The 72,089-nt window shown below is 30.8% G+C and overlaps 3 long non-coding RNA genes across 10 annotated transcripts; 1 reads left to right on the forward strand and 2 right to left on the reverse strand.

Moving 5' to 3' along the window:
* Positions 1-10,624: 10,624 nt before the first annotated feature.
* Positions 10,625-52,217, reverse strand: LOC121129857 (uncharacterized). Of its 8 annotated transcripts, XR_011783734.1 has the most exons (10): positions 51,734-52,213; positions 51,450-51,610; positions 42,311-42,786; positions 39,779-41,525; positions 37,837-37,978; positions 37,387-37,465; positions 36,508-37,071; positions 35,601-35,667; positions 35,016-35,541; positions 33,204-33,777 (listed from the first exon to the last, which is right to left on the reverse strand). It is a non-coding gene; the product is annotated as an uncharacterized lncRNA (long non-coding RNA). The 8 variants fall into 8 exon arrangements; XR_011783735.1 differs by lacking the exons at positions 33,204-33,777; positions 35,016-35,541; positions 35,601-35,667 and adding an exon at positions 10,625-11,869 and having other exon boundaries at positions 51,734-52,210; XR_011783732.1 differs by having other exon boundaries at positions 35,016-37,071; positions 51,734-52,217.
* Positions 31,464-38,224, forward strand: LOC139907266 (uncharacterized). The gene is made up of 3 exons (XR_011783736.1): positions 31,464-31,598; positions 31,656-31,838; positions 37,883-38,224. It is a non-coding gene; the product is annotated as an uncharacterized lncRNA (long non-coding RNA).
* Positions 52,218-55,996: 3,779 nt separating the features above from the next.
* Positions 55,997-58,553, reverse strand: LOC121129858 (uncharacterized). The gene is made up of 3 exons (XR_005868548.2): positions 58,409-58,553; positions 56,477-56,573; positions 55,997-56,272 (listed from the first exon to the last, which is right to left on the reverse strand). It is a non-coding gene; the product is annotated as an uncharacterized lncRNA (long non-coding RNA).
* Positions 58,554-72,089: the final 13,536 nt, after the last annotated feature.

The following is a 72,089-nucleotide window of genomic DNA, read 5'->3' on the forward strand; positions in this document are numbered from 1 at the left end:
CCGCAGGATCAAGAGGTGGATCATTACCCACCACCACTGCTTCCCTGAGCAGCAAGGTCCCTTTTCAATATCTTATAATATATCCCAGCCCATGGGTTGTGCAAGTGAATTGCTGTTAGAAAAGGTGAGTGATTAGCCACCACCAACACTTCCCTGAGCATTAAGGACACCTTCTAAGGGCAAGTAAACTTGTACATGGAAATCACCATCACTCAATATCTCAGGAATCATATCAAAGAGCATATGGAGACATTCAAAACAGTTTTATGATGTGGCAACGTGACATCAAACCAAGCAAGCTGGCTGATGGAAAAGGGTTTGTTCAGTATGGCAAGAATCTCTACTTTCACTCTGGTATTGAGCGCATTTCATAGTCCATCTTGAGGGCTTCTATTAATCCAAAGAGTGTGATATAACAACCGAGAGGTATATATGAGAGATGTGGGACCAGGAAAGCTATAAAGAGAACACTGGTTGATGACAAGAAATTGGTATGCTGCAAACAATCAGTATCTGTAGAAGATAATTGTTCAAAATGTAGCATTAAATGCTACGCTTCAGAAATTTCCAGTTTTACCATTGGGGAAAATGAAGATATTTGTACATATCTAAAGTACTCACATTGACATTATTTTCAGGCCTGCCATGTGCAACAGAGAGGAGCTAATCACAAGCTAGAAGAACAACCAAACATGATTTGCAACTCTCTTCACAGCAGTTTAAGGAAGCTGAGTCAAATGATGTGTCATAGTCCAATTTCTATTGCAACTGACCGTATCAATTCTGTCGGATGGAAATGAACAAATTTCCAAACACCGAAGCCCTTAAAGCCACTGCCAGCCAGCACTAGGACGCTGTGACAGAGGACTACATTTGCAATATGTATCAGGCCTTCTGCTGACGCCTGTAAGCCTTCATTGCCGCTAGGGGTGACTACATTAATGACTAAGGCAGCTCAGACTCACATATATTTATAGTATTAATTTTGTTAAAATTATATTTTTAATTAATAAATCATATGTTGTTGAAGTTGATAAATTCAAAGTGTTCAGTGTTTTAATGGAACACTTGGTAAAAAGGTAAGTTAGTAGATATGGGATACAAAGGTTAGTAGCAGCATTCTGCTTTGGGAGAATTTCTCAAAGTCTATTTGACTAAGAAATGTCTAAATTTAACAAAGCATAGCCTATACATTTATCTGCAATTTAAATAAATGTATATTTATATAGAGAATTTACCCTTCCGCAATCTTTTCACAAATTGTTTTCAAATGGCATTCGTAAATTGTTGCAGCTGTCGTTAGGGATGGTTGCAACTTATAAAAATAAAATCTATTCAGCAATTACACCAAAATGAAAATATTTTGGGGAATAAATAACAAAACCTTACTTTCAGTGTATACACATCAGAGTATGTGTTGTAAGTCATAAGCATTTCCGGTTTGTAAAAAAAAGAAACCGAGAATAACATGGTAACCCTGACAGTTTGAAAAATCATTGAGATGTGTGAAAAGAACCTTAATAAATAGACAAATTCAATTTATAATAAGAAACCTACTTTATTTGTAATAATGAATTAATATTTCGAAAAGTTCATGTAAACTATGAATGATGAAAGCGAATACACTTAGATGAACAAAAACGAATGCAATTAACTATACAAAAAAAAAAATGCAACAAAACATAAAACTGAATTAATATATTCAATTAGCTGATCAGAAGCTTTAACAGGAGGAAAATAGATTAGCTGTAGGATGGATACAAGTAGTAGGGGAGGAAGGAACATGGGTAAGGCATTACTCCAATGTCGATCTTCAATTCTACTCTGATTCCGACTTAAACTTATCATTTTTTTGCTTATACTCATAACAGACTTAGAAAATGATCATTTAAAAGAAAATACTCTAATTAATGCTCTACGGAGGTTCATAAACATTCAATTATCAAACATATCAAGACAGGATTAAGATAATATTGATTTATTTTAAGCAAAAATATAATTATTTCTTTTATATTTTTACTCTTTTTTAAAATTATACAAATTTTGGATGAGTTACAAAGACAACTTACCATATGAGACCTGCATGGCTTTTGGTTTTTATTATATTTAAAAGATAAAAATATGAATTAAACATTTAAAGTTGAGTTTTTGTTCAAGAAAACAAACTATAGGCATATAAAATGCACGAAAAATGCAAAGTTAAATATTTTTTCTATTGGTTTAAAAACAACTTTTTACTGTTAAACTTATAGGAACAATAACATTGGTGAAGTTTTTTTTTATGTGTGCTTGTTATTCCCACATCATTGAATAGTAAAAAAGTTTGACTTCTTCATTATAATATAGAATAAAAACTATATTCGTATTTCTTTTTTTGGTGTTTAACAATAACATAATACCGGTTGTTTTTTTATTATATTCTTTTTTTAAATACAAAAAAATAAATAAATACATATTTCAAGATCCTCCAAGTATATATATTAAGGATGAGGAATAAGGTCGTAAAGTTTTGTTTTAGTTTATAAATTATATATAAATCTATTAATCAGCATTAACTTCTGTGAAAATGATGAAATTGAAGTTTAAATTAATTTTTTTTTAAACTTATGTTCGTAATACCCACCAGATTACGGACATTGTCAAGGGTTCTAGGAGCCTGGTTTTAAAGTTGTCCAAGATTACAAAAATGGAGATAACCTATCCAGGATGTCAAGAAGAGGATACCATAATTTAAAGACGGATACAAAGTTCTTGTTAAGTTTGGAGAATAATACAAAAGAGGATCCCCATAAGTCTATGAATCGCCTCGCCAACAACTTCTCTGTGGCTCCTAGGACCATCCGGAGGGCTATAAAGCACAAAAATGGGGATTATTTTATTTTACAACGACCCCACACCACCTTCTGACAGAGAGCATCAAAGCCAGGAGGCTCAAAAGATGCAAGAAAATCCTTACATGAATCAGGGCAAATGGGTCAATTGTGAAAATTTCCTCTGACAAGAAGATTTTTACAGTTGATTAATTCCACAAACGCCGGAACGACCGCTGGCTTGTGGAAACGAAAGAAAAGGCTTAAGGCATTTATCCCTCCAAATATCCGGTCCAAACAATGGTACTCTGCGATTTGGCCTCTAATGGAAAGAAGATACCTATGTTCCTTTTCAAGGCTGGACATAAAATCGTCCAGGAGGCCTATTATAAGATGCTGAGGTACACCATCTTGCCATGGCTCAAGACCAACTTTCCGAAGAGTTACAACGTATGGACTCTTTACGGCGCCCCCTCTCACACGTCTGTCAAGTTCCAAAAGTTCTGTGCAGATAACATTGTTCGATTCTTGTTCAATGAGATACCATTCCTCACTAGATTTGATCCCACTAGAGTTTTCTATACGGGGAACTTTGGACAGGGAATCCAACAGGACCACGAAACAAAATGTATACTCACTGAAGTCATCCATAGTGGTTGGATGTGACAACTTGTCAGAAAAGCTTATAATCAACTCCTGCATGACCTTCAAGCGACGTGTAAAGGCTGTGATTCATAATGAAGGAGGCCATATTGAGTGAAAAAAGTTTGCAAAAACCTTGTCTACATGTTTTGTTAACGTTATTTTTTTGACTATTCTTGTAAATATAAAATTATTGATGTATTTTTAAATCCATCTCTCCAGTCCACGTTTTCTTACCCTACCCTATACATTTTTTGCAGTGTAAGAGGGTGCATACGGGCTTAAAATGTAAGGGGTATCATCATATGTGTTGTGAAGGCAAGGAAGGATTTTGTTGACAAACAAGGCCTAGTAGACGTGTTTGTAGATTTTCACACCCTCCTCAATGAAAATGAGGGGTATCTTCTTCCCATCTGACATAATACCAGTCCAGATCATGACTCTAGGCTGCTTCGGACATTTGGTCATGATGCAGTGCTCCTAAAAGATGCTGTCAATTGTCTTGCCTAAAACACAGTTATTTTGGAAGTTGTGGCTGGCCTCAGTACTGAAACTTTTTGTCTGTTCTACCTCTGCCCATGTGCCTCTTTCTCTCTTTCTTACTGCCGTGAAATCTTTGCAAAGGATGGCTATTTCGAACATTTAAAAAAAAAAAAAATATCACAATTTGATCATTTTTTTACAAAAGTTTATGCTCATTAATAACTATATATATTGAATTTATAAACTAAAACATATTCACTAACTTATTCCTATCTTGTATTTCCTAAGACAAAGTATGGTAGGTATGGTCTGGGAGCAGACAAGAATAACAGAACTACTTGATGCAAATGATTTGCGAAAAAAACAACAACATGAAGGATTCCCATAAAATGTGGCAAAGTTGTGAAATGTGTTATTTCAGTACATTAGAGGAAAATAATCAAAACATTCTTTAGTCAAGACATGGAAGAAATTGCTTCTGAGATGAGCTTCTTTTTCGGAATGGTAGTGTTTCCATTGTTTCATATGTCCATATGTTTGTCAAGATTGAGATATTTTAATTAATCAAATGTTTTGACGTAAATTTTTTAGGGATGATAAAGATTTCGCTTTGTCCAAATCGTGTTTTCTCTATAACAAACGGAGAAATACAAAATCATATTACAATTATGACTTTTTCAATAAAATTCAAAACTTATTATTATTATCGGAATATTTATGAAGCAATAAGATAAAATATTTCAATATGACGTCTCAAGTGTCAATATCTGACTCTTTATTTCCCCTTCCAATCGTTTTTTATATAAAAGTTTGTTATTAATGTTTAATAATTTTATTTTTTTACATGTATCAGCACAAATACTCTACTCTAACATAAAAAATAGAGTTGTATCAAAATATGAAATATGACTTTTATGAGAAGCAGTTCTCTATGAAAAATATTTCATACTTCAAAATATATTAAAATGTAAAATGAAATGGGAGATATACAAGGAAATGTAACATCTAATATTCTGAATATCAAAGCCTAGATCCTGGATTTGATTTTATGTTTATATCTATATTATTAAAAAAAATACATAGAGTTTTAATTTTTGACAATCTAGTGGGAAAATATGACAAACAGTGAGACTAGATGTGATTACAAACAATTATTTAGACATGAGTACTTTACTTTGTTAGTTATAAATACTGATATTTATTTCTTACTGCTAGAGTTCTTGTATCTTATTTTCTGTGTATGCAGGTTACGAAGTTATTCTTAAGATATGAATTCCCTCGTGGTAATTTTTAACTCTTGAGCAATTTAACAATATTTATTTTGATAAAAATATAATTTTTTTTTTACTTTTAACAACAGTATTTGAAATATAACGCGTCAAATTTCTTACAACTATGCAATAAAGTAATAAATTTACAATAATAAAATTTGAACATTCTACAAAGGAAAAAGAAAGAGCTATATTTTTTGTTTTGTGTCAAATTTTTGCATATATTTTGGATGTAGTAGAACTTTGCATACGAAACAAAAATAAATAGTTCACAATTGACATTGGCGACATCTATGTTATTAGGATTCGTTTTTATACCACTATCCAATTATGTTAATTGCTGAATCTCACACCATTGTTGCATTGCACTTGAATAAAACATGGCCTTTCACGAGGTGTTTTATATTGTTTTAAGATAGCCATGACCAATTTTGTATAAAACATTATGAATACAGTATTATTATTATTTTTTTTTTTTTGCAGTGTTAAGAATATGTTTTTCATTAAAAAATTAAGGCTTAAATTGAATTTTACTCAACATCTCTCTTCATTCTCTTAATCACATTAGTATTGACATCAGCTGTACAAACATAAAATTGTTTTTTTGTGGGTTCTTGTGTATACTTGTATAATTTGGTAAAAATCTCAATAAAGCTAAGATCAGTGTAGACGATATGGATCTTTGATACTACAATATTAAACTACCATGTCCTCTAAATATTGAAATCATTTTATCTTCTTAATTACAAAATTATTATTTCTAAGTTCAAATTGTTTAAATGTATAATTGTAATGAATATTACTGTAGTTAAAAAAAAAACTAAATAAAAATGATATCAAATTTAATAATAAAAGTTTTGGTAATTTTATAGCATGTCTTTCTCAATGTAAGATATAATTTATAAAAATTTACATTTCTTATATAATATAACGCATATACTATAGGTATATTTTCAATTGAATTTATTCTGAAATGTATTGAACCTACAACTTCAATATTACATATTTGTTGATGAAGAATTCTAAAATGTTTTGAAATATAATATTATGCATGTAACAAGAAAAAATAAATAAACAATTAAATTTTATTTTTTAACATTAAAAACATCAAGTTTCATTTTATAATTGTTATAGATAATTTTAATTCCTTTATCGCTGATAAAAAAGGAGGAAAAGTATAAATCTACGACAAGGCTTCAAATTTTTTTCTGTCCAGTGGCCTTCGTGGTTTTGGGATCAAAGCCTTTAAAATCACATTTTGAAAGCAGAAGCAAAACTGTATTGACGATATTAATTTGAAGCTTTATTCAATTTTAAAATTTAATCCAGTCCTGATGCTTCTAATGTTATGTCAGATGTGAACAAGATGGATGTTTCCTGCAATGTCTTACTCCTTATTGATAACCATCCAAATTTTGTACAATTTATGAAACTTTATATTGGCAAAGCCATTCCCTCTCGCTACACCATCACAAAGTGATTGGAGTCCCAAAGTAAAGTAGTGTCGTCAAAGATTATCTAAGAACTTGAAAGAAATGATAATCTTCTTGTCTTTTACGAAACTATGAAAAATGACTGCAGTATAGAATGGTATTCTATATGTTCATTGTTAGGTTGCCCATATCAAATAAACTTGAAAGATGTTAAGAACAACTGAAGTCAAAAATCTTATCAACATTTTTGACTTAGATTTCTGTGGCATGATACTACAGGTTTTCATTATCAGTGACACAGCTTATATTATAAAATCAGTCAAAAACCGTGAGCAAAATTTCAAAATGATGTTGAATGTCACTTGACTCTCTCATGTTGTCAACAGAATAGCAACACTCCCTCCGAATTACTTCGAAAATACAAAGTAAAGTAAATTTTTTGTTTCTTTACTCTGGTGATCGAAACTACGTCAATCACTTCAATTCAGTTTCAATGGTATGAATAAAACAGTGATGTAATCGATAGGTCAACAGAAATAACGGTATCCATTCACGGTATACCTATAAGACCTTTTTCATAGTGAAACTTGAGGCCTCTACAATTATTGTCGGTCATAAATACTAAAAATAAATAAAGAAAAGAGTAAAGATCCATTAGATCCAATATTCAGAGCTGTTTTTCAGTCCACCTTTTTACTGTTCAGGTAAAGTTCGAGTCCTCATATTTCGGGTATATGAGAAAATAAGTTCTGTCATCATCCACCAGTAGTCTCGTATAAGGCGTATTAAAATTAAATTTGCACTGATGAATAAGGACTCTACAATTTTCGTCGAGGTTACCATCAATAAAACCTTCAAAGCACAGTCAATATAAGAGACTAAATATTAAGATTTAATAATATACTCGGATCTACCTAATTTAATAATTCCAATTAGTTATTATGCATCTTCTTATATATTTTCTTCATACTCAATAAATAATTATTAATTACTTATTCAAAATAGTAAATACTCGATATAATTAAAGAAAAGAGCTGTATTTGAGTCTATCTTTTCAGTGTTTAGGCCAAGTCCGAGTCATCATGCTCGGGGTCTTTCCGGTCCTGATTCATCATGCTGTGAATTTTTCTGAAAATTCCTGTTTGAAAAAATGGAATATATATTCCAGTTTTTATATCCGCTAATATAAATTAATATATTAAGAAATTTTCAATGGTAATAAAGCATCAGGTCCCGATTTAAATCTTTTGGAAATGAAATGACTCCCTTCTTATTGAAAGTGGGCATATCTAAGGAAAAATTTGGGGAGTTACCAAAGTTAGACTCTAAAGTTGTATTAATATCAAAGAAAGCGGATAGTTTGGATATCAAATATCCAAAGACCCACAATAGTGTTAAACGAATCATAAGGGTTATTTCAGGTATTATTGCTTCTTGAAAAACAGGAAGATTTCAAATATATCACGCAACATTGAATTTTCAATAGAAGAATTGGGTTCCAATAATATGTTCCCTTATATATGGCAATTGAATTCACTAAAGCTTTTGAATCTATTTATTATCGACAAATCCTCTATTCTGTCAAACAATTACTGCTCACTCGTTTTTTTACCCAGTGAAGTCACTTTTATTAAATTGAACCTCTACAATCACCTAATATGATCTTGAAAGTGCTCCAATTCTTTTTAAAAGGAGCTGTAGACAGGGATGCCCGGTGGCTCCCTTTTTTTTTTTTGCTGCAATTGAGGAATTTGCTCAGGATATTTGGTGTACTATGGATTTGAAGTTAATTTTGGTAGGAAAAAACATCTATTAGACATATATGCCGATAATATAACTATTCATGTGGAAGGGAATTCGGAATCCCAGTTGAAAAAGAGGGTTGAAATTTTACATTCTTTCTTTGCAAAGTACAAGAAATTATCAGGTTTGGATTTAAATAAAAAGAAAACATCAATCCTCCCATTGGGGGAGCGGACTCCTCAGCATGGATTCTGAAATTCAGGGATACTCGGTTCAGGATAAAATTAAGGTTCTTGGAACTGATTGGGAAAGACAAGGATATTTTGTTCGAAATAAAAACTATTTAGAAAGGTTTATAAGCCATAGGACAGCTGAATGGGGTTGATTGAACTTGCAGACGCATGTCGAGATGTACAATGCAAAGTTGATTCATTCAGTGCTCTATTGAGTAACTGTGTTGCAAGGATTGGTCAGTTCGGTGATCGAAGCTGAAGAATATTGACTACAGGAGTTATTTCATCAAAGTTATATTCAGGCTCTAAAAAGGCCACGGAGATAACTTGGCGGAGGGCTAGTAATCTGTAATCCAGAAAAAGAATGACGTTCTGTCAATTATATTTTATCTGAATTTGATTTGAATATCTATATCCTAAAATACTTATTCTGATCTGGAAATTTAGAATAACATACATTATGGAAATAAAATATAATAAAACTTGAATTCAAGACATTTTTAAATTTTCAGTAATCCCCATTGTACTAAATTTAAACTTTTCATTATTTTGAATTTTATAACTAATGTTTTTATAACAAAACATAGTTTTGAGCATCTATTGTAGCTTTTAAGTCTTTTCAGTAACACGTACACTTGACCCAATATCCCACTCAATATAAAAAAATTTAGAAAAGAAGTTCATATTTAAATGGCTTGTGTAATTTTATATTTTTTAATGTCGCACTACACTCATAAGAAAGTATTATTTTTCTGAACATTTATATTAAAAAACTCTATCAGATTTTATGAGATATGGAAAAGGTAAACATCATTGAAAAAAGTTCTTTTTTAGAAGATATGAAACATTAAATAGGCTTTAAATATACCTTTTTGAATGATTCCCAAAGAGGATGTGGATGAAAAGTTATTTTTCAGTGAGTTATTAAAAATTTTACTAAAAAAGTATATACCAGGATATTTCTATTCTACCCGGTATTATATATAACAGAACTAAAGTACTCAGATACACATTCACAATTAATAAATTTGTTTATTAAAAAGGTATAAATTCTCATTTTTGAGAATAATCATTATTCTAGTTTGCGTTTGTTTTGACAAATCATAAAAAACAACCATATAATCGAAAACGATACTAAATCAAGAGCTTGCTAATAACTTTTTTATTATTAAATCTACAAACGACATGATAATTCATAACAATACAATTTTGAAAGTTTATCATTCAATACATACAATCAAGTAAAACAAATATAATAACTTTTTATATTATATATAAGAAAAGTAGCAATAATAATTTAGAATGAACAAATATGATAATGTAGTTTTAACAAATGGCTGAATCATCAATAGGATTCATTCAAAAAAATACATTAAGAAAGAAATGAGTTAGCCCTTTGTAAAAATTGTTTATGTGTATGCATCAAAGGAATAAATTAATCCAGTCTTTATATTTAAGTTTTGAGCAATTTTTATGATAAAAGCTTCTCATCATAGATACTATACATAAGGCTCGTCACCACAAAAGCAAGATAAAATATTTCTTTTTTTTCAGAATTAAGTTTAGATTAAATTTGTACTCGTGGGCGAATTATCGTCAAATTCTATCAACAAGGAGACTTTTTTTTAAAACAACAATACCACTGTTTTTTAAAACAACAATACCACTGTTTTTTGATTAATGGAGAAACTTACTACATATATATGAATAATGAAAGCACACCATAAATTAATTAAAGTCTGTTAAAATAAATAAAAACCACACTAGAAATAATAAAATATTTGGAAATCAATTCATACATTCGAGGTTTCGTAGATTTCTAAAAATTGCTCCGAGGAATTAATTAGTAAAATGATTTCTTTTATAAATAATTGTATAAATAAACAACTTATAAAAACAAATACTGGATGAGTTTTAATCCTTTCCTCTGCAAAGTACTTCTTTAAAATTAAATTCACTTATTGCAACCTCGCCCACTTTTTTTAAAATATAGTAGGGATGCCTTCTTCGCTACCATCGTCTGAAACTTTGTCACTGCTTTGGACACTATCCTAAAAGTCATATTTGGCTGTCTGGTTAGAAACTGTAAGTAAGTTCGTGCTGCATTGCCAATATTTTTGAGAATACCCTCTGTCAGAACTCCCACAGCTGTCTAACAACAAAAGAAGAATAAATGGATATATAACATTTAAAAAGGTCATATCCGGACCTAAATAAGTCTCCGTAATCCAATAATAGTATTAACCTACAGGGTGCAATTTTACAGTTAAGCATTTTCGGGACCTGGATATAAACATTTTTATATCTAAAATTAGTAGAAATATTTACAAATCCATTTATATGCTAACGTAGGGACCTTCCATGAACCTAATCATTCAATCCAACCACTCTCAGCCTCAACTACGGCCTTCAACCTGGTTCAGAACCTGTTGCACACCTTGATCAGGTAATCTTTATTTATATTGTTCACAGCCTCAATAATGGAGGCTCTGAATGGAGGGCGACAATGATTGCTGCACGATGGTCGTACTTGGAGCACATTTTTAACGCTTTGTCTGCTGAGTCTGATAAACTGGTTTTTAAAGGTGTACGACTAAGGGTTCCCAAGAATAACCGGTTCAAAAAATTCTTAATTGTAAAAATAATTTAATTTAAACTATACAGGTACCTGTATAGTTTAAATTATTGGGTATCTACACTCATTCCAAGAAATTTGAGTTTCAGCCTATAAGTGGCTAAAATATGTTTATGAAATATTGGGATATTTTTTCATATATGAAGTAAAGAAATATTTGCAAACTTTCTCCTTTTCTTAATTTTTGTTCAAGATTATTTTTACATTGAATAACCACATATTTAACAAATGATAGTGTAAAACAGGGATATTTTAGCGAACTTTTTTTAAATGTGTTTAAGGAATAAATTAGATATATATATATATCTTATTCAATTTTGTAAATTTTACAATAACATTAAGTACCTCCATGCAACAATACACAAGGGATCTTTTTTCCAAGTACAATATACCTAAGTATATTAAATGACCACATACAAAATATTTTTGCGATACTTCGAAATATTCTGAAATTAATATATTGTTTTTTGTTTTTTTGCATAGAACTTTCTTTGAGTGTAAAGGGGAGGGATTTGTTATTTTATTTATTTTTATTTTATACAATAAAGTAAAGCTAGAAATTAACTCACCTTAAAGGATAGGGATATTCAGTATATGCAGCTTCGCGTCCAGGTAATTCCTAGAGAAAGAAATATACTTTATGTATATGGATTTCACACAAGATTCCTAGGTTAGATAAAGTAAATGTTATACTATAATTTTTAATTATACTTAACCAGTACAACTCCATCTAACCAATTAAAGGAACATTAAAAAAAATGTAAAAAAACCCACAAATTAACATGGTAACCATGATATATTCTTATATTGGAGTGTCAAAAGAAAAAGGAAATGTTCTAACATAACGCTATAAAAACCGTTCAACAAAAAAAGAGAAGCCATACATAGGCTAAAAATATATCTAAGGAAAAATAATTGTTGAAATAAAAGTAGATAAAAACATTATATCCTTATTAAAACATTTATGTGTAGCTTCACAACAGATACTTCAGAAAGATCTGAGGAGCTCGGCTTTGTGTATAAAATATGGTGTACCTTTATGATAATGGGATTTATAATTTTTTCTTCACTTCCACATTAAAAGGCTATAAAATGGTTTCTCTTCAAATAATAAAAGTCGTAATGTTCGTGTAGAAAATTTCCAACTGCTTTGTACAAAGGTCCAAGCGTGGTACAATCAAATAAAAAATGGTCGCTTGATTCATAATCGATTCGACAAGAACACCACTTTTGTTTTTCTCCGATAAAAAATTTAGCTCTTACCTCTAGGGTATCATACAGAATCCGGTACTTAAGCCATTTCTTTGCTGGGTACAATTTTTTCAAAAAAGTTACAAAAAAGTGAACTTTTGAGAACATTCAGCCCTTTCTTGACGGGGAGGTTAATTCCATTCGATCTAAATAGCTCATGAAAGGAGTCCATATTAGTATTATATTCTTTTTCCTCAGTACAGAAGCAACTGTAGAGGTTAATTGAAAACGATAAGGCAAGGCAGGTCTTGGAACCTGTACAAACTTCTTGAAAATTACTCCGAAGCGTTTAATAGCCATTTTGTTAATTAACCTTCTTGAGCAATAAGTTTCGGCATTAGAATCGATACTAATGGTCGCAACTCTAGTGTCGTAGATGGAATCTCTGGTTAGGAATTCCCATTTAAGAGACTTTTCATGTGAAATGAGTATTTTGTAAACACTCTCTGAGAGTGCTTGGATTCTATCTGAATGTTTTGGCACTTATGGAGTACAACTTTGAGGCCGTACCAACAAATTTGGAAGGTGTAATAGAGAAAAAACTTGACGTTTTAGCTCATTTTTCTAACAATGGTCGTTAATTCGGACTTTTGGGTACTTTTGTACGGAAGAAAACAATATGAAGAAGAGAGAAGCTATAGCTCTCATTACAATTCATTGAATTGGGTATGAGAAGCCATGAGATAAAAGAAATACACCTAAACCCCATTCTGTAACAAGCAAGAACATAACAAGGACTTACACTTAAAACTTCCAATTGTTACTCTCTGTCATTCATGAGCACATACATTCATGGTTACACTTAATTCTTGGATGTTTTCTCTTAAAGTATATTCGTAATAAGGTTAGAAAGTAAAAAAACAAAAAATAGCAACACTGTTCAGGTTGCCAACAATATAAAACTCGCACGTTAAAAAAGGTTCATGATTTATGAGCCTAGTTATCATTGAAGTTTTATAGGTAACCTTAAAGGTTATAATTTTTTTTAGTGTTCCTTTGATAGGCCATATGGAGTTGCACGGATTAAATATAAGTAAACATTATAGTATTACATTTACTCCATCTGACCTAGGAATGGTCTTTGGAGTCCATACCCCTTAATAATATTTCCTTCTCTAGGAACAACGTGGGCGCGTACCTACTCACATTAATTCAAGATAATCACTTCTCTTGAGCGAGTTGTCTATTGAGCTATGTCGCTCCATGATAACAGGTTTAGAAAGTAAAAACAAACTGTTCAGGTTGCCATTAACATAAAAACTCGCACGTTAAAAAATGTTTATGATTTATGGCCCTAGTTATCATGAAATTTTATGGGTAACCTTTAAGGCTATCATTTGATTGTTGGTTATGAATAAGAATAAATTGAGACAAATAAATTTAAAGTAGCTTTATTTTACTAATTTCAAATAATAAATATACAAAATAGGAATTTTTTCTACCAGTACAATATTTATTTTCAGTATTTTACTTCTTAATGCAAAGCTTGGGAAAAGTTGATATCTTGACAATCATTTAACCCTTCTATATTATTGATTTCAGTGGGTGACTTTTTGTTCCGTATTATCCGTACTTCTCCTGTTCTTTCTGTCATACATGCTACATTTCCGGGTTTTTGAAAAATTTGTTCTTTAATGGGCATGAGCGTTGTTTACTTAAAACCATGGCTTCAGAGAGTGGCATCATAAAGCGGGCAAGTAATATAGAGTGCTTCAACTTTTTTTTTAAATTTAACACAAATAGATACAGATTTTGCCAAATTTATTTTTTCAGTGCAAATTATAAAAATATTCATATATGTATGAATAAAGATTTCTCTAGTCTGACTATCAAAAGCAATTTTGCAGAAGTCCAATCGCTAACACCAAATTTTCAGAACTTTTTCCAATAAATTGACTGATATTGCACCAATTTTGCGTTTGATATATTTATTTTTTTGAGCTCTCCTAATGTCGCCACCTTATTGGTGTAGACAAAAGTTTCCCGAAGTAGGGCGATACCACCCCCTGAGGGCGGTGCTTCGATGTCAGGTAGCGTTAATGCAAAAAGGGGCAATTGGGGGAGGTGGTAGAGAAAAAAAGCATTGATTACATATTATTACATAAAACAAACAAATTGATCCACAAAATTACCTTGAAAGGTGATTTCAAGGTAGTAGCAATGAATATGTTGACATTTTCCGGTTGATAGTAAAAAAGTACGTTAAATCGTGATAATGTTATTGTTCTTTATTATGGGTGTCTTTATATTTTTTCCTATACTCAGTATACAATTACTCTTAAATGTAAACAGACTACTTAGAATAAATACATACTTTAGTTAAAAACATGGGTCACAAAAAAATAATATCCATAAACTAAAACCCGAATTTCTGTACCCTTCAACTTCAAGCCAGTACTTAAAAGACACCCAGTAATTAAAAGACTTTATTAAAATATTTTTGCATCAATAATCTTTTATTTGTTTAACAATTTAAACCAAAAGTCCCTCAGAGCCATGACACCTATTTGTCTGCTGCTTCGACAAAAGTTCAAGGCACAAAAAACTATTAAAAATATGATTTTAATTAGTTTACAAAAATCTACTCACGATTTGGCTACTTTGTACGACATATACAATTTCCTGATTGCTAGATCTGGTAAAGCTTAATCGATCGGGCAATAAGAAAGATTATGCGCACAGTTGTATATAAGTCACCCGGTCAAATTATGAAGTCTATACATTTCACTAATAACTCAGTTCAAGGAAGAATATATTAAATGGCTGAAACGATTGAAAATAAATTGTGCTTCATAATTTAGCTTCCTGTTAGATGAATCTATTTTACTAGGAAATGAATATGTACTTCTCGCTTATGTTTGTTTTCGTTATAGATGAAAAGTTGGTTCAAGAAATGATATTTATAAGAAATCTTATAATAAATAGTAATGGAGAGTCGGTATTTGATATATTTTATAATTTTTTCCAAGAGAAACACAACCCTCTTGCTAACATTGTAACAGTGCAATAGATGGTCCCCATGACAGGTTGCCATTCTTGCTTCATCAGTTTCTTGAAAAGCCGTATCTGATGTACTTGAAGTGCTTTGTGCAATCCACAGGCAGCATAAAAATCTTGGTGGTCAACTTCACAAATCAGTTAATACTGTTATTACAGTATTAAGATCCAGGCACATTCCCTCAATTCCAGACTGCTTTGAATAACTGTACAATCTTGATTACAGTCCTAAGTTTCTGCTGTTTATGTTCGAGAGATGCCATGGAGTTACTTGATATTTCATATTGTTTTTCAGATAATATTAATTGTAGGTTCTCACATCTTAGGAAATCCATTAATTAACTTTATGTCTTCTTTAAAGCATCAGAAATTTAATACAGATGCCTTAACGATGGAAAGTGACTTTTCATATAAAATAAATAAACATCTTGGATTGAATTTGTTTTAATATAAATAATATATTTTTTTGTGATGAAAATATTTTTATAGTTATTCACGTTATAATATGGATATCTTGTAACATATATGCTTAATAGTTGTAAGTGTTTGATGATGACTAAACTCCGTAAAAACCAAGTTTAGGAAATATTAGTTGATAAATATAAATTACTATGAATACTATTTGCAATCTATGTAAAGTTTTTATAAATTACTTCTCAGCCCTCTACTTTTTATAACTTTTAAGGACCCATGTTAACGATCAAAGGTTCATAGTATTTAAAAATTATAATGGGTATTCAATTGAATACAGTTGAATACAGTTGAGATACAGCGAATTATGTAAATGAAAATGATAGAAAATCTGGAAATAAATTCAAGGAAATAATAAAAAAAAGAGATCTGATAGATTCTGCAGCAAACCTTAGGAAGGATCCTGAACATACATTTTTTTATTACCAATAGGAAAGGAGTAGTCAAAATCTCTAGACTCGACTACATATTTTTATCACCACATTTGGCTTTGAATATTAATCAGTGTAAGATAATAACACCGAAGCAATCGGACCATAAACCCGTTTTGGTTACCATTAATTATCCCCCGAAGCACGTGAAGAAGACATAGATCCTGAAGGTCTCCCTATTAGAAGACAACCAAACAAATACAAAGATTCGGGAAATAATTATGGATATATCATCAAAACTACAATTTAAAATAGTTGTTATATATCTTCATAGCTATAAGTTTTAGTGACCTATGAATAAATGTTCCGTGTGTATTTTGTGTATAATGATATATTAATATTAGATTCATTCTCTATTCTCCTCGTGTAAAATAAAGTATATATATAAACTCCATATCCTCATGTATCTCATATCCACGTATATCATATGGTCGATAACCCAGAACCAATCTTAAAAAACATAATGGAATAACTTAAAAGTAAGAAGTTTGACTTTATAAAATCAAAAGTTAAGGCATACAAAGGTCATGCCACAAGGAGCATCAATGAACTGAAGCGTTAAAACAGAATGGAATTAGTAGAAATTTCTCATCAAAGGGCTCATGGAAGATTACGCGTCTTGGGGGATATTTTAGAATTAATGGAGTTCAAGTCTGAAACAAAGGAGCAGCAAGAGGATATCTTGATGTTCATGGAAGAGAGAGATCGCATGGAGGAAGAAATTATGAAGGAACTCACGAAAAAAATGGAGGAACTAGCAGGCAAGGAACATCAGTATCTGCCTTCAAAGGATGGAGCGTGTAAATTATACGGAAAAATTGCATATAAGGAACCGGAACTATTGAGAGGAAGAATTGATTTGAATGAGTTTATTGAATGGAAACACAGTTTTGAAAACTACAGGCAACTAGCAGGAGTTGATAGCTACTCTCACGCAAAACAGCTAGCAAATTTAAGATCATTCATGGATATAGAAATGAGGGAGAAATAATGAGTCTCAATTGGGATTAAACAAAACACAGTGTTATCCATTCATGAAATTTTAGAAAAGTTGAGGAAATATTTTCGCTCTCTATATATCATCATTCTTGATAAGGTTAAATTCTATTCCTTATATCAAAAAGAAGGTCAATCATTCGAGGACTTTTATGTAGAGGTAACTCGAACTGCAAATGTGGTAATAAAGACTGTTTCGAAGAAAATATCAAAGTTAAATTAATTGTGGGACTTCAAGATGAAGAAACGAGGGAAAAACTTATGGCCATAGAAGTTTAAAAATATGTACACTTCAAAAAGTTATTGATATATGTAGAGCTGAGGAAATGTCGTAGAGATATGACGAAAAGTTAAATTCTGTAAAAGTCAACAAGATAACGAAGGGAAAATTCAGGGATCAATCCTTTAGTCGAAACAAAAATAGTTTTAGCAAAAATCCTCCTGAAAGAAAAATAATGGATTGTATATTCTGCTCAAGATACCATATTATAAATGAATGTCCTACTTGGAAACAGGAATTGTAAAAGAATTGGTTATTTTAAAGATTCAAAGGTCTGTAAAAATGGAATTGCAAGAAACAAGAGTCACGGTAAGAAACGTGACCACATTTAGTCCCTCACCTGCAATACAAGTTCGATTAAACTCTCTAGATGGAACATACTTATGTAATCATAGTAAAGCAATTCCGGATTATAGTAGTGAGGTATCAATTGCAGATGAAATTTTTTTACAAGAAATTGGAATGCCACTTAGACATTTAAATATACCTTCAGATTCTCGTTTGAATGGAGCTACTGGAGCTACTTTTAATCAACTAGGATCCATAATTTTAAATGTAGGTTTTGAAAATGATGAAATTAAAGAAGAGAGTATAACGAAAGTATTTATTAGCAAAATGTTTAATGAAGATATACTACGTATAATTGACTTAGACGTTTTTTTATACGTTACAGTAGATTTGAAAACGTCACACTCCATGAAATTGTAATTCATTATGAACCTTATTCTCAGAATAATAGCTAATGAAACGACAAAGTAGAGTATTTCGAAATATATTTGAAGTTCCAGATTTAAAAAAGAAGGCTTTAATTAAATATAATCTACATAATAAAAAATATACCATCATACATTTATGTTAAATATACAAAATTAAACAATTGGAATCATATAACTAATAACAATAAATTATATATACAGAATATTGAAATTATAGATTGATCCAAATAATATTTTCTTGTTCTGACACCGGAATCCAGTTAAATATGTCATAACTTTAGGTTGCAAAAAACAATCTTTTTTTTGCATTTAAGTTGATTTTCTTATAAAAAAGATCGATTCCCCGTTTCTCAAAGTTTATTTTTAAATGTATGGATTGCCGATTCGAAAATGTCCCAAAATAATTAAAAATCCAAAAAACGAATTATTGTATAAATGGTAAAAATGAAAACTTATATTGAATTAGAATTAAAAACGGGGAAAAGAGATGAATTAGCAAGTTTGTCTTATTATGGTTGAGGTAGGAACATACTTATAATTATAATGGCCAGAGGGATGGAAGAACTTCAAAAGTTTTTATTGATAAGTTGTATTAAATTTTGGAGTTATTTATAAAATAAATTAATTAATTCGAAATAAAATATATAATAATGTACATAGTATTTAGTTATTGCTTGCTTAATATATGTCTGATTTTCAAGTTTTTTTACCATTTTCATCGGTCATCAAGTTAATATCCTTCTTTGACATCTGTTTTTTTTCCTTATATGCTCAAATATTACGTCCTCTTTTGCAATATTATCAAGGCCAGTTTTGGATCAGATAGCCCTACTGGATGTATTAACTAAATTGCTGAGTATTATATTCGCTCTATTCAGCTCCTCTCTTAAAAAAAAGATTGCACGTCAGAGCCCATGAATTTGGTCTGATCAGAATGAAATATAGCCTTAGATACGTTTCTTAAAATTCTGGACAACTTTTATTTAATGTCTAAAGTCTGTATCTGTCTATAATATTATATTATAGGTGATATTAATATCCTACATGGTATTTTATTCGATACTTTATTATAATATTGCTTAGTAATATTTCATTACTAGGGGGGTTAAATATTTTTTGTTATATATGATAAATTAAATTTCTTTCATATAGAAATAATAGGATGGTCATTGGTCTATAGATATATATTCTATTCCTATCCTTTTGGAAGCGTAGCTTAAGTTTAGTATATATAAAAAAGAATAAATATGAAATAGCCATGATGTATAGAGACGAGGATGTTGACAGCTAACACTAAAATACTTAGGTTATGTTTGTGTTAACGAGGTAACACCAAGTAACACAACCAAAAATTAACGTCCGTGACATATTGTGCATATCAAATTTTTTCTCCACTTTCTATATAAGATAATAAACTACCTCTGTCCGTTTTTAAGGGGAGGCTACTATATTATTTTTATAGTTATTAACAAATTATGGAATTAATAATGGCTGTTTTCAAAATGCTTCGATGCTTTTATATTATATATCTATCCCAACGAAGAATATGAGGAAGAGAGATTGAATGTTAGTCAGAATTGTGCTATACTGCTTAGAACATGTGTTGTTTGACAGTGCTTTATTAATTTAGAAATATTGTATCCTTTACAGTCTACAAATTGAAATATTTTTTTCTCCAAATACTATTTAAGGAAAATGAGCCAATTTGTTCGTTGTTTCTTAAAGTATCGTATGTAACAACTAAAACCGGAAAATGAAGGGCATTTATTTTACAAAATCATATAAAAATTGTGCTTGGTAGAACTTTTATTCAATATTTGAGCCCTCCAATCTAATAATTACATTAATACGAGGCCTAAATCCCGTGCAAACCTTCACACTCGAGCTTTTTCTTCTCCTTCTTGATAGAAGCCTCTAGAGACTGGACACTCCTATGAGGAGTAGCTCACACCCTATTTTCCACACACGCATACATAAAGTAGTCCAAGGGGTTTGTATCTGGAGAGGAGTGTGGCCAAATGTTGAAGTCTTAAAAGGACGTAAAGTCGTCTCTCACGAAGGCCTAAGTATTAGAGCCTCGATGACACGGAACTCCGTCTTGAACGAAAACAAAGTTGTCCTAAACTTTTTTCTGACCCAAGGTAGCACTGTCTTATCCAGAACCCGCTCTTTCTTCTCCACAAAATAGGCCATGAGGGGAGGGAAGAGGACAGACTCCACAACACCCAAGACCATGATTCTGGCTGGAATTTTTGGTTCTGAAGACATTTTGTCTTACTGAAGATGATACATTGTCTGGGTGGTCTTTTGTGATCTAGTGGCTTTTCTGCTTATTCACAGTGGCATCAACATAGAATATTTTTCATCTGAAAAGAGCAAAACTTTGTCTAAATTTTTGTATTTTTGACAAAATTTAGAATCTTCTTTGCTCTTTCTAACCGTCCTAGCTTGCCCTGTTCACAAATAAGGTGTCTTAGCCTCCTCCGTGATTTTGCACCAATGTCACTCTAGATTGAATACAATAAAATGTAAAACACTGCATAAGATCAACCCTGTAAAACCCCTTCATATCCATTTTAACCCCTTAGCCGTGAGATCAACTTTTCAAATCCAGGTCAATTTCTTTCGGACACAAATTATAAATTATAATATTTATCTTTTGTAAAAAAAAAAACAACAGCTGACACAATATTAAATAAATATGGTAGGTTTAATTTCTGAGAGACAGGATTTTAGCTGTCCAATATTTGAATCTTTGTATGGAGGGGGGAGTCATCATTCCTAATCAGTCGTCTGCGAGACAAGAATCATGACGAGTTCAAAGACCAATGGATTTTGAAGCAATGAATGGATTGTTATCCTCTGGGAAGGCTAAATATTTAAAACAATCCATTAATCCCTTCCATTCATCACTGTTGAAGTAATCATGATAATGGATTCACATCGATCAAAGAGTCCCTGAAGTTTATAAACTGCCTTATGCTTTGTAGTCCCATTCTAATCTAATTAGTCAGCTTGCCATATTGGAGATTAATTATTTTCATTTCAAATTCAACTGGTGATCTGAAGATATGAAGGGTAGTAATAGATGTTAAAGACTATTTGGTATAAACACCTTACTGTACTAAAGTTGTGCAAACTGATGAGTAAAAAAGACAACCAAGCAATATCTACAAATTTCATTACTTTTTGATCATTTACATCGGTATAGAGAATACAATTATTTTATAAATAATTCAAGAGAGTTTTATTGCATTATATCTTAGGAAAAAACCTATGTTTTTTTTTCATCATATCAATAAGGAATGTTAAAATTACAAATATCTTCATTTTATGAAGGCTGAAGTAAAATATCTCTTTGAATCATAACATAATGAAAACTTTCATAAATATATGTACATACATAATGTATGTATAATTTTTCAACCATAAATAATTTTCTCTTCTCTATCTCTTCTCTCCAAGTATTATATTAGCCTGTCCCAAAATGATTGTGGCAGGTTTTTTTTGAAGGAGAAGAGTTAGCAACAAAATTCCCCCAGCATCGATTTTCGTATCTTTTACAGTAAAAAACATTCCATGGTTATTCGGAGACTAAATAGCTAATTCTTACATACCACATTTGCAGATGTTTCTCCATTCGTCGCTGAACATGGGGACTCACAATTTTCATTCGTACTTTTTGATACGCTACACACTGTGCAAAACAGTTTCTGTGATCCACATGGACCTCACTATCGTTTAACTTGATTCCTGCCCTAGTCGTGCACCCATCTTTCGGTGGACAAGTCAGATCCAGGATGACACTCAGGGGTCTCATCAAGACGTCCAGGGGCACTAGAATACCTAAAAACATCGCCCCTGTCAAGGATCTGGTAAAGAACAAGCCCCGATTGAGAATTCGAGAGGTGTCAATGGAGCTTTCCCTACCATCCGCTAGGATTTTAGAATCGTTACTGATGATCTCCGCTACAAAAGCTTCCTCAGCGTGTGGGTACCCCATTCTCTATCTTTTATTTTCCATTCAAGCAGTTCTTAACACAGAGAAATGTGAAAAAGATCAAACAGAGTCCGTACAGCCCGGATTTTAATCTCTTTGACCAATTTGTCTTCTGTAAGCTGAAGCACTTGGTCCAGGGTTGCTATTTTGATAGCCATGAAGACCTCAACGGGTGATGAAGTAAGTGAACGAAGAGGAGTTCTCCAGGCAGTTGGAGGAGTTGGAGAAACATTGCTACGAAATTATCCGAGCCAAAGGAGACTTTGTGACATAATTGAGTACTTTTTTTAAAATTTTTGAATGTACATAATTTCTTTTCTTACGATGCAGTCTCAATCATTTCGGAACGATCTGATATTACTACAATCTACACTGTACCTACCATATATTATTCATTTAACTTGATAGAATTACTTTTTGATGTTCAAGGATAGGGGGGGGGGGTGGACCCCAAAAAAGGACTGAATATATGTATGAGCATTCCAAGTTAATAAAACACATATAAATTTTATTCCATTTAAAAAAAAAAAAAATAAGGGAGTAGAAATCGATTGTGAATTCCTGGTTGGAATTTTAAATTATATACACACAATGTACAACATATATGTATGTCCTATATATTTCCTTGGTACAAAATATTCTTGTATAAATTTAAGCAATCTACATACACAAGACTAATAATATAAATTTGTCAATTTGATCCCTATCTCGATATTGACACATACCCATACATATTTGTAGTGTGGTATATCCAATATATCGATGTATGCATATAGTTTAAAAATAGAGAGTTGAGTACATTTTGTACGAATAATTTGAGGATGCAGCAGATAAATCAGATAACTCCAATTTAAAAGAACGCATCTCCATTTTTTTGAGCTATGAAAAAAGTCGTTTTATTATTGGTTTTGAATATTTCCTTGCTTTTTTAGTAATATTTTTATATTTAAAAATACGATGGTTGTTTTAAATGTCCGTGCAAAGTCCAAGAGATGGAATTAATGGCGTGTATCGATGCTACTTATTTAGTAGCATCTCATGGAAGATACAAAAGAATTATCAACCAGATCGGTCTTTTTTTTTCTATGTGACATTAGCTTGAATCGAGAAATCGGCTAGAAAGATTGTGGCAACTGTTTTTTGGATTTGCAATTCATAATCCTCATCGATTATCTAAACAAGGGTAAAACTATGACAGGTGCATATTATTCATCATTATTGGTCCGTTTGAAAACTGAGCTGCAAGATAAATGCCACAACTGGCCCACAAAAATTCCTTTTCCATCACTACAATGGACAAGCTCACACCTTAGTACACCACTTATACCTATACTGTTCTAATCGAAGGTGCAGAGTTCCCATAATGTTTATTAAGCTTCCTTTTTGTTTTCTTAATAATATTTAAGTATACAAGTATTAAGTATTTAAGTTTATATAGGAGTTGAACAAAAGGAAAAAATAATAATTTGTGCTCACAATTGAATTAAATTGTGACTATCTAAATTAAGGAGATATTAGTACGTTTATTAACTAATCTTAACAGTTTTGAGTAGACACATACTTTAGCTAATATATGTACCACTGTAGCTATTGAATAAAAGCCGGAGTTACAAGGAAAATAAGACACAACTTCTTTCAGTTTTAGACTTATATACGTTATCAATACTTACAGTATTTGTAAAGCAACATCATTTTTGCTTCATATTAGACATTCTTTGTTTTTAGTATGGTACAACCTTTCATTTAACTATTAACCATATACACGTTAAGGGAATGTAATTTAAATCAATAGGACTGACAATTTTGAGCATTCGGGATTCAAACAGTTTGCTATATCTGTGGAATTAACTATCCTGAATGTTTGACACTCTCATATTTGATTATTTTTCACATAGTTAATGAATGAACTATAGTTAATTGCACGTTAATCCTAATATAAAATATTATTTATATGACACACTGTTGACATAGACTCAAAGTAAGTTCTAAAAAAACATCAGATTTTGGGAACAACAAGATATAATTTGTTATTATAATAGTAAAAACATTATAATTACATATTTTGTATAAGACGTATTGGAAATATTTATTAATTTCTAAGAACTTTTGATACTAAAAATGTACTCATTAGTTTTGCTGAGGTTGACTGGGATATACAGTATGTAACACATATACCTGAAATTGAAGAAAAGAAAATAGAAAAAGAAGAATAACGACTTGAAATCCAACAATTTAGTCAAATTCACTAAAAATTTACTTAAAAATTGCAAAATTTGGGAATAGTTCTAAGAAAATACATTTTTACAGCAACAAAAAGTTGCTTGTATTTTTTAGAATATTCAGGAGCTTAATACAAATTTACAGAGATAAAATTCATTTCCAACTTATTAGAAGCAATTTTATAAAATTTGGGGTACAGAAAATCCCAGTTTACTAACGAAAGGTTAATAGTGTCTTGAAATGAAAAACCTTAATTTAGAAAACCCAAACTAAATGATATATTGTTTTATAATCACTCTGTTGATCAATATTTTCGTAGGGAGTGGATAAATATATAAAAAAAGATGTACAGTTTTTATGTTAAAATTTTAATTTTTTTGGGTAAAAACTTAAAGTCATTCGATATATCGTAAAATAAATAAATTTAACTCCTAATTATTAAGATACTGCACCATATAAGAAAACTTTCAACACTTAACCCATTATATCAGTCTCATTATTCATGTCCTTGGGTCAATTTGAGCCAAGATGTTTGATTATAGAAAAAATTGTCAAAGACAAAAAAAAAAAATCCTCAAAAAGTATTGACAAAAATATTTTTATCCATAAACTAATCTTTTATTTCTTCCTTAATATACTAATAATAATTAGCCTAATGGTTTAATTCAAAAAGCTGACAAATCCAAATTATAAAAAACATGATGCAAAAAGCCAAAAAAAGTGTGGGTATGTATTTTGTGCATATGTCTTTTTTGTCTTGTGTAAATTAAATTCGGATTTAGTGAGTTCCATTCATATTTTGGGCTTTTTATATGTGTAAAAAGTGTTTTAAGTGCTAGAAGTCACTTTTTCAGTCGTTATTTTTGGAATACTGTGTATTGGAGGTTAGTTTCTGAGAGCCAAAGATTGTCTCCTGAGATCTCTAGGATAAAGCAAGTCATTGTTTTTGATTGTTGTTCTTCTCATGAGGAGGGTGTTTATATATATTTTTTGTTTCCATATATGTATACATATTATATAACTTTTTTTATTTAATTATAAAGAAACTTTTAAAAAAAAATATGACCAACAAACCTCCCAATAAACCTCGCGACTATAATATCAGGAAATCATCCAAGATTGATGGAAGAGGTTACTTCAATGTCTTGAAGGAAAATAAAAGCATTCATAGAGATGCAGCGGTTCGTGTGAACCTGGATAATAACTTTAAATGAGAACAGAAGATTTATGCTTAAGAGGAGATAATGTTAAACCCATTGATATATACGATATAGCAATCAAATATGGTTTTAATGAGCATGAAATTGCTGAAGCTAATCCCAGATTTAATCTTGGTCAAGCTTGATTTTATACTAGATTATCCATAGACGTTAGAGGTCTTAGGGGTTGATAATTTAAAAAAACAAACCAGAATGTGATGAAAATAAAAGGAATTGACAATGTTAATATTAATAAAAAGAAATAATTGGTTGTGACACTTATGTGAATGCTCTCTTTTATAAAATGATAACACAAATAATGGGGAAAGTAGAAAGACAAAAAAACAATCCAAGCCTAATTGGGAAGTCGATTTAATTTTTGAGAGCCGTACTCGTGCTTCCTCTGTGGGAAAAAGAAGTAAACCGGATACAGATCTTTCCCTTTAAGATAGAAAAAACAGTCAAAGAGCTCTGAGTCTGGTGCTTCTTGATAGTTGGTGGACCACTCCTGTTATCCTTTTATTTATTTTTTTACATTATTATAAGATGAAGCTATCAAACAAAAAAATATAGACCGAAATTGTTGACTTCTTTCCTATTAAAATTTCCAAGGAACAAAAATTGAATATGGTCATCAATTGAATAATTTCTTTAAATATGACAGAGGGTAAAGATGGATGATATGCAGGAATGAATCACTTGATGTGAATGGACCCGACATCGTTTGTTTTCAGGATATTAAATCAGAGATCTCTTCTTCTTGTTCCATTTGTTTCTTTAACTGTTCCATTTGCTTACCAAAAAGATTTCATTGTTTCTTTAGTAGAAATGAAACTAATTGCTCTTATTTCAAAGAAAATCAAAAACGTTTCCTCTGTTAAAGGGTTCTCCTACAAAAGTATTTGGCATAAAATTTGAATTTCTTTAAATAGGATGAGTTTATGTCTAATAAATGCCTATAAGCCGAATGAAAGATCTACTTCCTTTTTTTAAGCAATTTTTAATAACCAAATAAACTCCGTTCCTGCTACTCGGAGATTTAAATGTTGATATCCATAAATTTGATTCGCACTATCCCAACCTTACTGCTCTACAAAATATAATTCTTAAATTCTATCTTGTAGACTTGACAAAAAAATTCCGTCCGGAAGAAAGTGTTTTTTGGAGGAGAGGGAATCAGTATTCCAGAATTGACTTGGCTTTGATTTCTCCTACCTTGACATATATGGTAAAAAAAACAAAAACACTTTATAAACATGAACCTTCCTCTGATCATAAATTGATTTGCTGGGAATTACACAGACCTTATAAAACTTCTTAATCAAGGATGCCATTAATGGTTGATAGAATACGATAAATGCAAAAAAAAAAAAAATAATTGCTAGGAGGTTCTAACGACTCTTTTCATCCAACCAAGCGACTCGGAGGCTCATGAAAATAATTTATTCTACTACTTCACAGTTTCTTTTGGAAAAAAGGAAGGAAACAATGCCATACGCCAGTCAAATGGATAATGCCCTCAATAATTGATCAATTTTTGTACGCACGAATTTTGCAAATTTTCTGAATTTTTTTACAACTGCAGAAATTGCTGAAGCCGAAATGAAAGAAAAATTTGAGTTAAAAGGGTCTAAGAATTTTTTCAAGAAAACCAGTTTTTCTGCCCCCGCTGTAAAAAAAATTATTCATGAAGGAAAAGTTATAACTAAACCGGTGGATGTGTACGACTTCTTTCATTTCCATTTCCAAAACAAAAGAGGCCATTGTCCGAAAAGAGATAATTTCCACTGCTCAAGGGAAATATATCTTCTCCAAAGAGATTATATCTAACTTTATAGGAAAGTAATATAAGGATGATAAAGCCTGTGGTCCAGAAGGTGTCTCGGGTAAAGTCTATTAGAATTTTAGAGATGAAGTCGTTCCGTATCTTTTAAAAATTGGACGTTCTATGGAAAAGTTTGGACGACTACCCAAATCACATACAAAAGGAAAAATTGCATTGATTCCGGAAAAAGGAGATGGGACAAGCTATAGCCATTGGAGACCAATTACTGTTCTCAATTAATCATATAGGATTCTCTCTGGAGTATTGGCTAAACAGATGTAACCTATTCTCAACAAAAAAATTGGATTGAACTAAAATGATTTTTAAGGAATAGGAAAATTTCGGATATTCCATGCAATATTCAAGCTGTAATTTATACAGTGGAAAGTAGGAAGAAGTTTGGAGTAATAATATAAACATACTTCTGCAAAGCCTTCAACTCTATTTCAAATAGGCAAATTCTTAGATCTGTAAAAAAGTTTCTTGCGAAACGTTTTTAATCCCTGTACATGCCTTGCTATATAACGGCACATAAACGCACTCATTGGATGGACTAGAAACCCAGCCAATCATCCTAGAAAAGAGCTGTCGTCAGGGATTACCCTCGGCTCCACTACTTTTCATAGCTGCAATCAAAAAACTTGTTTTAGGTGTTACAAAGCTTTGGGATTAGCTTTGAGGGATCTCATCATATTATTGATTTGTATGCAGATTATGTAACTTTAACCGTAGAGGCGAATTCTGAGTCCCAGCTAATTGCCCCAATAAAAGTCTTAATGAATTATTTTTGGAAGTTTCAAGAAAAAACAGGATTGGGTGTGAATAAAAATAAAACCTCTATTTTACCTTTAGGCTCCTGGAAGCTTGAAGATGATCTTAAAGTCGGAAATTGTAAAGTTAGAAGAATATATGAAATCTTGCGTATAAAATGGAATAGCAGTGGTATTCATGAAGATACCTTGAACGAAATTCGGACCTCCGTTATCAAAAGAATTTCTTTTTGGAAAAAATTCAACCTTCAAAAAAGAGTTGACTTTTATAACAATTTGGTAATACTTTAAATTATATATATGGCTACAGCAAGTCTGCAACTAGCTGAAAAAGCTGTTCTAGAAGAAGAAAAATGGCTTAATGGTATAAGAATTATAACACAGGCATGAAAAGACCAAAATCCTGTATACGTGGTGGAGTAGCCCAACTATCTCATATTGTCCGGAAAATTTACTCCAAAGTTTTTGTGGATATTTCAAGAAATCCAGCAGTATAATTGAGAATAAGCATAACGAACCGAGAACTGTACATTTGGCATATGATGGGGACTAATCTGGACAACAAAATTACGTCTTTGATCTTTCTAGTTTGGGGCTTAACTCAGAGGATATTTTGGATCCTCACCCTTGCATTTAGAAATGACTCAACCATTGATTAATTCGACAAAATATAAATAGTAAATTCGTTTTTAGAATTTTAAAGGACGTCTCAATTTTAGAAGAACACGCAATCACACGAGATATTTTAACAGTTCATAATTTAAATTCAGAAGAATTGCTCAACAATATTAGAATAAGATTTCCACTTGTTAATTCTTCAAAATATTATTCCATGCCATGCCGTGGCAACTTAAGATAGTCCCCCTAAACTTTGATGCAGCCGTGAATGGACTCTGGGAGCTACATTGTCAGTGTTTGGGCCTCCCTAGGGATTGAAAAAGAAAAACAATGTTTTCTCTGAGGGGAATAAATAAATCTTCACAGATTGTATTAACTATACTAGGCTTTGCAAGGACTGTGGAAAACTAGATATTAACACACTTCATGCATTTTTAGACTGCCCTGCCATCTATATCCTTAAATATTTTGTATCCATAAATCTAAAAGGGTTGACGAATGGGGAAGAAAAATATGTTAATGGCCTTGTTCAAAGAAGAACGGTGGAATTTCTAAGGTAACAAGTGCTCTGGACTTTGCAATTCTTAATTGTAAAGCCCTCATCGCCAGCCGACTTACTAACTATCAGCCTATTCGGTAGGATGAGTTGAGAGGTATCATCTTGGCAGCTTCAGACCGCTATGTATCTCTCACAATGAAAATTCCGAAATCGGGATGTGAGTCATGGAATTTTGCAGGGGAAGAAATCCAGTACCTTCCATCAACTTCACGGAATCAACAAACTTTTTTTAAAAGGCTGTTAAGAAATTTTAACAAATATTTATCATAATTATTATTAGTTGAAATTCTACCCCGGAGCATTAAGTATAAACTATAATGTTTATTTATGTACTTTTTACGAAATTGCTCCGGTTTATTTATATATACAATGTATGTTCTATATAATATATAAACTAAATATAGAATGTTGAAGAAAAAAAAAAGAAAAAGAACATATAAATAATATCATTATCAAGACAAAAAAACCCAGCATTTTATAGACGTCTACGTGCGAGTTGGTTTAGGAAAAGGGTAAAACCCAATAATTACTAGCCTGAAAGATAAAGATTTATCGAAGTCAGAATCCTTGTCATACGTCCTACAATAGCTATGTCATTTAGGCTTTTTTATATTTTTTTTTAACCCGAAATATGGTAGTTAACTTGAGTTTTTTCGTATCTAATAAATAAATTATAAACAAACTATTTGTTTTTTAACTTGATACCGAACAATTATAATAAAATAACAATTAAGTTAAAAGAGGAAAAACACATAATAATTTAATATTTCATTACATTTTCAACTTCAAAAACTCCTATGTGATATATTATTAAAAGAAAATATATAAGAAAAAACAAAAACAAGTAAAGGGGCACAAGGCTAACCCGTGTGTGTAAAATAAAGAACATTTGGTTAGTCAGATAACTTTTTTTCTTTAATCATAGTCATTAAAATATATTTTTTAAAAGTACTATTCACACAATTTTACGAAATTTATATCAAAGAAGTGACGAAAAAAAATAGCACAAGGTTTATTAATTATTATTATTTTTTTTATTTCTTCCTTCCATAGCAATTGTGAATCTAATGAGACAGGTTAGCGAATGCACCAATAGCTACAAACACGATATAATGTTTAAAAAAAAAATAATCAACAATAAAAAAAACTTTAGATGAAGAAACTATGTCACAAAAAAAATAATTCTTTTTCCAATTAGAAAATATAAATTTCCTTATTCAATGAAATATTCGAATAAATTTATCCTTCTTTTAAATTATTTATACACTAATATAATCGGATTTAGTTAGTAAAATGCTTATTTTTAAAATTATATTTCCTGTATTCTACTACATTTATAATTATTTTAAAGAAGCTAAGTTTTCCATTTTTACAACAGAAGGTGATAGATTAGTGGAAAATAATTGATCACTTAACGAACACTTTCTATATATTTTCAAGTTAATTAATGAAGCTTTTGTCAATATTTTGTTTTTATATAATTATTTTATGGTCATTAAACGCCAAATGTACAAAAAAGAAGAAAAAAGGTGGATCAAACTAATGGATTTGGCAACAGTTGAATGGGTATCACTGATTTTTTTGGAATGTGATAGTGATGGTACTCAAAGATTTGACCTGATAAATTATTTTAGGTTCACAATAGGTTCTTTTTTTTTTACACAACTTGGTTTGTGGACATCCTTTTGATTCTAAAAGGTTTGAACTGTATCATGTAACACTTTTTTTTATTATTAAGTTAACTTAGTTTTATATCAATAAAAAAATTGTTTATAAACAAAGATTTTATGTGTTATGTAATATATTCCTCAAAAATTTATTCACTTCTAGAGTACGATAAACGTTGTGTGCCCCTATATTTAGTAAGAATATAGACGAATAAAATTTTATTGAAACGGTTGTTGTTGGAATGAGCTACCTACATACCATATAAATGGATTGTAAAAACAGCTTTGAGATTAAACGAGGATACTGTCAAAGAGATGCAATATCTGCCAACCTATTCATTGAGACGGGTGACTATTAAATTAGGAAAATTGATGTCAATAAATAATTCAAAGGTATCACTACAGGAAATTTAGAACACAATGTCGAAGCATTTGTGGATGATATTGCAACCTTGTTCCCTGGTATGACAAATCAAATCCATAAATCTATGGAAGTGACTTTGAAGATACTTGAGTTATACAAAAATGAATTAAAGCTAGAGAGGATGCTGAAAATATTGAGTACCGGTGTGTTTATCTATGATGACAGTAAGTCTAATTGCCTGAAAGAAAAAATTAGAAAAAACACATCCAGATATATGTACCTTAGAGAGAATAACCTGTTCGTAGGGAAAAATAAATTGTAAATATAGTTGTACGTGTCTATCAAAAGAAAAGTTATGATTCTGAATCCTTATTAGATTTTTCAAAGGTGGAAAATTTCCCTATGTCTAAAAATAAAGATGATATATCGATAATTTTAGACATAGGGCTTGGCAAAACTATTAAACAATATTCTAACCCTCAGCTCTAATAAATGCCTTAATAAAAGGCCTAAATCCCTTAAAGCTCTTAACTATTTTGTAAGAATCGAGCTGTGTACACTCCTTCTTGATAGAAGCCAACAGAGACTAGACACTCCTGTGATGAGTTGCACAAACCTTCTCCTCCAGATGCTCCTAGATACAATAGTCCAAGGGGTTCGTGTCTGGAGAGGAGGGCAGCCACATGTTGAGGTCCCAAACGTCTGGAAATTTGTATCTCAGGAAGCCCTGGGTCTAATCGGCGAGATGACAAGAAGCTCGCTCCGTCTTGAGTGAAAACAAAGTTTGATGTAAGCATCTACATTGAACCGCACCTTCCACCCCACAAAAATGGGAAGGCAGACTTTGCCTGTGCTGGCCATAATGCCTAAGAACATGGTTCTGTCTGTTTTTTTATTCTGAAGATACATCTAACTGAAGCTGCACCCGAGCTCTTTGGATATTGACAAGGGACATGCTGTGCATATATGCTTCAAAATTTTACTCCTTTGTTCTCACTTGTGTTGCTTTTAATGGAGTCGAAGCTTTACATAAGGAATCTGGAGTCACAAAACCTATCTTTCACCGAGTTTGAAGAAAATCGAAGAATACATTTCCTTTTTATTCAAATTGAAAAATTAAGTGTACAAATAGATAAGATCAACTCTAAATAATAACAGTAAAAGACTATTCAATTTCGAGTCTAAATTTGGAAAACGCAAAATCGACCATAAATTCTAAACAAATTGAGATGGATAACTCAAATGAAATTTTGAGAGGTGAAGGTCTCACAAAATGTTAAAAGGCATAGTTGACCATAAATTTTGAACAAATCGAATACATAACTCAAATAAATCTCTATTTTTAGGCAAAAAGGATTTGAAGTATAGCTTTGTACTCTATCGAGCGCCCATTTCTTGTTTATAATAAATATTAACTCATAAAATTATATGTATTCTGTTCTGATGTAATCAAAACACAATCAAAAGGAAAAATGAAGGTGAAAATTGTTGGATATTCCTTTTAACACGGTTTTTTCATTTGTTTACTAATGCATATACCGGAGGTCCCTTGAAATGTGAATATTTACAAATTAAATAATTAATGAAGATTCAGCGATAGAAATTAATTAATATTTCGATAAATTAAAACATAAATAATTAGTGACAAAATAAAACAAATATGAGCTCTCTGACTTTCGTACAAGTTGGGAAATTTACACCTGAACGAGTGTTAAGAATTTCCATTCAAGTCACTCAAGCAGTTGGGCGTCTTCGGGACCACCGTCAGAAACTCCAAAACGTCCAGAGAGCAATATTAAAGTGGGTGGAAAGAAACTTGTGAGGTTGGAGGGGTCACTTTTGAATCAGTTTTAAAGAAGTTTTTTGAAATCTTTCTTAACACTTTTGCCCCCCTACAGTCCTGATGCCAACCACCTCGACTACATCTTTTGGATGCATGTTCAGGGGAAGGACTGCATCCTGATATCCAAACAACGAGACCCTCAAAACCAATCTGCAGCGGGTACCGGGCCTTCCGCTACCGCATGGAAGCCATCGTTGTTGCTAAGGGTGACCACATTAATTATTAAGAGAATGTCCGAAATGTACCTCGGCGAAATGCCTATTCGGAAAATTGTCCTTCAGGAAAATGTCATTCGGCAAAAATGTTTTCGACCAATTGTCCTAGAATGATATTTGATTCACACTCACTCATAGAGAAGAAATTATACACTAGCATTATGTATATGCACATAAAAGATATTTTCTAGGTTAGATGGAGTAATTGTACTCAATAATAATTGCATTTATATCTCACCAATTAGAAAAACATTTCAAAAACATTAAAAAAAAAAAAATAGAAATAGAAATAAATACATTGGTTTTCAAAAAAAGTCATACAATAAAAATTATTTAAAAAATGTTCAGTCTAAAAATAAATAAGTTTTGGGGGCGGGGAATGAAAATTATATAAAAAAACAACAACAATTTGGCTTATAAATGCCCCCCCCCACAAAAAAAAAAAAAAAAAAAAAAAAAAAAAAATAAGTAATGGTGTTCAGCTCGTTAGAAATATTTACTCCTCACAAGAAGCAGTTTTTAAATAATTTACATTGAAAAAAACATATATTATTAACTTGTAAATTACTTTATTCTAAGAATTAGAGTTGCTTATACGAATTACATTAGATTACTGCTTTAGGACATGTTTTTTTCGTTTCTAAATGCACTTATTATTCTACATATCTAATGAGATACTTAGATAAATGATATGTACATATATTTCATTTAAAGACAAATTATGAAAAACTTTGTTTGATATGAATACTGACAAGTAATATATTATAATACAGTCAAATCCAAATCAGATCATCTTTTTCTCAGAAACAAATTATATGATAATAATTTTTGTTTCCTGGGCAACAAGGCTTATCAATATTTCAATTTATTAGGATGATGAATATAAAATTCAATTTAAAATGATAGTATGAAAAATAGGAATTTGTTTATATGTCATATAAGGTCAATTAATAATAAACACAAATTCACATATTTCGCAAAAACAATATAAAAACTTGTCGAAAAAACTGTATTTCAGAGTTTGTTTATAAAATGAATATTTTTTTAGAACATGCAGGTGAAGTTTTACAACGGATAATACATCGTAAATATCATATTCTTAGAAAATACGTTTTGCATATAAAATATGATGAGCCTTAGTTTCGTTAATAATCTCAACCTAGAAAAATAATCTTTCTTCTAGCTATAAAAAATTAAATGCTTGTTTAAGAGTTCACCGATGGCGAACGTATATATTGGACAAAGCGTCTAGCATTCAAAGAATATATAATCCATTATTTAATCCTTGATCGGACAAAAGTAACATTTACGTTTTTCTATGTAAAAAAAAAAATCGCATTTACTTCTAAAGTATTGTTTAGCCATTGTTCTAATAAGGATAGTAGGGCATTTTCCAGAAAACTCAAGCTCTTCTGTACATGATAATTCATTCTATCCAGATATTTATGAAAAGGGTCCCATGTCGAAGTTTGACAGAATTTTCTAAGGTCTGCCATACTCTGTAAATATAATCGAAGGCGTATTGACAATGCAGGCTTTGGAACTGGTTACAAAAGTTAATTTGTATTTTTCAATGGCCATTTTGTTTATGAGCTCAATTGAATTTTGTATTTCATCTGTAAAGTCCACTCCCCTCGTCCGGATGTTCTTATCTCTAAGATAACCTCTCAGTCTCTAAGAAACTTCTCAAAAGAGTAGAAGATATCAACAACCGTCCTTGATAGTCTTTGCATCCTCCCCTAGTAGGTTGTCAACTTTTCCAGAACCCTTCTAAGATCTCATTATAGTTCATATGTGTACCTTTTCTCTTAAAACATTGAGAGATGAACACTCCCTAAATGTTGCTACATAATATGAGTTAAGAGATTTCTGCAAAACATTAATAGAAATGATAAAAAGACCGTTATATCCATAGGATAATGAATTACCTTCACCGATAAATATTTTTCTAATTCATTTTTAAAAACGGCATTTCCATCATGATAATCTGTGTGGCTAAAAAAAAGGCACTAGTCACTTGCTCAGGTATCACACACATATAATTCTTTAAATTCGAATCTTAGATGCATCTTTAATGAGAACAAAATTTTACTTTCGTTTAATTGTATAAAACTGCACATAGAGCTCAAAATTAAGATTTAGATTTGATCTTAGATAAAAAAAGATTAGATTTTATGTTCTGTGATGGTTAACTTTTTTTTTCTCGAGAAAGTTAAGATTTCTTTCGGATTCATCGTATTTTTTTGAAAACGTCCAGAAAAAGTTCATGGGTACTGTATTCAAAAGGGACTTTTAAATTTAAGAAAAAGGAAGATTGTCATAGATAAGTAAAATTGAAGAATCTTTTTTGGAAAACAATATTTTTTTCAATTACTTTATATTAGTGGAACTACAAAGGATTTGTCGTCTAAAAAAAGTTAGATATCGATTGATTTTTTAAATTTAGCTTTTAATTTGTGTATGATGTTAAATATGCGAGAACATACTTATATATTTCTTCAAATGAAACAAATCTATCTTATAAAACATAAATCAAAGTAGTTTTTTTTATTAAATCGTTCACTAAAATAAACATTTGAGCTAAGAATGGTGAATTGTCCTCATTTATGATAATTCATTCTTTCCCAAACTAGAAAATTTCAGTAATGTGTATTATTTGATTCTGTTTATAAAGTAGAAAGATGTTAATATTATCTTGGACGGTAGAAAATGTGGATGAAAGGGTTAAGTGAGACAATTGATTTCATCTAAGGATTTTTTAAGTCTAAATTCGAAAAGTTACTCTGGTGTAGTTAACTTGAGCACTATTCTTACAAATTAAAATAATAAGCCTACCTTATTAAGAAATAAATATATAAAGACGACAAAACGATTTCGATGGGCAGTGAGGCAAATTAAAGCTGTAGTGTATTCAAATCTTCAGTCAGCTATGGCAAGTGGTAGAAACAGAGAAGTTGACTGGCCAACTTTTTATTAGACCATCAGAGTAGTTCAGTGTTGAATATCATTTATCTTGTTGTAACTCCCGATTATTAACGTAAAAAAAATAAAAATAGTTATACCTCCCAATACGAGTGTCACAATATACGAATTTTCACTCGAAATATTCAAAAGATCTTTCAAGATTACAAATCCTTCATGATATTTTTGCTATTTTGGGTATGGATGAATTGTTTAAAGGAGACAAACTTATTGTAAAACGTGCCAGGAAGATTAAAAGATTATTATATCGTCCTTTCTAAGTAGTGGAGGTCTTTACTGGTCATGTGTGTAAACTTGTTAGCATGGAACAAGAAATTAATGGGGTCCGTGAAATGATATGTCAAATAAATATGATTATTTGACTGAAATTGTGTTCTACATGGTCGATATCATCTCTGATGTTGTTGAGAAGACTGACTGTTTTGATAAAAAGGATGCCAATCATATGATATTTATCTTTTGTTAAGAATATTTAAGTTGTCAAGAAAATATATTTGAGTTTATTTTAAATCACTTTTATAACCATTTTCTGTTATTTATATTAAGTAAATGAATAAAACTGTGAAAAAAAGAAAAAAAAACCATTTCATATAGAGATAACACTGAGAATCACATTTTAACTTAATTAGGTAAAGCGATTATGTGTCAATTACGTAACATATATATTTTCTATAGACTGTACCGTAATGAGAAAAGTTTCTAATTGAGAATTGCAGGTTATTTTTACTTTACTTTTTATTCATCTAAACAAGAAAATATCCTATAATCTTCAATAAAAAGGGCCATCATGGACGTGTTTTGACTTGAAAATCTGAAAAATATCGGGAAAAAATTATTATTTCTAGTTGTTCCTTCAAAATTATACAGTTGAATCGAAATACATTTAAAAAAATTAAGTATTGTATATAATACTCGTAAGTATATCTTTCAACAATATTTAAACAAAGTTTCTTTAATTGGCTTCATATTATGGGCATTTTAGTCCTAAAGATGGTGTAAGTAAATAAATATACTCTTTTAGTACCGGGTATTACACGCATATATTTTACTTGTTTCTTCATTTTTAATGCATTTTTTAAGCCCAAGGCAAGAAACACTGTTCTAGCCTTGGGTTTGGAAACTTATGCCCTTTAACAACTTTTAAATATTTGCCATATCGAGAAATAAAGTCCTCTAGCATGCCTAAGTCCACTTTCAATATTTTATGTCTTCTCTTTTCCCTTTTCAGACAGCATTACACTTGGTCTGTTGAGTCTTGAATTATCGTGCGTCGAGAATGGAGGTGTCAAGGGAAGAAATTTGCCATATTTTACATTTTCAATATCTGAAAGGGAAAAATGCGTTGAAAGCGACTGACAATTTGAGATGTATGAATATTAGACATCTTTACTGTATTTTTAGAATTATGGAACCAAAAGCAGATTCATTTCAATTGAAAAAAATATAAAAAAAGCCTTAAACTAAACCCGTAATCCATTTTGAACATTATATAACGGATTCATGAAATGAAAGCTTCTAAAAAAGTATTAGAAAAGAAAAAAAATATAAATCGAATTTTTGTTCAATTGAAGAAAACCATTAATTTATCTTGTATCATTCAAAAACGTATGTATTTGTACATAAAATAATATATACATAATTATATTTAAAGTTAATTAATCCTTAGCATTATAACAAAGGAGTGAAATGTTTGAAATAACTTAAAAATATATAATGTAAATCTTAATAAAATGCATTCAAAGTTTTTTTCTTTTGAGATACAAATCTAAAAACGACTAATTTACTTCTACCTAAAAAGTATATTCTATATTTGTCGTAAAAAGTATGGAACACTTGATAAAAATGAAAAAACAAATGAAATCTCATCTAATTGTTTAAAAAAAAGTTGATACAACGAGAGAAATACAAGGTGGGTATGAAAAGTTTCCGACTTAACAAAGAAGCAATACAATTTTTTTTAATTTTTAATTTTATGTTTGAATATAATCTCCGTGTAACTCTACACACTTGTCCAGCGATGTTCCTATCTCTGTAAAACATTGAAGTAGTGCTCGGTGTTTCTTTCTGCAAAATAGTTGTTCACGAAGTTGATTGCCTCTTAATTTGACGAAAATCCTTGGACTGTATAATGGTCTATCCAAGTTTTATGTACAATAATTAATTGATGCCAAAACTCAGATGGATTGTGTCTAAACTATGCCAACAGAGTGATACTTCATTTTGTCCATTTTCACAAAATATTGAGTAACTGTCGACAGATGCTAGATAGAGGTGACTAGATTTTATTTACGAGTCGTCCCATCATCATGTTGAGGTCAGAAACTTTTCAAACGACACTTGTACTAAATAAATTCAAAGGCTGCAGTGAGATGTAGAGTTTTTATTACCCTTTCCATTTGTAGCATATATATATATATATATATATGCACTGATCCTAAAAACAAAGATCAACTTTGAAAACTGTTTACATCTTAATTACAAAAGAAATATTTTTTTTTATATTTTGTAAATTGAGTTACAATGTGTTTCCAGATAAGAAACTTAATTACCTTAACTCTACTATACTTTTCAAATGACCGGGGATAGTTGTAACATATTTTCATTTAGATTTAATTAGTGGGAGCTCGTTTCATTAGGACACGTTAAAATTTAACACTATGTATGTCTTTCAATGATTAACTTTACTGAAAAGTTATACCATTTTTTTTTTCACAAGTTGTAGCAAACTATAGTACTTGGAACGGTGCAACACTTTAGACATTAAATAAATATGTGTTAGAAATTAATGAAATTAAAATATACCTTTTGAAGACCAAATAACCAAGCTTAAAATTTTTTTAAATTAAATTTTTTAATATATTTTACGCGAGTTAAATAAAATATGATATAGGGATGTACCGATAACAAACTTTTGACCGATTCCAGTTCTCATTCCAAAAGAATATTAACAGATAATTCCGATTTCTTTTCATGAATAAAGGAATTTCATAAACAAATAACAAAAATTGTCTTCTTTTTTTAATGTTTAACTTTTCATTATTTATGGAAAGGAAAAAAAAAACAAACATAAATTCATCAATCATAATTCGTTGTCAATAAATTTAAATTTTAAAAAGTTTATTACTCTCCATGCTCAGAAGCCAATTCATTTTTGGTTGGCTCATACTAGGAAGTTTGACACTTTGTAGTGTTAGGTATTCAAAATGAGCCTCCTCGCCCCTCAGTCTCTTATTTTATCTTCAACTGCTTCACTAATAAATAAATAATAAATAAAAAAAAATACTTGTGATACTAAAAAAAAGCTATTTCCTATTATTTTACTGGTCCACATGAGATCAATTAGTCTTGAACTGTCTCCAGTTTCTAGCTGAGTTTTGTATGCTTCGCCTTAAGATTGAAATATGAATTATTTAACAAGTATACAAAAAGAAATATTAAGTGAAAAAGTTAGTAAACGGTTTTACAGTAAACCACTCAACCAAACTCTTCCCGTTACGTACTTTTTGAACGACTCATAAGTCATGATACAATTCAAATGTATGGGCACTATGAATGTGGTTATTTCTTTATTGTTACTTTCAACTAAAGTTCCAGTACAAACCTGCAAATTTTTATAATCTTTCTATGTACTTTCCCTCACTTCTATTTTTTTTTTTTTAGTTTGTCTGAACGACGTCATCTAGCTTAGCTATTTTATTGATTTGTACCCGTAGTTTTGTCCCCAAAAATGATCTCAAATATGTCATATTATCTATATAAATAATTATGTCTATTTTCGATAATCGATTCTGATACTTTAAAAGATGCCGCGATTCTTACCAATTTCGATACATTGGTATACCCCTAATAAGATACATGAATTATCATAGATCACTTTGTATGATGATCAGTACTTCTCAAACTTATCCCATTTTGTTCCCTCTCTATACCGTTTAAATAATTATTTTCATTAAAATACTTGTTGATACTTCTCATTTCCTTGATTTATGCCATGTATCCAATATTATATATGAATATCAATTTGTAAATAAGAAGTTTACAATGATGTATGAATATTTTTTACTAAGGGGGATATATTGAAACGTGTAGAAAATTATTAAATTACCAACTTTTGCTTCAAAAGTTTGACATAAAAATATGTATAAGTGAAAACGGCTTTGAAAACTTTCTAATTTTTGAGTCCTTACCCCGTAAGTGCTAGAGATAAATTAATGATATACAATTAAAACATAACATGGCACAGTCACATGGAAATAAAGTATTCAGAAAAACTTGTAGAAAAATTATTTGAGAAAATTAAATATGAAATAGGATGCTAATTTGGATTTTGAAGTGTTTAAGGATTTTATTTTGTATTGAATAATTTAGTCTATGTATTCAACCCTATATATGGAAATAAGCTAATAGCATAGTTTTTGCTGAAACCACATCTAAGATCAGATTTTGTTTAAACTCTAACTAAAAATAATTTAAACATTTGTCAAAATTCTGCAATATTTTAAAAGAAAACAAATAATGTCATCACACAAATGAGTATTCCTGTGCAGATGATCCCAAGATAAAATGACAAGATGCTACATAATTTAGATTAAATAATGAACTACATTTTTTCTTTAAGTCATCTTAAACTTTTGAAGACTGGGACATCAGTATTTGACCCTCATGATATTCCGAAAGAAACAATACTTTACCACCATTGTGTGCAAGAGAAGTCGTAGGGAAAACTGAGAGAACCAAACAAGATTGAATGTTCCTCCAATTTTGCAGAGAATTCATTGGCTAAACCACATTAAATTGATATCAATTGGAAAATGGAATGCTTCTCAATTTGTTGAAGTACATTGGTATGGGAATATGATGCCATTAATCATCTAAAAAAAAATTGATGAGTCTCAGTTTGGTTATTAAATGACCATCATATTTTTTTCGGAAATAAATTACATTTATTAATAAAAACTACAGCTAGGTGGAAAATAGTAAGTCTTAAGATCAAATACTTATTATGATGTTAATATTTTTGATTTTCATTTAAAGAAACAAGGACAAACATAAATTCTTAATGCTTATATTAAGTTATGATAAATCGAGCAAGATTTAACTGCATCAGTTTTTACTGCATAAAAAGTCTATTAATAATTGAATATAAATAATTTATTATCTTAGTTGTTAATGGAAAGTATCTAGCCTTAATCTAATGTATATTTATGCATTTTTGAGCCAATTTTTTTTTTTTAGAAATAGTAATAAATAATTCCCCCCCCCCTTTCCTTCTAAGTAGCATTTTATAAGTACTCTAAGGGTTAAATTGGTATATATAGAATGCAAAAAAGAAAGAAAAAAAGACATTTTATGTTATTCTTTGGGTATTATATTACATTGTATGTTTTTTTTTTTAATGTTAAAGAGGAAGTATTTTACTTCCAAACAAATTGCCATCAGGAAAAATAAAAAAAATAAAAAATTTTATGATTGGTAAATCACAAAATTATTTTATAGTTGTATTTTTCTTTACTATCAAGAAATATTTTGGCATCTATGTCTCTAAAAAAAATATATATTTTTTTAAATAATTAATTTTTAATTTTTTTTCTCTTTTTTCAAAATATTTTTTTTTATGTAAGTAAATAATTTGTTGAAAATCTTCTACAAAACCTACGATCCGATCATTTTGCCTATTGTTGACGGGATTCACTGTAAATGTCTTCTCGTCCGAGGAGAACAAAATTTGGTTTCCATTATACCGCAGGTCATTGTAAAACTTTTTGCACTGATCCAATCTTAATTGTTGCTGTTGAGTAAGGAAGGGTCGTTCAATATGTATTACAGACTTGCCACTAACTTTTTTTACTGAATTGGGCACCGTAAAAACAGCTCACCGAACGCTTCTTCGCCAAGTTCTTCATCTTCTGATTTTCCAAAACGGCTTTTTTTGCCGTTTCAGGCTTTAATTTGATCGGCCTTCTGCTTCTATGACGATCACTGATATCTTTACACTTGTTAACCATAATCTTGAACCTCCAGATCGTTGTTTTGCAGATAGGAAAGGTCTTTGCAATATCAGAATGGCTAAATCCGGCGCGGACTAAACAAGCCGCTTTTTGCTCCATTTTCGTTAATATTTATCCGGAAAAACTTGGAAAATATGACATTCAAAAGGTAAACAATCAGCTGTAAAATATGCAACTTTTGCATAAAATTAACAAACATATCTCTTAACGCAATTATAGTCATTTTCCAAAACTTTACTTAGGATGATTCCTATCATTTCTGTGTGTTAATTATAAAAATAATGTTTCAAACCTTTATTATTTATTAATGAATTGCAATCAATTATTGCAACTGTACATAAAAATAAATTTAAAAATAGAATGTGTTAAATGAATTGTGTAGAGAAAGTTATAATTTACGTATATTTTAAAGAGACGTACACTTTTATAAACGTGAAAAAGGATTATGGATTGACAAGAAATTTATATTATTTTTAACATGCTATCAATTATCCATATTTAATTTAGTTAATTAATTTCGCAGTTTATCTCTATTTAACTGAAATGTGGTTTCTATGAAGATTAATCACTTAATTCACAAAGACTTTCAAAAAAATTAATTTATAATTTTTTAAGGTCTATTAGATACTTATATATATTGGATAAAGGGTATCAAGACATAAATTAATTTAGATTATATGAATTTTTTTTAGAAGTCACTAAATAACCATGTAAAATAAAGATAATAAATAATCCCTAAATAAATAAAAAAAACAATGTTTCTGTTAGGAAAACTGTCCTTAATACATACATAATTTATTGAGTCTGTTATTTATGCATTTGAAGGTCATGGAAACAAATATATTCTAACTTTATATGTAAACTGCTATGAAGCCCTATATAGTTTGGTTTTATGCTTTTAAAAATTCGTGATCTAAATCGTTTGTATTTTTTAAGAGGACTTTTTTTCTTTTTCGAATTTTGTTCCTCTTAGCTATTGTTATTATTATTTAATTCCTGAATAGTGAATTTCCCTTCCTACTAGATTCAATTATATGCAAAACCTGATTGAACATTCGTTTGTGCTCATAAAAGACAAAAAGTAAACTTGAGGACTTGTGGTAGAGTTATAATTATAAGTCTTGGTTGGAATTATATTAGCATATATATATATATATATAAATTACGTCTGACAGTTTATACATTACGACGTAAGAAATTATCTACTTTAAGAAGGAAAAATCCTGTGCTTATATAATAAATTTGAAAAATAATTACAAGGTGCTTCATCAATAGTAGTTCGAATAAAAATATTTTATTTGCAGTTTTCAATTAATAGTTTACCCACTGATTTTTAAAAGTTTTATAATAAACTCAAAATTTTCATAAAAAGTTTTATTGTGCTTTAAAATGTGCTATCTTTTTATTAAAAAAATGTTTTTTTACCAATATGGAAATATAATCCTAATCTAATATATTTCCCAAATTAGGTCACAGAACCTATGTTGTTAGTAGTTTATTAGCAAAGCTCAATATCATTATATTTTCTATATTTTAAGGAATGTTTGGTTCTATTACAAATTTGTTCACTCTTTATATAAATTTAAATAGAAAATGAATTTGTAAAAGTTGGCATCTACTTTTTTGAAAAAAAGAAGAACAATTGGTACAATAGTAATTTGAAGACCTGTATGTTAATCAATAAAATATAGTTTTATAGGAAAAACATATAAAAATATCTTAGAAAAAGTAACACCTAAGGATAACAACTCACATATAATTACTGGAGACTTTAAAATGCCCAGAGTGGGAAAAGAGGAAACAAAAAACTATGCCAAAACCCACGCAAATACGGATGCCTTCAAACCCTGGATCCAAAACAACAATATTAAAGACATTGGAAAAGTTCGAAGAAATCAAGATCATACCTATTTGCACTACAGAAACTGAAAGAAAAAAACAATCATCAGCACGAATGGATTACCTTCTATGCAGCGGAGAAATATCCTGTATGATAGAAAACTAAAAAGTAATTAAAAGTGGTGCTATATCTGATCACAAATTTCTACTTGCAAATATTGCAGAACCGAAAAAGAGAAAATACCGACGAAACCGGAAAATGAATAACGAATTGCTAAAATCATATTATGTATCTTCAAGAATAGAGCAAATGTTGCAAGAAATACATGAGGGGATGGATGAAGGTGAGGAAATATCCAATGCAATTAAAAAAATGCACCTAAAAAGAAAATGTATACTCACGGAGGAAGGAAGAAGAAAGGCGAAAAAAAAGATCATACAAAGAAAAAATTATTGAACTACTACAGTCAGGAAATGAGAGTTCAGAAATCGAAATACGAGGCATTATGGAGAAAGAAGCAAAGTCGGCATTCCTAAGAGCTAGGAAAATTAATCGAAATATTAATGAAAAAAACATCAACATAATCAAGATGTACGGAGAAAGATATAGGTGCAACAAGTTATCCCTTTATGATGAAGGAGGACAACTGAGAGACGATGAAGATACGGTGCAGAAGATTGTACAAGAGTATTACAACAAAATATTATTTGATGTACCTGGAAACGATACTAAAAATTCAAAATTTGATTTCAAGGTTAAATGATCTACTAAACAGAAAAAAAACTGACTAAAAGAATTTACCATTAGAGAAGTAAATGAATACACGAACAAAAAATTAAAAGATGGAAAATCCCCTGGCCCATCTGGAATAAGACCAGAATTATATAAAAAGTTTCCTCATACAATCCCTAATTTAACAAACTACTTTAACGAAATCTTACAACAGCAATCTCTTCCCGAAGAAATCAAGGAAGGAATTATACTACTCTTTAAAAAAAGGGCAAAAATGCAAATTATGTGTATAACTTAAGATCAATTACATTCTTAAATGTATATTATAAAATTTTATCTGGATTAATAGTTGAGAGAATGACCCCATTTCTAGGAGAAATTTTACCTAGTTCCCAATTTGGTTTTAGAAAAAACAGATCAATCAGCGACGTAGCGATATCCGTTAAAGAATGAATAAGATGGCAGGACAAAAGAAATAAAAAGATGGCTACAGTTTTATTGATTTTTCAAAAGTATTCGATACAATATCGCGCGAGCATATAATTAATCAGCTCCATACTTTAAATATACCTCTAGGAGATATAAATTTGATGGCATCTATCATAAAAGGATCAAAAAGAGAAATGGTTTCGGTGGAGGAGTAAAAATAAATGTCGAAAGAGGATGCCCACAAGAAGATCCCCTAAACCCAGTACTATTTAACTTGGCAATAATACCACTACAACTAAGAACTGAGTACATACTAGATGGTACGAACATAAATGGGAAAAAATCTCGTGTATTAAATATAAGTGTTTTCTATGCAGACAACGCCACGTTCCTATTTGACGAAAATAACATGGAAAAAAATATTAATAACTTTGTAAGCATATTAGAGGAGTTTAGATGTCTAAGTGGACTGAAAACAAATTGGAACAAATCTACATTTATGACAACTTTGCTGGAGAAAACAGTTTTAAATAACTTGGAAATGCAGGAAAAAGAGGAGGGGGATCTTTTGGGAATTATAGTTAACAAAACAAGTAAATACGAAAGTGATACCATTTACATGGAAAATGCTCTTCGAAGACGGATAAAAACAGCCAAAAAGCACAATCTGAACCTAATAGACAGAATAAAAGTGTTAAATCAAATATTAATTCCTTCACTGAACCATTGGTTCAAAGTAACAAACTACAACCATACGATAAGTCAAAAATTTGTGAAAATATGTGAAAATGAATACATAAGGTGACCTAAAAACATAAAAAATGACAGAATATACGTGGAAAAATATAAAGGTGGACTTAGAGCAATAAATTTAGATGCTCACTGGATATTGATGACATGTTCGATGACAAGAAAAAAAACCCACCAAAAATGATGGGGTCTTGTGGAGGGAATTAATATACTATAAATATTACGACCATCCTCCTTGGGTAGAAGCAATGAAGAACATAATTAATAATAAACAGGTGCCGATATCTCCGTTCAAGAATATAGATATAACTTACTTCCCTATCAGTAAGATGAATATTGAAACGTTAAGTAGAAAAGGAATAAGGACCGTCGAGGAATTAATGGCATCAAGCTTTTATTTAGTTTTATATCATGACGTTGGGATTTGTTTTAAATAGATAGGTGTTTTACGAGTTTGTATATTTTAATACTCAAATGTATGTACGTCCTTTTAAATGTAATCCCTTACAGAATATATGTTTTAGTGTATGATAGTACCCCCAATCCAAAGGTGTTCTTATTAACTTTACTCCGGTCCGTTGCTTCCGTCTGTAAGTGGTGTTCGCGGAACATTACAAGTGGCGACGAAGATGGTGAAACTACTACCAAGGCTCACGCTCGCGGAGCTGAGACGCGAATGTTCCAGGTTGGAACTAGGAAGTGAGGACGAGTTGAGGGGTAAAAAGAAATTGGAACTCGTGGTATTGGTGAGAGAGTACATCGAGGGTTGTGGTTGTGATCCCAAGTCCTTCGACTTCAACGATGGGGCTCAAGCCTCTGGAGATGGTGCTTCAGGCACGACGGGACAGCTTGGGGTACGGCAGCCCTCTCCATTTGTGATGGATGGTCCACGTAGAGGCCATAGATGGTCGTCATGGTGGGACGAATTCGAAATATACGTGTCCTTGTTTGGGGAATTGTCCCCGGAACGTAAAAAGTCTCTCCTGCTTCACTGTGCTGGGACAGAGGTCCAACAATGGTTCAACACCATACAGATTGTTGCATTGCCTGAGGAGGACGTCTTCACCTCGACGGTAAGGGCAATTCGGGATGCTTTCTCCCCAACGGAAAGTCTGTTGTTTGAACGCTTCCGGCTCTCTGAGATGAAACAGGGAGTCGGGGAGCCTGTGGATGATTACGTGACTCGGTTGCGTGGCCAGGCAAAGTTTGGTCGCTTTGCGTGTGGGAGCTGCAAAGTTTCGTTCGAAGACGAAATTATTCTAGACGTGGTGGTTAAGAACACGTCGTCCCCACGGCTCCGCCAAACTGTCTTCGAGAGAGGTAGCACGAAATTGACAGACGTGTTGTCATTAGCCAGAGCATTGGAAACCTCCATCAGCCACGCTAAAGAAATGGAATCGAGTAAAACTGTAATGGCATCAGAGTATAAGGGGCCAAAAGGTCTCCGTCGCTCCAAAGGGACGTGGTCGACGCAAAAGGCTAATCCAAACATGGACAGAGTGAACTGCAAGTTTTGTGGAAGAAGCCATGTTTTCCAGAAGGCAAAATGCCCTGCGTTTGGCAAGGAGTGTTCCCGGTGTGGGAAGATGGGCCATTTTAGAGTATGCTGTCCGTCATCTGCGCTGTCTAGTTCTTCCATCTCTTTCCAGTTGAATGATGGAGTAGGGGATAGGGCCTATGCCTTCCTGAGGATAAATGGGAGAAGAGTTAAAATGTTACTCGACCTTGGATCGAACGTAAATATTTTACCGAAACATCTGGTGGATATGTCAAAGTTGATCAAGAATACGGGTCCAATAGAGGTTTTTGGTGGGGGAAAGGTCAAGACTCTGGGCTCTATCAGGTTGTTGGTTTCATTAAATGGTTCTGACCCGGTGGTTCGTAGGTTTATTGTATCTCCTATTGGGCAGCCAATCCTGGGTTTCCGTGATTGCCTAGATTTCGGGTTGGTGAAATTGAGCAACTCCATCAACGCATGTACGGCTGGCGCTTCTACGGAATCCCGTGTGGAAATTCTAAAGAAAAATATAATATTATATTCGACGACTCCAAAGGAAGTACAATGAAACATACACAAGCAGTGATCCACCTGCAAGATAATGCTCGTCCCCGTTACATCAGAGCACGTTCAGTGCCACTCGCACTCCGTGAGAAGGTCGCTGTGGAGATCCGAGAGATGGAGAAGCGCGGTACCATTTCCAAGATTGATTCGTCAGAATGGGCCTCTCCAATCGTTTCAGTCCTTAAACCAGATGGAAGTGTTCGGGTTTGTGCCGACTTTACTCAAACCATATCTCCAGTTGTCAACAAGATGTTGCACCCACTCCCTCATCCAGATGAATTGTTTGCGGACCTTGCTCAGGCGTTATGAACAATATGAATTAGAAGAAAAATCAAAAGAGTTTTTGGTTATAAATACACAGTTAGGACTTTATAGATATAACGTCTTACCTTATGGTCTGGCCTCGGCTCCTGCTATTGTGCAGGCAGCTCAAGAGAGGCTATTAAGTGGTATTCGGGTGTCAAGATTTATATAGATGATGTCCTCATATTCTCCAGAAGTAAGGAGGAACACTTTCGTATTTTAAATGAAGTGTTCAGTCGAATCTCGAATGCTGGAGGTCGTCTGAAGCCCGGCAAGTGTATCCTGATGGGTGAGGAGTTAACTTATTTAGGGTTTCGCATATCCCAAAGTGGCCGATCCCTGGATCCAGAGTTGATTCGACCGGTCCTGGACTTTCCTGTTCCTGCATCGTGTACTGAGGTGAAATCGTTCTTGGGCCTTGTACAATACTATGGTCATTTTATACCACATCTATCAGAGGAAGCTTCTCCCCTCCACGAACTGTTGAAGAAGGACATTGTCTTCTCGTGGTCTGAAAAAAGACAGGTGAGTTTTCAAAATATAAAGTCTGCTATAGCTAACTCACCTGTTCTCACTCATTATGACCCGTCTCTGCCGTTGGTGTTGTCGACGGATGCCTCCCCTATTGGTCTTGGAGCCGTTCTAGCACAGTTGGAAAATGGTATGGAGCGCCCGGTGGCGTTTGCTTCAAGAAAGCTATCAAAGAGCGAAGCTAACTACTCGCAAATTGACAAAGAAGCAACAGGAATTATTTATGGGTTGAAGAAATTTGAAAGATATTTGATTGGTCGTCATTTCAAGATCAAGACGGACCACAAACCACTCCAATATATTCTCAACCCATGTAAAGACTTGCCAAGTGTCGTCTCTGCCCGTCTCGCTAGATTTTCAATGTTGTTGTCGACGTTTGATTACTCAATCGAACATGTGAGAGGCATCGACCATTCCCACGCGGATGCTTTTTCCCGCGTACCAGTCGACGATCCTCCGTGTCTGGATGATCCCACGGAATTATTACAATGTAGAGCTATCTCTAGCTCATGCTCTTCTGAATCGTCCCTCCTGTCTGCGTTACAGGAAGATCAAGAGCTTTGCAGCGCTGTGGAGGCTGCTAGAACGGGTGTATGGGACAGTACCACCCTCAGGGCCTACTCCCAAAGGAAGAATTGTTTGTCCCTCAAGAATGGCTTGTTGTTTTGGGGTGTCCGCCTCATCGTCCCTCTTCCCTTGAGAAGAAAGTTTATGCAAGAGTTGCATTTGACGCATCGAGGCGTTGTTAAGATGAAATCTGTTGCTCGAAGTGTGATTTGGTGGCCCGGTTTCGATAATGATGTCGAGGATTTTGTATCAGCGTGTCGCACATGTCAGGAGAGTGCTCCAGCCCCGGCGTCACAATTCACTCCCTTTTCGCCTGCAAATGTATGGGAAAGAGTCCACGTGGATTATGGAAAGATAAAGGGGAAAGATTTTTAATACTAATGGATGCTGGGTCCAAGTGGATAGAAGCGGCGTACATGACGAATACATCGTCAGAGGCTACACTTAGGCAACTTTTTGCGTGGTTTTCGCGTTTTGGATTCCCGAAGAAAATACATTCGGACAATGGGTCACAATTCGCTAGTGATCTTTTCAAAACTAAGATGTCCGAATGGGGGGTAGCCCATTCCTTCTCTCCCCATATCATCCACAGTCCAATGGGCAGGCTGAGAGAGGAGTAAGAATTATTAAAAATGGAATAAAGAAGAACATAGGTGCTTCACTAGAGGAAATCTTGTTTGCCTACAGGGCAACGCCGTTAGAATGTGGGAGCACGCCGGCTGAGCTGTTGGGCGCACGCCGCATTCGCACGCGATTGGATGGATACCTTCCGTCTCCTGTAACTCTTCCTTATCCTTCGTCTCCTTCTCCTCCTTCATCACGAAAGAAAGAATTTAAAATCAAAATGACCGTGTGGTGCCGTTGGTACGGCCTTCGCCAGCCCAAGTGGGTAGCTGGAGTGTTACAAAAGAAGATTGGAGATGTGCTGTGGTCTGTTCAGACCCCTCAAGGAATGGTGAAAAGACACATGAATCAACTTCGTCCTCGAGTACAAGTTGAATGAGGGGTGGTGTTATGTATTGTCTTTTATTTAGTTTTATATCATGACGTTGGGATTTGTTTTAAATAGATAGGTGTTTTACGAGTTTGTATATTTTAATACTCAAATGTATGTACGTCCTTTTAAATGTAATCCCTTACAGAATATATGTTTTAGTGTATGATAGTACCCCCAATCCAAAGGTGTTCTTATTAACTTTACTCCGGTTGTGGCACGAATTTTTTGCAGCTTTTGTTAAAATGAACTGGAATTGAGACAGGCAAGCTGATAAATTTCTGCTATGGAATATATGACAAGGATCTAACTTCGAGCCAAATACTCAACAAATATAAAATTGCATCAGGATCGTTCTATGTTGGAAACCTAGGAACACAGGAAATAAATATTTTCAAGTGTTCTGCATGTGGGGAAACAATAAAAAAAAAAACAATTAGCCACTTTCTGGGAGCATTTAACCCATTAAAACATACTTCACTTCACTCAAGAAGAGAGTGGATGCTTTTATAGGGAAAAAACTATCAGAGTCTCAAATTATGTATGGTCTAATAGTAGATAATGAGAGGTATGCATTACCCAATAAATGCATTGTTAAAGTCCATATGATGATAGTTGCTGCAATGGCGAAGAGAATGAATATAAACAAAAGACTTTTGACGGCGGCTAGGAAGGAGCTCCAAGAGATTGACTCCGATGCTTCGATTTCGACTTAATGTATGATCTCACAACACCATGATCTAGTTTTATTGAACAAGAAAAAAAATATTCAGTTTGTACATCATATTCTAGTTTTTAGAACGATACTCAACCGTATAAAACCTATTAATTATTATATTTCTATGTGTTTTATATTTACGTACTATAAATTTGCTGTTAGATGTAAAAGCGGAAGCCTTCCTATAGGCTTCGAAAAGTTTATTGTACGGAGTATGGCTTTGATTAGGAGGTTTGACAGTAGGTCATGCAAACTGCATTGCTAATGTTGTTGTTTGCCTCTTTCTTTTTTTTAATAACAATGACGCCGTAAATAATGTCTAATTAATATATAAAATAATTGATCGGAACAATATTATAAATCTACGCAACCTCGACTCTATAGACTGTATCGGCGTACAAATTACAATGCACATAGTACTACAACTATTAAATTATTCCTAATGTATTTTTATTACTTTCTTCCATTAATTTAACGAACTTAAATGAATCTCTATATGTAAGTAGTTATTATTGTGATTATATTTTCTTGATATTGATTTGCAATAAATGAAAAAAAAATATATACATAGGTTATCATATTTTTGTTTTAATATCAATATAGAAATGATGTTCTTGTTAGATATCACATGATGAGAGCAAATCTATTTATGTAGATTAACAAGTTCATTCTCAACCTCACTCCATTTAAACTTCATTCCATGAAATTAAAATAATAAAAAAACTGAACTGCTGGATGTTATCATTTTTTTTTTTAAATAAAATATTATTCTAATTATGATCCGCTTATAAGAGTTTATATTTAATTATAGTTTGATGTAGACATTCATAAATATTAAAATATTTTCAGCATTAAGAGTTTTCATATTGAAGATACTATATTTGATTTAATAACTTTTAAGAAACTTTATTTACAGTGGCAAAATATATATTTGGAGTTACGTTGTCTATAGAAAACACTTCTTGTATAGTTTGGAGAGACTGAATCTAAAGTTAATGTTTTTTACCATTTGACAAATAACTTTTTATTTGCATCATTTCATTATAGGTAGGATGGCGTCAACAGGTTTTTTATTAGTTTACAAATTTACTTTATTTACGCCTATTCAATTATATTAAATACATGTTTATCAGTTTACAGTAGTGATGAAACATATGTTAGGGCTTATGATCGTAATGGTAACATCTATTAATACATTTGCTTTATTTTCAGGACTAATTGATGGATTAAAAATGTTGATATACTTCAACTCCAAAAATTAGAAAACTACTCAGTGGCATAGAAATTGCTTTGCACATAAAGTTGTGACTTGAAAGGTATTGTTAGTGGAAGATTTGAGAAATTTTAGTTAGGAATAAAGTAAAAGGCTACATTAAGAATATTAAGGTTAATGAACTCCTACGATGTTTCTGGTGGTGTGTTTATATGATGTCAAATTTTTGTTTTTCGTTGAACTTTAATAATTATGGAGTTTTTCTTTCAAGAAAATTGGTGAAATACATTTTTTATATTGGAATTCAAATTAATAATAATCCTTATCTTTATTTATTTGTTCAAAGAAGATCTTCGTGTCATCTATAATACTTTATTTTGAAATTTAATGTGCTTAAAACGTGAATACGTATGTTGACAATATTTACATATTATTTGCATCTATATATGAATACTCGCATACTGTCAGTAAGAAAGTTTTGATATTTTGGGTCGGCTTATGTAGAATATACTTCGTATAACTCAGAATACAATTTTTAGTTGAACTTTCTAAATACAAAACAAAAAAAGAATATAACCCTAATGACAAAAGTTATGAATAATATAAAAAAAAACGAACATTTCCTGTAAAAATGTATACTTATACTTTCTGTCAAAAAAATACCCCGAATTGTTGTTTTAAATTGCTTTTGCTGAAGGTGATTTAAAAAAAAAATTATAGGTCGCCAATACTGTCTTTCATTATGACGGTAACTTTAAGTAGGATTTGTAGACCAGTTTGCATGCAAAGGCTGGATAAGTCAGTCTACCTCACTAATGATCCACAATATTTACATTCAACGACATTATTGAACAAAAAAAATCGTCATGCCAGCTTAAGGAAGTTATCACATTGCCTTAACATCTCTCACGAGTCAGTTTGTACGATTTTGACGGAAAATTTGGGCGTGAGACACGTTGCTGCACGGGCTGTTCCAAAACAGCTGAATTTTCTGCAAAAACATTACTGTGAGCAAATCTCTTCGGACATACTTGATTGTACGAATTTCGAACCAACGTTTATGGAGCGCATCATAACTGATGATGAGACGTGGTTTTACGAGTGTAACATGTAAACAACCCAAGAATCATTCGAAAGGAGGGGGAAAAAATTAAATGTAAAAGTCGTGGAGTACTAGAGAGGTAGAATGACTTATCCAGCCGTTGCAAGGAAACTTGTCTACAGATTGCGCTCAAACTTGGTATCATAATATAAGAAAGTGCTGGGGACGAAGAAAAAAAGAAAGTTTTTTAAATCCTTTCAGCAAAGACAATTTAAATTAACAATTCCCGGTACTTTTTTTACAGAATATATGTCACATCAAAGATTCAAATCCTGTTATTAAGGAGAAAAATAATTTCAGATTTGAAATTAATATGCTAAGTTAATCTAAACCCATGTTAAATAAACTCAACTCTATTTTTTATTGAACAATACATATAAAATGAAAATACAACAAGCTATATTTTAACATACTTAACAAAGAAAAAAAATCAATGAAACCTTTCAAAAATAATTTATTTGAAGATATATTTTCAAATGAATATATGGTGTTTCTGAATAAGAAAGCAAACTTTTTTTAATACCTTATAATTTCTAGAATTTGTTTTATTTCTGTACTCTTGGGCCTTATCGTTAAAAAGTTTTCTAATTATATAATGAAAAAAAAAGAATATTAATTTAAATATAATTGAGACATCTCTGTGTGAGACAATAATTTTTTGTGAATCTAATTATCATGGATTGAAAGAAAAAATAATGAATTTGTAACAAAATCAAAATTAGCAACATTTTAATAAGTAGCAATTAGAAAATAAATTACGGATAATGTTCATAAATACAATAAATTTTCATATATAGAAGAATAAAAAATGAAATTATTTTGATTATCATGAGTGTCATTACATAAAAAAAACAAATTAAAAAAATTGTACATATATATTTATGTATAAATTAATGTTTAAAGAAGTTTGAATTTTGGGGTGTCTAAATACATAATCAGCAATAATTGGTTAAAGTTATTCAGACATACTAAAATCGGGTTGCCACATCTATATTGCATGTACACGTATACTATTCACTTTTTTTAGTTGATTAAAGGAAGTTGTTTGTGAGAGCAATTTTTTTCCTAATATCACATACTATATATGTATATTAGACTGTACCAAAATGACAAAAGTCGGGAATTTGGTACTGTAGGATATTTTTTATTTTGTACTTAACCCCTTTAAAAAGGAAATAACCATCAAGATTTGGAAAAAAAGTTTCTTCATTAGCGCATTTTGATTGAAATCTGTAAAACGTCAAAAAAAAAAATGAAATTTTGATGTTGTTTCTTTAAAATTATCGACTTCAATCAAACTATAGGATTTTTATTTTATTATGTATTATATGTAGATACAATATATATTGTTAACAATACTTTAACAAACTTTCTATAACTTGCCTCATGATATGAGTAATTTAAGTATAAATATTCTACCAACAAATAAATATTCTCTATGGATACCGCGTAAAACGCGCATTTTTTCGACATTTCTCTTCTTTTTTACGACTCAAATCTCATTTTTTGATACCAAGTGTAAAATATATTATTGCCAAATACACTTTTGTTGTTCATTTGTGTCAAATCAGATACTTTATTTTACCTATTTATAATTTTAAATAACAAAAACTATTTATTAAACTCTTCAAAATACAACTTTTTATATATAGAGTTGATTTGTTTTTATTAAAACAAATTTATAACTTTATATTCTTAAAGTTTGACATCTTCTATTTATAATGAGTAGTTAATTCTTTTTTTTTTAAATAACTTTTTAAAAATAAACTATAAATGAATAATTGTTTCTAGTTTTTTTTTGTTACATTAATAGGGAAAATCAAACGAGATTTTAATTTAGCTCTGTTATAGTCCTGTCTCTCTTGTCCATAAACTTGACTTGAAGCGTTGGTTACTTCTTTAACTACACTTTTACAGTTTTGTGGGGGGTATGGTATTTTGGGAAGTTGAGCCTGTGATGAGACAAAACTAATGATGAATTTCTGCCGTGATTAAAGAATCACTGGCGTTGTTCCAATCCTGGATGGATATTAATTATTTAAGTAGAATCCTAATTTCTCCACAAATTTTTTGAACGTACATCTTTCCCCCATGCTATGATTCATTTATATTTGATGTAAAGTATGTGATGGACCTGATAAAATATTTCAATTTACTTTAATTTAATACCAAATATGAAAATTAAAATTAACGATGAACTCGACGATAACACGCAATTATTTTGAGTTATTTCCAGACAACCCATGCTTTGAGATGTAGAGTTGTAAAGAACGATTTACCGTTTTGTGCCATTTTCAGTGTGAAACAATTGCGATTTTCATATTAAGAAATCTTCATCTACAATTGCTGAGATAACCATTTTCCTAATGCTATAAGCATAAAATTGATCATTAGACAAAACATCAACAACACTTTCGATATTTCAGGCAGGCGAAAATTTTGCTTATTTTTTGAGTTTATAATCAAATTCTAAGTCGTAAATGTTACAACAAATAATTTTTCCAAGTTTTTCTGACTATTATAATTAAACACAGTATAAAGTTGATAAATATTATTTATACAATCTTACACACCTTAAAACGAGTTAGCTCCATTTCTTATGCTCAGTTCTTATGTAACGCAGTGGTAATTCATTGTTTATTTATTTATTTGGTTGGTTTCGACTTGTGGCTAAAAAAATGATATTGTCGACTCATGATAAATATAATAAAATACTATGAAAGAGCATGATTATAATTATACAATATGATAAAATCTAATGAAATAATATTGTAAAATTAATTAGTTAATGTGGTGTGTAATTAAAGTAGATGTGGATTATTTTTTAAAAGTATCTTAAAACCGCAAAGTGAAGAAGTTCGTCTCAATTCTTCGGGGAAGCTGTTCCATATCCGTATAGTTCCATAAAAAAGTTATGTCGGAGGTAATTAGTATTTTCCGATGGATGAACTAAGTAAAAATCGGAAGATGACCTAGTGTTGTACACCTTACTACATACTTTGGGCTTGATATTACAATGTGTCAGTCCATTAATAACTTTAAATATCATAGCCACCCACATCCTGAAGTTTCCTCCTCTTTTCAAGCGACGACAGCCCGACTAGATGTAACCAATCTCATAGGATATATCGCCGCATACCATCTTAATAAAGCATTTCTGTACATTTTCAGGAGCTTAGATTTCCTTTCGATACATTGGATTCCGCAACTGAGAACGTAGTTTAAAATAGGCTTAACATATGCTTCATAAAGCTTCTTCATCAGCTCCATATTTCTGTTTTTAAAACTCCTTAGAATAAACCCAAGCACTCTGTGTCCTTTTCTAACAATATTGTATATATGAGGGCTGAATTTTATGTTAAAAGATGTCAGCACTCCAAGATCCTTTAAGACACCCACATTCTTCATCCCTCCAAGATCAACAGCACCGCCCTAAAAAATCATAAAGTAGTTCTTCTCAAGATTTACAGGAATTCTCCAACGGTCGCTCCACCTCAGAAATTATCTGGGGTCATGTTTGGCCTCCTCTTCTGAGTGGCAAATTAGCTTTGTGTTGTAAGCATACATATATATTTTGGATCGGAGGTTGTCACACAGGTCGTTAATATAGACCAAGAAGAGGGTAGGTCCAAGGAGATTAGCTTGAGGTACAATTGTAAAAAGTGACTATTCGAAAGAACAAGTATATGTGCCAAAAGTTTCTATATTAGTTACATGATACCACCAATCCCCCATAAAAGCTAAAATCTATTGGCATATTTGAAACTAATTTTAACTTTTGACTTTACTCGATAAATTTTGAACTTATATAATTTTACCTTTCGATATTACTTTACTTTTTTGGTCTAGTATAATAACTTTTTAATCAAATAAAACCCTTGTAGAAATGACAGCGGCAGCTCGTTCGGAAATGTCATATCTAATTATTGTTTATATGAATAAACTATCAATAATAGTAATTGATCCACCAACTTCAATCATAAATAGGTCGATCATTAAAGATTGTATTCAGATTGACATAATACTGTGTATAAAATTATAAATGAGTAAGATAGGGTGTGTAATATGACATAAAGGACCAATGAATGTATATTTAATAATAATATATTAGACACTAGTTATCAAAAAACGAGATTTGAGTAGTAAAAATGTAGAAAAACATGAAATTAAATGCGCGTAATACACGATACAAAAAGATAAAATTTATTTATGCACAACGCGTTTGGAACTAAAATACTCATATCAAGTAGAAGATTAAAGAAAAGTTTAATATTATATTAAAGTAAAATATTGTTGAAAAATTTATGTTTTATCTATTTTACTTAAAAAATAAAAATCCTGGAACTTGATTCAAATCGATCATTTTAAAGAAATTAACATCCAACTTTAATTTTTTTCGACATTTTACAGATATTCAAATCAGATCCTGTCCATTATTGTTAATTTAAAAATAGATAATAAAAATTACAATTACATTTATAATTAATTATATAAATTATACTTACAATTTACATAAGTGCAATAAATATATAACTAATAACTAAACAAATCCACATTAATATAAAGACAATAATTAATATCCTACGATCAGGGACGACTCTCCTCTTTTCTCTTATTCAAATACACGCATTCTTCTTCTTCTCTTCACATCAGTTGACGAACAGGGATACCTCAAAACAAGAGTAAAATATTTCTTCAGTTTTATAATTATTTTCTTGTTTAAAGGAATAAAATGCAAAATAAAAAATATCCTCCAATTCCCAACTTTTGTCATTACGGTACATTCCAATGTATACAGGGTAGAGTAGCAAAATGTGGACTCGAGGGATGAATTTAAAAATACCTCAATAATTGTATATTTTCAATAATAGGAAAAAAAAAAATATTGTTGATAAAACTTTTTTACTCAATATAGGCACCTTCATTATCAATAACAGCTTTACACGTTCCTTGAAGGTCATGCAGGAGTTGAGGAAAAACTCCTCTGACAGGCTGTCCCATGCATTCAGTATGGAGGACTTCAGTGAGTCCCCATTTGGGTGTGAGGTCCTGTTGGTTTCCTTCTCCAAAGTTCCCTGTATAGAAAAGTCAAGTGGGTTCAAATCTGGTGAGGAAGGGGGGCATATCTCTTTGGACCAGAATCGATTCAAGACTTTTGGCACTTGTTGGACGTGTGAGAGGGAACGCCATCCTGGTCCACACGTAGTTACCTTCTGGGTAGTTAATCTTCAGCTATGGCAGGATGGTGTACCTAATTATCTTGCATTAGGGCTCCTAGCCCATTTTCTATACAACCTTGAAAAAGAACGGAGGCATCTTCTTTCCATCAGAGGATACAACGCTGGGGACCATTGTTTAGGCTGAGTATTTGGTGTTGTAAACCCCTTGGACCTTTTCTTCCTAGGAGCGACAGAGAAGTCACTGGCGTGGTGATTCATCGACTCAGTGGGATCCTTATTTATATTCTTTTTCCATACTTAAAAAGAACTTTGTATCCCTCTTTAAATTATGCACTCCAGTTTCTGACATCCTGGAGAGGTGTTTTCCATTTTTTTTATCTTGACAACTTAAAAACCAGGCTCCTAAAACATTTAACAATATCCATTATCTTCATCACATCAACTCCAGCATCAAGGAGATCTAAGATGCACTCATTATTTATATAAAATAGAGGATCATTGTAATTATTAGAAATTTATAAAAAAGTGGTATTTTTGAATTATATTGTTTAAAATGTTAAAGAATCGAAATTGGAATCTGTAATTTTTACAAGAATTATTACAACCCAAGTTTTTAAATAAATATATGGTTGACCCAGTGTGAAAAGATTATGACCAGCAAAAATTGTCTTTAATAACTTTTTTGTTTCCATATTTTAGAAGCGACAATATATAGTAAATAGACTGTGCTGTGAATTTATTCAGTACGAAACCATTCTATGTGACTTTAACAATCATATTTGCAATGCTGTTATGCATTCTTTGATAGAAATTATGACAAATTTATACTAACTATTAGTGTATTCCCTATACAGTTGTGTGCAATCCGTATGATTAGCTCTTATCAAATATTATAATTGCAATGTTCTACTTCACTAGCTCTACAAAAACGTTTTTAAGTTAACATTGTCATCTCTTAGTTTTATAAAATAGTTATATATCCTTGAAATTTTAACTTTATTATAAAATCCCAAACAAATAGCAGAGTTAAGCACTGTATTTCTGTAATTTTGCCTTAGAAATGTAGTATTTGGTACATGCATTTTATAAGTTTTGTATTTATAATAGGTTTAAATAGTATCGATCTAGTATTTATATTATGTCAATGATAATAGCAAAATTTGAATCTTTTAGCTTTAATATTGGCGAAAATATTTTGACCCAAATATTGTAAGTTAAATATATAAATTCAAACTTTTGTCCAGATAGCATATTTTCACGCTGGGTCAACAATTTATTTGTCCATGTAAAATATATTCCGATGAGAACAATATAGAAATCTATTAGCATGTAAGATTCTTCAACAATTTTTTTTACATATACAATTAAAAGATTAAGGTCTGCATTGTAAATTGAAAAGCAAACAATTTATCATTCACCGAATTTTTCTGAGGTTTTTGAATGTGGCAATGACAATGTAAACATTGATATTTTATAGTTACAGATATAACAATCATACTAAATAATTGTGTGCATAAAATATTAATAATAAATTTCATTTGGCAATCTACTAAACTCACTCAAGAGTTGTAAATCATTTGCTATTGGTGAATTATAAAAGGAAGCAAAAAAAAACGAAGTAGATATAATATTATTCTTCATTTTCATATCCCATAATTGGGGTAGGAAGTTTTGTTGAGGTGAACACTAAACATAAGATTTGTATTTATGACGTAATTTCCTTTTTTTATCGCATATACTGGCAAAGCATATTTTTACTACGCTCAAAATAACACTTTATCCATGAAGATATTTTCGTTTTCTTATTTACTCTTTGTTGAGCAATGATATGACAGGAACAACAAATAACAGAGGGGAGCACTCATTTTGTACAAATGAATTGAAGCCATAATAGGAAACAATCTTTGAGTGCAGAATCCACAACGGATCTAAGTTTTTCTCTCAGTCACCTAAATTTTGAAATATATTTCATTATTTTTAAGCCTAAAAATGGAAATATAACGAGTTCAGAACGAGATACAGAATCAATAAAATAACTTTTTTAATATAAAAACACTTTTACCTAAGTTTCATAAGTCTTATTTTTAATTCGTAAAATATGACTCTGAATTACACTACTATAATCCCACATAATTCAGATGACTGAGAGAAAAACTTGGATTAGTTTTGAATTTTGCACTTATATGTAAATAAATATGATTATTGTTTTCAATTCATTTGTACAAAATTCCCCGTCTCATAATTATTCCCCTGTGTAATCAATAGAAAATAATAACATCCCTTTTGATTAAGAAGGCTGTCAAATCATTTTTATTTCTATTTTATGCGCAAATCTCATCAGTATTTTTTTACTGCTTAAAGTATTAAAATTAATGATAATGATTACTATATTTATGTATGTTCGAAAGAGGAAAACAATTATGATAAATCAAAAATGTAGTACTGAAAAGCCCCATGGATTACTCCCTTTAGTATTAACATCACAAATATTTTTATTTTCCTTATTTGAATTATATTTATTTCTGGAGTTGGTTCATTGTTACGAATTCGTTAATATTAATCTTTTGTTACTAGGAAAAATGAATATAATTTTGTTCAAGTAAACCTTTATGAACTAATAATACAACAAACGGCATTGATTCATATGGATTCATATAAACAAAAATATTTTTTTCTATTTTCAGTACTATTTATAGTCTACAATTGCTTGTTTTTTTATCTAGCCAATGCACTTACCACCAACATACTTTTTACAAATATCACAATTTTGTATTATCCTACTTTTTTTACAATTTTTACATATCCCTTTACAGAATAACACACAAATGTTACAGTACTAAATGGAGGTTACCTGGACTGTTCAGTCATTCTAGATAGAACATCACATATTTTATTACTCAATAAATCTAATGACTGCAAAATCAGGCATTATGTTGACGGATATAAAAAAAAATATAACCCAGGAAATTTCATAGAGTTACAACATAATTTACAGCTATAATGAATCAGTGTTCTATTAATAAGTTTCCTATGATAAATGGACATGTTTGAAGGGTATTAAGAAATTCAGTATGTTTTCATTAAAACTACTATTACAGTTACTAACTCATACAATGGTCTTAAATATATTTCTACCAAGTTTGCAGAGTCGGTAAATAAAATGCCCGACTCCGACTCCAACACACACCTTTTTAATAATATATTTTATAGCCTACATAAATACTATATAGTCATTTGAGACTAGAGACTATAAATATAAATCTAATTTATAGCTATGGGTAGTTATTAGTTATTTGTAATAAATAATTTTGTCAAGATAAGATATTTAACAAGGTAAACAACAAATAAAATGAATCATAATTTATCTATTTCTATTAAATTCATAAGTTTATTAACATAATTTATGTACTCGTAACCAAGGAACAACAATACAAACAACCTCTTACACAGAGTTACTCTTTACTCTGATGGCATTGACTATTCGCAAGACTAAGCAATGAACTAGCATGGCTAGTGGCTATCCTTTACCCGACATTATAATTTAGGCTTTAAAGATGTTTGAGAATTGTGATTGTATAGGCCAGGGGTAGATAACATATGGGGCGCGTGCCACCGATAGGGAGGTTTATTAACTGGCATGCGCAAATTAGTAAATATTCCCGTAGTTTGTGTGTGGTTTTACTCGTTATTGTTAATAGTGGCGCACTCATTGATTATAAATGTTGAAGTTGGCAATTCATGTCTCAAAGGTTGCCTACCCCTGGTTTAGACTATCGAGGACGTTAGAAATTTGTAAAGAAAACTTATAAATGAGTTTACTTTCAAATTTAATAAATTAAGAGTAGTTAATACTTATAATTTATAACCATCTAGGAAAAAACTTAACGGACACTCAATGTAACCCTTAAATTATCAATAAGTTTTATTAAGATTAATTATACTAATTTATGAATCCGGAGTCGTTACAAATTTTCGATATTTCTAACTCTGACTCTGCAGCCCTGATTTCTACAATGAAAATACGCATAATAATATCTTCATGCTAAGTGAAAACCATGATATCCACTTAAATTCCCAGGAACAATATTATGTTGATGCCTAATACACTTCAATCGAATGAAGCAGACATCGAATTATAAACATCACATAACTTATATTTAATCAATTAGTGAAGATTGTTACATTTGTCAAAAGTCTTAGTATTAAACAACAAGTTTTAATCGTTCTAAATGTCAAAAAATAAATGATGCACAGTTAACAGAGCCCTTTTTAGAAGGATACGTTGCTGACGTAAAGGCCATCAATCTGCAAATGTCATTCATTCCTAGTCCCCACATTATTACATTGATTTAATGATTGTATCCTTTACGTAGGACTGGGACATTTAGTCATTGCCATTGGATTTACTCGAATATTATCTTAGGTATACAAGTAACTGAGAATATACATGATTATATAATTTTAAAATATTGTTATTCGGTTACAGGGGAACTAATATGCTGTCTATTTATGGTATCAATTTCTAGTTGACTTTACAAAATAAAATAAACTTACTATAATGTATATATTGCTCAAATATATTTCAAAATGATTTAAATATATTTTTAATCAATTCCATTGGCATGGTAAAATAAAAAAAAATTGAAAGATGTATCTCTTTCGGTTCGGGCGGGAAACAACTTTGTAACTGCCCTTACAATACAAGATGGGAAAACTATTTGGTCATGTTTTCCTTAGCCATGTTGAAGTCATTGCTTACAATGAAAATGTTATAGAGCCATCACTTTGTTCATACTCATCACCTCCTAAATAATTAATAGTTTGTATCCAGTCTTTTATGCTGTAAATCATTCTCAAAAGATGGGAACTTAGCTATGTGTCTTTGATCATTCTTAACTCTTAATTCTTGTGGTGCATCCAAAAAATAATTTAGTTTTTCCAAAAAAAAAGAATCCCTGGCTCTAAAATTCCTATTTCTTGACACAATCTAGATCTCTTTAACAACATTGGCTGTTGTTGCCATTTTCCGCCAAAAACAGTAATCTACAAGTGATAAATGATACCTAGTTAAGCTTCAACTTTTGTGCTATATTTATCTGAGGAATAAATGAAAGTATCTGAAGGCTCTTTGTTAAGGTTCAGTCGTGCCAAGTCGAAGTGAGTCAATCTCGTTTATGACATCTTTCTCTTTTGAGTAATAATTTTTATTACGATTGCTTTTGTCTCCACTTGAAGCTATCTTTGCCGTGTTTATTTTATTACTAACATGTAACAAGTATACAAATATTATTTTAATGCATAATAGCTATTAAGCTAGCTTCAGTGGTGCCATATAATTAACATTTTAAATATGTAATGAGCTCAAATTCAAATTTCTAAAGAGAAAGTAATAAAAATGTAGTTTTTTAATATCTTACTGATGTATTGGTCTTCTTATAACTAATCATAGTAATTAGTTGAAATTTTCTAATATTACAATAAGTGTTGAGTCGGTCCTCATTAAGAACTATGCTCAGTCCCACATTTATAAGTATGTTCTTAATGCATATCTGATATATTTTATTTGGCTTAATAAACCATCGAAATTGTTATGTGTTATTACAAGGACCGACAGTTCGAGTGGAGCAGACCAAAAATATAAGGACTGACGCAAAACTAGTTACGATACCTTTAACGTAATATTTTTTTTTGTAAATGTTTCACTCATAAAATAAATTAAAAATGGTTGGCTGTATAATTACTACAAGATGATAAATTTCAATATTTATATGTAAACCCTAAAAAATTAAAAACGAGTCCTTTTAAACCTTCTTTGTAGCGTATTAAAAAAAAACACATGAAAACAATGCATTCATCTATGTTATAAAGAAAGTTTTTTCTTTATTTTTTAATTTATGAATAGGAAAATCTTTTTTTTTTGCCTGCAACATATATTTCTTCATATATGAATACTCGTATATATTTTGCATTAGAAAACAATTAGTTAATGGGATTTGAATATTAATAGATGTAAACAGCCTTTAAAGTATTAGAAGTATGTTTTTATGCCTTTTTTTGTCACTTATAGTTGCTTATACGTACTAAAAATCTTTTTCAGTGTGTGAAAAAATCCTTAAACAACAACATTTCATTAAAATTGTTTTTATCAAAACATGTACTACTTGACATTTTGTCAATAAAAATATTTTCCTTACTTGTTTTCTTTATTCTATTTGCAAACTCCTCATAAAATAATAAGTATAAATTATGTACAGAGCATAGTTGTGATTATCTCCCAGGTTTTTAAGAAAACCTGGAGCAGTTTTCATACAGGAAAACTTCCCAGATTTATGTTTATTTTTATTAAATCCTACTTCTTATATGATACATAAGTATTCTTGTAATAAAAAAAAAGGCTCTAACTCCCAGTTTTCCAAAAATGGCATATATTTATTACCTATTCCAGCTCCGAATGTTTTTCCTACTGTAATAATATTTTTACATACACATTAAACTTTTTAGAGTATTTTTCTTTTAATAGATATTAATGAAATATTATGGAAAAAAGTAACTAACTTGTAATGAGTCAAACGGTAACTTGATTTTTATGGATCTGAATGTATAAAATCTGAACACTTTGAATTTTAAACTTCAACAACATAAAATTTATTATTTAACAATATAATTTCAACAAAATAAATAATATATATAGATGTGTGTCTGAGCTTTCTTAATCATTAATGTAGTCGCCTTTAGCAGCAATTATTGGTCCCAGGCGGCGAATTAAGGCCTGACACCCACTGTCAGTAACGTCGAATCGTCGAAGAGGAAGAAGGGCTTTGTGTAAAAGGCTAAACTGGATCCTGAAGAGTTAAAGAAAACAGTCCAGAGAATCCTCTCAAGTACTTGAGGGCCCATGCAAGAGATCCCTGAGGTTTCACACCAGACTGTCAAGAGAGCTATCATAAAGTGGGTGGAAAGAGCCTTGTGAGAGTGGAGAGGTCACTTTTGACACCACCAATAAAAGAAACCCATCTTCTCCGTTGCAAAACTCGTTTGAATTACCTCAAGAAGGCCAAAGCCAAATGGGTCATTAAGTTGAGAGACGAGAATACCTGGCTGTTGACCATGTGAGGAACAAACGGAATGATACGTACTTATACTTTATGCTTTTCAACTTATTTATAATTAATTTACAATGTGAACCTATTTCGATATTTATATTCGAGTGTTGAACATCAAAGTTCCAATTGTTCTAAAAACCAGAAAGTATAGGTAATAATCTTTAGTATGAATATGATCATATCATAAATAAAGCATCAAATCTATAACATCACTTCTGATAAATAAATACTTTTTTTGTACATAACAGTTGAACTATTATTATTTACCTTTACACATATATTTTGAACGTTATACATCAATCCATATGGGAGTGATATCTCATTCTTTGGATTTAGTTTTGTCTTACTTAATTTTTTCTTGTGAGTCTTCAAAGTTTTTTCTCTTGTTACAAATGTTAACGACATTTTTTGTATCTATTCTAGTTATAGCATACTAAAATTACATTTGATTCTTTTTCTTTCAACTACTCCTTTTTGTATCTTCCTTTATTGCAATTGTATCACTCCTATCTTTTAAAAAAGCCACGTTTCATCAACGCTAATGAATTGATCTAAATGATAAACAAAATTCCTATTCTAATTCATATGAGTTTATACAAAATTAAGGAAATTGCGTGAATGATATTACAATAATATTACCAAAAAGGTTTTATACTTGAACAATACCTCTTTATAATAAATCATGGAAGAATATTGGGCTTAAATTGATATTTACACAAGAAATAAATATCTAATTAGACATCTTTGATTTTAATTCAATTAATCAAACCTATCTTTGTTTAAAAAAACAAACAAAAAAAAACCCAGCATTTTCTAATGTTCCTAATTTTATGTGTAACAGATAATTTGTTTTTTATTAAATCATTAATATAACAATACCAAAGATGTGAAAGAAGTTTATTTTTCAATTACTATTACCTTTGATGTATATAATTCTTTCACAGGCTTCTTAAAAAATGCCCATTCTCTTTATTCAGCATGATTGATAACTACAAAATGCTAAAGTCGAAATCAAATTTAGAGCTCATCTTAAAGTGATCAAACAACTTATCAAACTTTTTATATAAACAAATTATGTTTTATATATATATAAATGGAAGGTTGACTTATTACAATATATTACTTTGAATATCAAAGTAGTTGAACAACTTTTTAATGTATTTATTAAAATAATTTTCTATAATAAGTTTTTTTGATTTTTATTATCTTTATTTATATCATATAAGTAGATAAAAGATTTGAGATTCAATTAATAAACCATCTTCTACATAACTTGATTATTACTTGATGTTAATTCAAAAAGTAGTAAGCTTAATTATATGGAATATATGTTTTTTTGTAATAAAATAGATAAGTCAAAAAGTGTGGTAGGTAGTTTTATTGGCATTAATACTACCCATAAAACTTGCCTTGAATTTGACTATCAACACATAAAATGTTATTCCGTTCTTTAATTTCATAATAAATTTATTTTTCTTACTAGCAAATATGGGAATTCTACTAATTAATAATGAATATTCAAGAAAATACATCTTAAATTAATATGTTTTAGTGTAGTGATAAGTAGATTGACATATTCTTAATATTTTAAAGAAATTGTTTCACTTTGTTAAATTACTGATGATCAAGTTAGAGTATAATAAAAGAGCCAAATGTGTAAACCATTTACTGTTAAAATTGAGCCCAATCTTCTGGAATACTTTACTAACCAATTGATCATAGAGTAATAATTATCAACTTTTTCAACCTAAAAAAAAAAAATACAATTCTCTTCTGAATGTCCAAATTTGCCCCTAGACATGGAAAACCCAATATTCAAATTAAAAAAATCTTTAATTAATTTATTAAACATAACAAAATTTCTTACCATCTGTTTATAAAATTAATCAATGAAAATATAACGGTTAAATATTAATAAATTTATCTCCTTCCGTTGGTCTCGAAGGTTAAGCTCAAAGTTCTAATTCAGTTTAGAGAAATTAATTTCTTCTAATATTTGTTTATTAAGTGGATGGGTATAAAGAAAGTTGGGTTTTAGAGTCCAACGTTTTTGAAAATTTCAACTTATATAAATACAATTTTATAAATAGAGCCTTATAATATAAAATTGATCAACTCAGTATTTTGTAATCTCCAAGATACATCTTTTTGAATCTTTTGAAAAATGCAATTACAATCCTTTAGAATACTTCTTGTAGATTTTTTTAAAGTATGCTTAAAGTTATTTTTAATTTCTACAAGTCGTCAAATTAAAATATTTTTATCATCTACTTCAAAAGTAAAGTTGCCCTGTGGACACCTTTTTTAACACCTCCAGTAGATTCATTTTTTGATTAAGTTTAATATTGAAATCACTTGCAAGCGATAATAGTTTTAAGTTGCATAATCTATTGATTTGGTTTTTTTCTTGTTAATGATCTTAACAATAAAGTTAGAGATATTTTCTTTTTTAAAAATTAAATCTAAGTTAATTCAACCACTATTGTTGGAATTGCTTTAATCTGCAGTAGTATTCATTCTTTATGAAATAGCAGATCATCCTGGTTAGGGATGTATACAGCAATTATATCAGCCTCAAAAGCATTTAATGTAATTAGAGATTTCCCCGAATTACCATCATAACGAGTATTTATAAACACAGGATATAGTTCTTCTTTAATAAATAAAACTATTCTTCTAGATAATGAATTTTCTTCATTCAATGATTCCATAAAAAGATAGTCATTTATTTCGTTGATAAATCTTTTGTGAGCTGCTTCTTGTTTGAATTAATGCAATTATGTCAGGAAATCAGATATCGTTTGAAGTTTTGAATTACCTTTGTATATGACAAAAGGATTAAAATTTAATGACAAAACCTCACAATATGTTTTTTGTTTGTTTTATTGTCCTCTTTTTCTGTTCTGGGGATAGCCCAGTGTCTAGTATACTTCTTTTGCTAACACTATCAGCTTTTAACTTTTGAATGTAAAATTGTCTTACAAAAGATTAGGCTTATTAGGTTTTTTGAGATTTCTAAAGTGATTTCAAACCAAATAATCCTCATTTCCACAATTTAACTTAATTTCTACATTTCTAGAAGGTTGATTAATATTTGCCCGGCTATCAGTTGAAAAGCTTATATCATCTTTTAAAACTTCTTTGTTTTTAATGACATTGTCTGTAGATATACATCTGGACAATATATTGTCCTTTATTCGATGAGTTCACATTAGCTTCATTATTTTCCCTTTTATCATAGCTTAAAATATCTTTACTTTTTTTACCTTGCCCCCAGATATATTAATCAAGACTATACTTTCGGCGTTATTTAATAAATACATTGACATTGATGACATGTTTCACCAACTGTCTCAGATAGTTTTTACGGTTCGATTTCTTCACTCATATTCAAAACTCCAGTGTCTAAAGTTTGGAGAACTTTTTCATTTATTTCAATATTTTGATTCCCTGTTTGAGATGGAATCTCAAGATTATCTGTATCCCCCAGTTTTGATTGACTCTTTTTGAATATAAAAAATAAATTAATAATTAGTGATGAGCACATCAATTAATACTATAATTACATACGTAAGGGGGGGGGGTCCAGGGATCTTACCACCCCCAGCATTTTTACCCCCTATTACAATAAATAGCAACCATGCAACCAAATATTCAATCTATTAACAACCATACAAACGTAATTATTAATTTAACTTAACGAAATAGATATTAGTGATGTATCAGACTTGTCTTAAAACATTACTTGTCACTGCAACAAGCAATATTTTGTAAGATCATTTTTCTTCCCTTCATCAATTTGAGCATGGAAAAGCTCTTTTCTGTGGAGGAAAGTGTAACTGACAGAGTTTAAACATCCTATAGCCTACCGATAGATGGATGTAAAGCTGAAATATCTTCTCATTTTTTTTATAAATAAGTGTAAAGAGACAGTGGACATTTAATTGTTCTCCAAAGCCTCAGCCGTTGATGACTTAATCATGTAAAAATACCTACTACTTATTTTACGTAGATCTTGATATAAAAGGGACCTCCCCTCCAAGACTCAAGGATGTGAGTCAATTTACATATTTTCCCTGAGCATCTCTAACGAAGAGGGTCTCGCAAACCCGAAGATGAATGATTTTTTTATCATTACATGAACATATTTATTGGTCAATTTTGCACCTCTTAATTAGCAATTACTTCTTGATTCGAGCTCAAAAGTAGTATATCCAAGAAAACAAGTATATCCTAACAACCATATTATTTATTTATGACAATGGCTCTCCATCATTTAATAGCTGTACTTCTTAATAATAATGATAAAAAAGAATGGGGGTAATGAGTTCGGGGGGATTGATAGATGGCTCGGGAAGTGAAATGCTAGGGAGTAACATGACGGGGAATACTTGTTCGGGGTAAAAGTACCGGGGGGTAGTTTTCCTGGGGTTAGCGGTTATATTCCTACGTGGGGTACCCCAATATTAATTTCTAGAAAAAAACATTTTTTTCTAGAAAAAGGTTAGTCATACAAATTTAGAATCTTTCAAAATAGTTTAACATTCTAAGTTAACTCTATTTTTCTTTGTCTTAGCTAGGAAAAAAAAAAATTCTTGTGTAGGTGCCTAACAAGGAACCTTAAATAATTGCCTAAAATTTTTTGTCACTATCCAGCATGTAAAAACAGAAAAAATAATATTTTGAAACATAATCACGATATTAATATACGTTAGAACCATGGTCTAAAATTTCTATGAAATATATGTTAATTATAAATTTTCAATAGATTTAAAATATCTATGATACCTTATGTGCATTCTAAAAGGATGGTACTTTTTCACAATGATAGTATTTCTACTTAAATTATAGTAAAACCATTGAAAATTGTGAATACAAAAGTTTGATTCCCATGCTACATTTTTTTAACAAAAAAATGATTGTGTAAATTATTTTGCTGCATCCGATTAATGCAGTGAAAAAGTTCTCTAAAACTGCATTAAAAACTTTTTATTTTCTCATTCACATCTGCTCTTATATTTTACAAAAAAATTTATATTGTGCATGAAAAAAATGAAAATTCAACTTAATTATTATATAATCCATTATTGGAGAAGGGGGTTCTACATATATTAATATTTCACCTTCTAAGATAGATACAATCGTTTTTTTATATAAATGTTCTACATGTAAAAAGTACTAACATAGTTGAATATCGATTTCCTTTAGCAACAAAAGTGTAAAGTTTAGATTAGCTTACTGAAACGCAATACGCATATATGATTTTAAAATATATGCTTTCAAGTTTCAATTTTTACTTGTTTTTCTGGAATTCATAGCTTGCCATATTTTCAACAATTGAACTATTTTTATAATAAAAGAAGAAATTATATTACAATTTTTGAATAATAAAAAATTGAATATTATCTACCACACTTAGTTCAAATTTACGAATAATATCTTTATTACCTATTTAACTTTATGATACTTGGTATTAGAAACCTTATTCCCTCTTTCGATCAGTGTTGCCACCTACCATAACTGATCTCCCCCTTTTTGAAAAACAAAAACAAACAATAATAAACGATAAAAACAAAAACAAAAATAACACACCCAAAATTATAAATTAAGCATAACCATTTGGCACACAGAAAATAAAAATAATTTTATTGTAATGAACTCAATGCAAGTTTCAGTGGGTTGATATGGATTATTTCTAGAGATCCTTTTATTTCCACTTTGAATGTTGAGCTGTCTCTAGCCAGAACGGTATAAGAACCTAAGTAACATTCGGGTTTTCCAATTATATCAACTCTCTTACATTTACGTATTTCCTTCGCAGACCAAACTTTGCTGTGGTTATGATAATTACTGTTAGTTCAACACGGGCTTAAATTCATAGCTCCCCCACAAATCATCAGTGT

The sequence above is a fragment of the Lepeophtheirus salmonis genome, chromosome 14 (assembly GCF_016086655.4).
Source record: "Lepeophtheirus salmonis chromosome 14, UVic_Lsal_1.4, whole genome shotgun sequence".
Lineage (NCBI taxonomy): Eukaryota > Metazoa > Arthropoda > Copepoda > Siphonostomatoida > Caligidae > Lepeophtheirus > Lepeophtheirus salmonis.